General features: G+C 36.8%; 3 protein-coding genes and 1 pseudogene across 3 annotated transcripts; 3 read left to right on the plus strand and 1 right to left on the minus strand.

The window, feature by feature from the left end:
* Nucleotides 1–10,585: 10,585 nt before the first annotated feature.
* Nucleotides 10,586–14,604, minus strand: LOC113351215 (annotated as a pseudogene).
* A 5,080-nt stretch (nucleotides 14,605–19,684) lies between these two features.
* Nucleotides 19,685–20,909, plus strand: LOC113353417. Its single transcript, XM_026597022.1, has 2 exons — nucleotides 19,685–19,909; nucleotides 20,041–20,909. The coding sequence occupies exons 1-2, from the start codon at nucleotides 19,748–19,750 to the stop codon at nucleotides 20,602–20,604; spliced, it is 726 nt and encodes a 241-aa protein (XP_026452807.1). The 5' UTR covers nucleotides 19,685–19,747; the 3' UTR covers nucleotides 20,605–20,909.
* A 5,380-nt stretch (nucleotides 20,910–26,289) lies between these two features.
* Nucleotides 26,290–28,900, plus strand: LOC113347842 (laccase-11-like). Its single transcript, XM_026591523.1, has 6 exons — nucleotides 26,290–26,509; nucleotides 26,631–26,782; nucleotides 26,884–27,128; nucleotides 27,236–27,364; nucleotides 27,470–28,399; nucleotides 28,496–28,900. The coding sequence occupies exons 1-6, from the start codon at nucleotides 26,396–26,398 to the stop codon at nucleotides 28,624–28,626; spliced, it is 1,701 nt and encodes a 566-aa protein (XP_026447308.1). The 5' UTR covers nucleotides 26,290–26,395; the 3' UTR covers nucleotides 28,627–28,900.
* A 933-nt stretch (nucleotides 28,901–29,833) lies between these two features.
* LOC113351216 lies at nucleotides 29,834–30,700 on the plus strand. Its single transcript, XM_026595242.1, has one exon. It carries the CDS (start codon nucleotides 29,834–29,836, stop codon nucleotides 30,698–30,700), a length of 867 nt encoding a protein of 288 aa, XP_026451027.1.
* The last annotated feature ends 41,389 nt before the right edge of the window (nucleotides 30,701–72,089 follow it).

Consider the following 72,089-nt stretch of genomic DNA (forward strand, 5'->3'; position numbering starts at 1 on the left):
GATTTTGAGAAATGAGAGATCAGCAGTAAGTAAGACTAGTATGAGAGATCTCTCTGAATGCTGCGAAATTATAAACGTGAATTTATTACGGGTGTTGGCTGGTCAATTAAACCTACCTTTTTGTTTGCGGTTCTTAGCTTTCGTTCTGTAGTGTAACACAAAAGTTTCAACAACACTAGTGATTTTTATATTTACCTCATAAAGTGATTTTTATAAAATTACGTGTATGATCATATGTTCATCGTAATCTTTCACAGTTTGAGCATGGAGGCTGTACCCGGTGCTACTAAGGTCGATGTCCACACAATTTTGATATGCCGGATAAAAAATGCGTAATCGGACCCTCCTAGTTGTCTTTCTCATGTTACTCTGGAATCATAATTTAAACGCAAAAAAAAAATCGTTTGAAAGTTGAAACCCCAAGCCGTTGGACATGTTCTTGTTTAGCAGTTCATCCCACTATTATTTGTTTTCGTTAAATGTCAATCGATACTGACATTTCACGGCATCCAAATTTTTGTTCATGAGTTATCCATATAGAAAAAAAAATTTTTACAAAAACACACCCGAATTTGGTGGGCATTGTTATATCTCACGTAAATATGATCCTTTCGCAATCAACGGTGATGAGTAAAATTTAAGACTGGTAGAATTATTGTCTAAATAGCAAAAACTAACTCACGTAAATCTCATATGTCACCTATATAGCAACCAAAAATGGGATATATATTTTGAGACTCGTAAGATTGTTTGGAAAATGACTGTAAAAGACATTGTACTTGAAGAATACCTCGTCATCAAACCTATCAAAATCTAGTCATGACTACCAAGTGCCACTGACTGCAAAAACCAGCTGCTTAGATTGTGACTAACAAATAGTCTTTATCTTCAGTAAATGCACTATAGTTATTCGCATTTGCTTGCACCTTGTTGTTCCCGCTTGTTGCAAGTAAATACTTGCTGCTTCGTGCTGGTTGCTGGTCAAAATTTGGTGTTGCAATCTCGTATGTAATTGCTTAATGATCCCTGTTGCTAGCTCTTTTTTGTAGCTGTTCTGAATCTCGAGTGATTTTCTAGAATATATATCAGGAGCTCCACCTAAAGCCTTAATCTTTTACTGCTCTCCTCCCCATAAACTAGTTTTAGACTACTAATATGTCTACCAAGTGCCATGCATTGACAGCTTATCACGAAGTACAAATGATGAGGCAAAAACCTAGACGATATACTAGTTGGTGGTACTTTTGTGAAATTCAGCCTCGATGGAGAAAATGGAGTAGTTACTAGTTGAACCTGACATTGCCATGGTCCCGTGCTATTAGATGAGACTCTCTGTATGTTAAATGCTATTAGATGAGACTCTCTGTGCGTTCAAGTGTTTATCTCACCGGTGTAAAAGGATCTTTTGGAGTAAAAATTGACGTTTTCTCTTTCCTCTCTCTAAAACCTCTGCAGGTTCCCTAAACCCAGAAACCTATCAGATCGGCCCTCCACTGCTCAGATCTAGTCTTTTAGACCGGATCTGAGCAGGTTTGTTAGTTGATTTAGAGTCTTTATTTCTGTTCTTGTAGTTTTAGTTTTACCGGGTTCTCTATTTCACCTTGTTCCATATTTATTTTTCCCCTGATCTGTTGCTGTTTGAGGGTTTTTTGGTCGTGATGAGGTTGATGGCGGTCTGATTTGCTCATCTTTGTTGAATCATTTTGGTTAATTCTTTGGGTTTCTATGGCAGAGACTATTTTGGTTGATGTGGTGATGATGGTGGTCAGATCTACCTATCTTGGCCAAAGATTTCTCTCATAAGCCTTGTATGATCGTTTCTTTGGGTTTCTATAGTATTTCAGGGAAGAATTCATCATGAAGGTGTTCTTATGTTGACGATTGCTGATTCCGTTGTTGTTTCTTGCCAATCCGTGTATATTACTTCTTCATCTTTCAATCAACATCAAAACAAAATCACTGATTCCATCATCTGATGGAAGAAGTTGCGACGGATTTTGTGATGCTGGTTTGGTTGTAGACTTTGGCGAGCTTTTATGGGGGTGGATTTGGTTCAACAATTCGGGTGCTTCCGGCGGCGCAGTTAAGGTAGATTATGGTTCATGTGTCCTGTGGATACGTCTATATGGTGGATTTTTGTACTTGATTAAAAATTTATTATACTTCAGTAACTAGTTCTATGAGTAATGTACGTTCATCAAATATCAACAACAAGTTAGTGGCGCAGTGGTTGAAGGCTCACTCTATTCACCAAAGGTCTTAGGTTGGAATCTTGGGAATTCTTGGGAATGGCAAGATTCTTGGTTCAAGGCTCACGCTGGAAAATTTATTACGGTTCTTTGCAGATTCAAGTTGACTCGATTTTCAATTTTTTTTTAGTTCCGACTCTTACGAGTCTAATAATCTTGGACTTTTGATTTGCATTTGCGGACCACAGCTCACCAGTCACCATCATTGCCAAGAACTTTCTTATTACATGCACGACAGGACCATTTTCAATGATAATTTGGTAGCGCTTGCATTGTACATATGGATAGGTAAACCTATGAAAGGGCTGCAAAACTCACCGGGTTGGTGGGGTTCCATTTCACAGAGAGGAAATCTGCAGTTGTTTTTATCTAATCAATATCCAAAATGTGAATAGTGCTTCTCTTCTCCTCATGGGCAGTGTAATACGTCATCCGAACACCTGCAAACATTATAAGCATCAGAAGTGTGAATCTAGAAAAAGATTGGCATTCCTTACACATTACAAAAAACCAGAAGACAGATGGAGATGTTAATAACAGTTAAAGAAGCATAGATTTCACCTTTTTTTTTTTTCAAGTATAGGTTACGTGAATAAAAGATGAGGTTGAACTTGTCTAACGGTAAGGGGAGCTAATACTACGATTAGGAGAAATACCCCTGATGGAGTTGAACAGAAGTGCGAACTTGCATATTTTCATCTAAATGATCAAAAGTTTTCCTAGACTTCAGGTAGTTTTCAGATACCTAAAGCATCACTGATTAAGACTATAGACCTTCACATTAAAAATACCTAAATTGATTAGGAGGACATAATGTAGTATAATTCAAATTGATTAGCAAAATATTGATAGTGGTCATGGAGTAATCATAAGAATAATGTTGTATTTAACCCTTATAATGGTAAAAATACGAAAAACAATATGGCGAATACCTTGACGATCAAAGATCAAGATAACTCCATCTGCAACCAATATGGTATCATGTCATGTAGACCTTTGTACGCCAATGGATTAACCGCATACTCTTTCATTTCACAACATTTACTGGAGTTAGAAACAAAAAAAAGAACTTCAGTTTCCCAATGTTTTTTATACGAGATAGCAAAAATATAAATTCATATGTTATTAAATTCGCTGATATACCTGTGCCTGCAACTTTGGCACTTGTTGATTCAAGAGTTCAGTTTTCTTTTCTGCAAGGTGCTTAGAAAGGCTTCCATAAAAAGAATGACGGCAGTATAGGTTTGGCGAAGCCTGGCGGTCTTGCAATCCTGTCACCTAACTCGTGGGCCGTGTAGAATGTCATGTCTAGGTACTGGGTTTGATGTAATCAATAATTTACCATTAGTCATCAAGAGCCTTTAGAGCAGTGTGTAAAATAAAGACTTTACCTAAGTTATTCGCTGAAGGAAAGTAGGGTCTCTAGCTAAGCAGTCAAATGCCTTTCTGTAGCCGGAATATAAGGGCCTGTTTGGTACAGTTTTGAAAAACAGTTTTCAAAAATAGTTTTCCACTGTTTTAAAAACATACCCTTTTTTCCTTGTTTTCATTTTCTAAAAATTGTTTGGTAAACTGTTTTTGAAAACAAGGAAAACCAACTAAATCGGATCAAATGTAAAGATTCGTCTAAGAGATAGTGATATTAGCCATGACTCACTTGCAGTCATTCCCCATCTCTTACTTTGTTCTGAAAAGAAAAAAAGAATAAAGAAAAGAAAAAAAGAGAAAACACAGAAAACAATAATTTGTTGTTTTCATTTTTTTGTTTTTAAAAACAGAAAACAGATAGAAAACATTTTCTGAAAATGTCCTTACCAAACGCGTTTTCTCCTGTTTTCTGTTTTCTCTGTTTTTAAAAACAGAAAACTGTTTTTGAAAACTATACCAAACAGGACCTAACCCTCTCTCGAGTTTTCTATCAAACATCCATATTATTATATTTTTGGGGATGAAGGAGTGGATTAATATATGATTATGTCATAAATATAAAATGTTAAAATCAAACAACAAATTCTGTAGGAAGGAACACAGTGCATACGTTTTCGCCTACCATGACCATATTGATGCTGTTGACGTCGTTGGGGACATGAGGCCAAACTCTCCCAGTTATAAAGCGACTCTAACTATGAGGAGGTATGCATAACTTATCTTATATTCATCCAGGGAGCATAAGCTATTGAAACTTTCATGGGTCTAGATGGAGCAGCTGCATGCCAGTTAGGATGCTATATCCATTTGGTCTTTATTAATCTTTTCTTTTTCTTTTCCGTTCACCTAGCTTGGGTTAGGCCTTCTCTTTGGAATTTTACTCTTACAAATTTGCATGGTAGAAATACAAGTGGAGGCTTTATTAAGCTTTCTGGTGCGAGTAAATCTGGGGGGTCCATAGATCTTTTTTTCCCTGAAGCAAAGATTCATCTGGGTGGAAATCATTAGTATCCTTTTTCATGAAATTCCTACCTGTGGTGGGTCTCAAGGATGATATTAATTATATCAATTCGGTCTCATCTTTTCCCTCTCTTTGTGGTCCTTCCAAATCGGGCTCAATTTTGGGTGTTTCTTCTTTAGCCACTGCTTCTCTGATTTCGGACTCCAATCTAGATACTAATTTCAATTGGAACCATATGATCATCATTGAAGCTAACAAAGAGGTGCAATCTTGAGCTAAGCTGGGTTCTGGCGTAAGCTCATTCTTAGGTCTTCAATATTCTTTCCATTTGCAACCTTTCTCTACTACTCGTGCTCTGTTCCTAGTTTCTGAAGTTAAAAGAAAGAGAGACTTAAAAAAGCCATTTCCTCTTGGGTATTCTTGGATCTTCAATTCACATTTAATGAGTGGTCCTCAAAATTTAATCTGCTCTTGAGAGAGGATGTCATTAATAGTTCGTCAAGATGGGTTGAGGTTAAGGGTGTTGGTTTCTTTTTCCCTTTGGAATGATAAAAACATATGAATCCATTGGTGCTAAATGTGCCCGGGGGTCTTTTAGCTGTTTATAAATACACTAAATGGGGTCATGATCTTTCAGTTATGAAATAACAAACCTCTGCCTTTCTCGGTTCTAATCACTCTATCCAGTGAACAATATGAAAATTTGAGCAACCCTTTTATTGGAGAATCAATATGGATCCTGTTCTTGGCGACGGTTGAATCATCTAAAAGGACCGAATCTTCTGAATCAGTGTCAGGAGTTGTGGAGTCAAAACTTGCTGGTGACTTAATAGGTGTCTCTTCTCCGTTGGATGTGCAGATGGCTACACACTCTACTGAAAGTACTGAAAAGACTAGGCGTATGGAGCACGTTAGTTAGTCCAAGAACAATTTGGTTTCGGATTTGGGTTCTCGGGGCCCTTTTAGTGATCAGGGACTTTCGCAAGTAAAGCTATGAAAATCTAGACGGCAATGCCTATACCCAATGGGCTTTTTATCTGGGTTTGGACGGGTTCAAAAATTCAATTTGGTAACAACTCATCACTTCGGTCGCGGGAATTAAATAAAATATAGGAAAAATTAGGCGCGGCCCAAAAAAAAATATTCTCATTGTGAGGCCCACAATTAATTTTATATACCTTGACACCCATAATTATCCGAAATTATTAAAAAATGTCTACACGACGGTTTATGCATCCGCATGACGGGTTATGCCTACTGTTTTTCAGGGATAACTCGTTATGCATCCTAATTTTTCAGGGGTATAATTGGCAACGCAATTTGGATATAACATATCTAAAAAACCGCATTTTGGAATTTAACAAATTTTATATCCTTGAAAATCTTTTTAAGAGAGCTACACAACGAGTACAAACAACAATATCAAATTTTTGTTTTTCACGAAAAAAATCGGAGGTGATCATCGTTTAAGGGTGAATTTTCGAAAACTGACTACATATTAATTATGCAGCCTCCAAAATAGATGCATAACACATTATGCAGACGCATAACGAATTACGCAACCATTTTCTCGACTGCATAACAAAGTTATGCATCTATAACGAGTTATGTAGCCATTGTTTTGGTTGATTTTAGTGCGTACATAAAAAATTGATGCATAATTGGTTATGCAACCATATTTAAGGATGCATATCAGGTTATGCATCCATTTTCTCGATGCATAAAAGATTATGCAACAATTTTCTCGATGCATAATGCATTATGCAGCCGTATTTTGGATGCATATGAGGTTATGCATCCATTTTCTTGACTGCATTATGCATTATGCATCAATTTTCAATTTCACACAAAATAACAAAGATGTCGGATAATGTGTTATGCATCCATTTTTTCGACTGCATGACATGTTATGCACTCATAACAACATAATCTTCTTCTTCTTCGTTGTACATCATCCCAGCTCAAATAAGCTTTATTATTATTCCCTGTATTTTCTAAATCTCAAATCAACTTTTCTTCCTGTTCTACTTGATTGAAACAATTATAAACCCTATCTCCATCTCAGAACACATCTCAGATCCATCTTCTCAATCATAATACCTAATTAAAAAAAACCATTCATACATCTTTCGGAAATAAGAAACAAAAGATCTCGATTCATCTCAGAACATCACCTCAAACCCTAACTTTCGATTTAATTCATCTATTGTTTCCAATCTTCATGTGATTATACTGTCTATCAATATTATTGATCGTAAGTCACAGTTGGAAGGAAGAAAAGAAAAATAATTGAAGAAGAAATTCCCGTGAAAAAGAAGAAGAAGAAAAGATACGAAGAAACCAAATTTTATAAATTGTGGATTTGGGAGAAATTTTCTCATGAAAATTGGGTGCGCGCGTGAACTTTTCCGCCCGTGGGTTTCACGGTGTAGAAAATCTATAGAATGGGTCTCCCTGTAGTTTTCACTAAAATATATTGATTTCATATTTCGTTATATGATCGTTATATGCAGAGATAAAAATTCTAGTTTAATTGGGGGCCTCCCAATAGAGGACAAAAAAGATCACCCGAACCTAACTTGAGTCACCCCTAATCTAAATATTTTTATAATGACTAATCTACTACTTATCAATGAGTGATAATCTCACTTAATTAGTGTTAATCTCACTTACACTCTAAGTGTCGTTATTGTTTTAAGACGACTCTAAAGAGTCGTTACCGGAAACTGACTCCAAAGTATCATTATTGTTTACAGAAACGATACTTTACAGTCGTATTTAAAGTTGTAACACTTGGAATCCTTAACGACTCTTTTAAATCGTCGTGAAAATAGTGACAACTTTGGAGTCGTTATTCAGAACATTAACGACTCTTTAGAGTCGTCATATAGACCTCAACGACGCTTTGAGTCGTCAACGAAAACAGTGACCACTTTAAAGGGTCGTTATTAACGACTCCTCTAGATAATACCATAACTCCTTTATTTATTTTCCAATTGTGTTTTGACAACACAATTTCACAGTCATCATCACAAATTTTGGCCCACACACACCAAGTTTTTCTTCAAATTCGGAAAGTGTCGTACATCCTTCAATTTCCATGTCGAACCGTTGACTTTCAAGAGCACATCACCCAAACCGATGATGTCGCATGCTTCACCGTCATCCAAGAATACTTGTCTATAATATCCATTATAAGAGATCATAATACTCTTATCACCCGTTGCATGGAAAGAAGCTCTTGAATTCTATAATCGAAGACTCATCTTTATTGTCCTTAGAGAGTAGTAGAAAACCTTCCGTAATCACCTTATTGTTATCCACAAGGACCTTCACTGGTTCTACAGCTACAACTACGTTAACATATTATTGATTACCTTTGTTTCCAGCATCTTTATCACCTTTGTTTTCCGGACAATCGCGCCTGAAATGTGCAACTTTATTGCACGCCCAATAATCAACAACACCTCTATGACGGGATTGAGATATCCCTTTAGACTTCCCTCTAGATTTGTTGTTGTTGTTCCTATTTGAACTCCTGCCTCTATCTTCTTCTTGCATACTTAAGGCCGAGCTTGAAGTACTAGAACCGTAACCTTGTCCTATTCTTCTCTCCTCTTCAGCAATTAACCTTTGTTGCACATCATCAAGCTTCAACTTCTCGCTCCCTACGGAATTACTAATGGTTGTTCTTGCGGTTTCCCAACCTTTTGGTAATGATGACAACAACCGTAAAGCTTGAACTTCATCATCAAAAGTAATACTAACTTTTGAAAGTTGAGAAATAATCGATTTAAACTTCCCAATATGTGCTGAAATCGCTTCGCCTTCTTGCATCTTCAGATTGAATAGTTTTTCACACAACATAATCTTCCCAGGAGCTAATGACTTTTGATAAAACTTTTCAAGTTTATCCATAAGATCCTTCTTACTAGTTTCCTCTTGTACGTTATTGTAGACTTCTCCTGTTAGGAATCTACGGATCACGGATACACAATTGCGATCGAGAGTTGTCCATTTATTGTCTTTAAGCGCTCCCTTATTCGCGACTCCACCTAATGGAACAACAAGGTCTTTCTCGTATAGGTAGTCTTCAATCTGAGACTTCCAAAAGGAAAAGTTCTTCCCATTATAAAATTTAACCCTAGCTACCGTACTTTCGTTATTATCACCCATAACTCCCACTCAATTGTACTACGAACAAACCTATGCTCTGAGCAACCTGGAGCTTAACATAAAGCTCTGATACCAGTTGTCAGGATTTTCTGTGGAATCACTGACAACCGCGAAATAACGGATCTTAAGATGTTATGGTGAATAATAATTAAACCAAGCACAAGAAAAATAATAATATGAGACAAATAAATTAACTCACAAGACACAAGATTTATAGTGGTTCGACCAATACAATGTGTATATATTGTCTACGTCCACTTTGAGCCGCACCAACTCTAATCCACTATGAAGAAAAACGATTACAACGTTGTGTGATTCCCTGAAAACCTTTGATTACACTGCAACAATTACCCGAGACGATAACTTTGTATCTTGTTCCTCACAATTATGCTATCACAACAAAACCATAGCTTTATCCCTAAAATCTATACAAGAAAGAACTCTCTCTTTTCTCTCTTCAATTGTATTCACTCACAATTTCTCCACAAAATTCTACAAGGCCTACTTACCTATTTATATAGGTTACAAACTTGAACACCAAGAATTCTAGCCGGTTTAGGAAGCCCTTTCCTAAAATATCACGACTAACCTAGGAAATAATTACTCCCTCCTTTTCAAAAAGACAGTCCGCTTTGACTTTGTCAAAATATTAAGGAGACCATAGTAGTTTACATGCATACCCTTAGTTACTTGCCTAATTTATTTCAATAAAAACGTTAGTAATAAAAACTACCAAGAATTATTATGGATTTGTAAATAGGAAATAAAAAAAGAAATCTAAAAGGAATGAAGGATATATTTTTTTCTTTAATTATAAAGATTTCATTAATATTTTAGGTTAGGCCCATTAAATTTTTTTTATGAATATAAAATATTAAGGGTATATTAGAGAGAGTTTATTGGAAAAATATGACTATAAACAGAAGCTGAACACAATTTAGAAACATAACAAAATGGAATAGAGGACGGTCTTTTTGAAACAGAGGGAGTAATTAGTCTTCAATAACTAACACCCGATGCTTATCTTCCGATGTTAAATATATTACTAATGCACTCTCTTAGTTGGTGCACGACGCCATTTAAATTCACCACACATTGAAGCAAGGCAAAGAACTTTGCGGTGGTTATATCCTGGGTATATCTTTATACGATGAGGGATATTGGAGGCACCGATGAGCTTCTGGTAGCTATGAGTTTGAAGATCTGGAATAACGAAGTTGCTTCTCACTTGGTAATTTTCTCTGTATTTAAATTTTAAATTAAAAAAAAGGCGTCACCGAGGACGTTTATTAATAATAATAAAAAAAAACATTCAGTCGTTGTACAAGATAATAGTTGGAAACCTAGCAACAAGATGGGCATCAACCCCTTTTTGAATATCTGTACCTAATCTATGAATTTTTTTTTATCTATATCTAATTTAATAATGTTCTGCATATATATTTCATTTTAACTATGTATTAATATTTTTGAAGTAATTTTATCTTTCCAGCTATGGTATATAATTTTTTATTGGGATTCTTAAATAGAACAAAGAAAATACAACAAACTTTTACTTAACAACCGGGTAACAAAAGAAATTTAACAAAACAATATGATATTAAATCAAACTTAATTAAAAAGACGAAAATTAAAACAAATTAAAAATTGAAACATAAGAGGTCAGGAATAATATCTGCTATAGACCACTGTAATATAATTTGTTAAACCATCATCCATACTACATGTACCAAAATTTTAAAATACGAAACTTCTTTTAAAACCTATTTTATCATTGACATTTATCATTATAACCGGGACCTCCATAGTAAAAACCATATCCATTTGTATCATGGTGGTTGTTGTCAATTTCCAAGCCGTAGCATTCTGGATTTGTAATTATCGTCTCCACATTTTCAGGATCCTTAGTCACGTTGTTTTCATCTACTACTTGAAGCCAATTAAAATAACTCGATGTTTTCAATCTACCTTCTGAAGGGAAATGACTGCTACCCATTCGTGTCGAAGTATGTCGTCCTTTACTTTTGTTATTTGAGATTTCTCCACCAAAATGTATTTTTGTTGATTTCGTTGATAATTTTGTGAAGAGGGAACTTGGATAATATCCGAACGGATTACCTTGTATTTGGACCCACCATTGTCCACCAATTTGGTCCTGCCAAATTATTCAACATTATATATAGATCAAAGTTGGTAATGAGTATAAAATTTGATCAGTTATATTTTCTTACCTTATGAATACTGAAGTTGGCATCTTTTTGGGAACCATTGAAGGTGGATACCTCATTAAAGCTGACACCAAGTCAAAAATCTGATGCTGTCTGCACAAAACCATCACATAGGAGGTTGTAGCAACCCGTATTCTGGTATCCGTCCTTCTAAAAGAAAAGAAGTCAATTGGTTTGATCTTCATGAGAAATTAATACCAAACAATAATATATGGCCTTTCAAGATATTTCAAGATATCCTCGTCACTTGGACATTCTTTATAACAAAAAGGATAATAATACTCATCGTCCAGTATATAAAAAATCTAGTATGGTCGTCGCCGTATATGTATGGGTTCACCTAATAACAAACAAATGTATATAAACTTAAATTAAATGGTGCCAAATATGAGGATATAAATTTGCTTGGATATAATTTATAGAGTATAACTTGCCGCCCCTCCGGCTTCAATAGTATTTTTTACTTCGTTGTCACCGGCTGTAACCCATATCTGGGATATATTTATTTCTATTTGTGTTTCTGTAACCGGTTTCCAAATGTCTATTTTTGCTTGTGCTCCAAGAAAATTTCACTTCACCTCGATTACCGCGTACAGGAAAATGTATATATGCACATATAAAAAAAGGTTTCGATTATTATATATATATAAAGTAAATAAACTAATAATAACAATATATGGTATGTGATTATGCATATCTCATGGCCTTTTCCAACTTCTCTTGGTCCAACGTCTCTTGGTTGTGATGCATTAAGAGTTTTATAATTTGGATGATCATGTTTACGCAAAATTGTTGGATTGTAATTTCTTCCTTTCCTCCGTATAAGGATAGTTCCTTCTGGGCATGATCCATATTTGTGCCAAGTTTGTGTAAGTTTAAGTGTCCCGAAATTATTTGAATTTATTTTTGTCGGGTACGAATTTGGTTTCACCTGTTTCACAATAATAAAAATAAAATAATTTCTTAAGGATTTAAAATAAAAACATATATAGATATTATCAGGAAAAGTATGTATATATATATTAAACCTGTACTATGTGGTTATGAAGCAAAGGATGATTAAGACTAGGTTGTTTCTGAATATCATAACAATCGATGATCTCATTATTTTCCGCCTGCAAAATAAAAATCAATACATTCATAAACATAAGATTAACTCGATCTGCAAATAAAAATCAATACATTTATAAACATAACATTAACTATATACACATTAATGCATGTAAAAACAATACTTCACCTTAACAGTTTTTATTATTGCTTTGTCCACCGTATCTAAGATCGTTCTTCCTTCAATTAATTCTTCATTGATGATTATCATTAACATGAGTAACCAGCATGTTAAGCCAATAAAATTCGACATCATCAAACAAACACGATATTGATTTATTTATTTATTTTTGAAGCATCAATATGGTTAATGGAGAAAATTGATTAAAGATTATATAGACTTTTTGACTTTAGTACTATAACATTTGCAATTAATACAATAATATTTGCATATACTATAATATTAAAAAAAAATACTAGTACTATCATGTTTGCAATTAAATTTGCAAATATTATAATACTATACAATATTTGCCATTAATACTATAATATTTGCATGTAAATTTCAATTAAATATTATAATATTTGTATTTAGATTTCAATTATAATCAAAAGATTTTTTTACCTTAAATCCAACTCCAAAATTTCAATATATAAATTATCACCGATTGGCCAATGTCCTAAACTTCGTACATAAGAGGCCTCACTTAAGGATGACAAATAAGTATGCCCCGAACCATAGTTAGTAAGTTCGCGAATTATACGAGTATAATTCATGAATCCGCCCGTATCGACCGAATCCGTATGTATCGGACGCATAATTAGAACCTCGGCTTAAGTTTGTGAATTCCTAGCTTAAAACAGATTATACACGTATTCACGAATTACCGAAGTTTGCGAATTCCTAGCTTTAAACAGATTATACACGTATTCACGAATTACCGAATCATACTGCCATATAATACTTTGTCATATCGTCATTATATATATAAATAAGAGAAACAGGCTAGAGTAGAATTGGTGAACAAGGTGAGTGACGATCTACCTTCCTCGTACGAAACACATAAAAACATATCCTAGAGACTCCAAATCATCCCTCCGGTTTTGTTTTATACATGATACACAAAAGTGAAAAATAGTCAAAATAATAAGCACCTAATATAGAATAAAATGAGTTGCAAATAGAATTTATCATCATGGAACCAGTCCAAATATTTAACATGCCAATGCCGAGGTGAGTATTCATGCTTGCATATGGAGCAGTTCCTTGTACGTTTCTTTGTTCTCAAAACTGGTTTTTATAACTAAGCCATTAAAACGAAATTAATGAGAATAAATTTTATTTTAATTTCTACAAATGAAACAGTCAAAACGGTAATATAGTTATACCCGAATCAATGCTATTTAATCACGTAATTAAGGCAGTAAAAAACGTTCAAAAAAAAAAAGTAAAAAGAACTTTCCAAATTTAAGAGACCTCCCAAGGCCCCGATCTCGGACTAATTAAAAATATAACATTATTTATATATATACTCAATCAGTAGGAGGAGGGATTTGATCCTGAGACCTCACCCTCAAGGCCAAAAATACTTAACCACTGGGCCAAGCTCAAATTGTTGATAAATTATACAAAAGATTTATTTTAAAACATATATCCCAACAATCCCTCACTTATATTTTTAAAATCATTGAGCAAGATCTGTATAGTTATGTGCATAAGCAAAGGTATCTTTCGATTTTGAACCTTTACATAGTATTAAATTCTTTGAACTCTGACATAGGGTGAACGCATGTCTTTGAACTCTATGGAGAGAACCGATTACTTAATACACACATAACTACACTAAGAGTAAAGTCCTAAATGCCAGCACATTACGGCCTTGTGCTTTTCCCAGTTTTAATGAATGTTCTAGAGAACTTCCCACGTCCTCATATAAAGCGGCCACACTTTCTCATTGACATAGGTGAGTCTATCAAAGGTACTCCTGTAGATTGGTACCCCACTCTATATAGAGCTATAGACATCATTAAGAATTAAAGAACTCAACCTTAACCCGCTTCAGGATATCATGCCATGGGAAAGATGCATGATTCTATCTACATATCATTTGTGAATCGTTATATCCTTTGAAACCTATTTCTAGGTGGGTATCCATCACAAAATGACTCAATTTCTAATGGGAAAAAGTCTCATTCCTATAGAGGTATACAATACCTTTTCTCTAGCTAATCCTTTCGTCAAAGGATCAGCTAAGTTCTCTTCCAACCTAACATGATCCACACGTACAACACTAGTTGTGAGAAACTCTGTAACTGTGTTGTGCTTTCGACGCATTTGTCGATTCTTACCGTTATAAAAACAATTTTTTACGTTTGCAACAGCCTCGGTACTATCGCAATGGATCATAATAACTGGTATCGGTCTATTCCATACAGGAATTTGAGAAAGCAAGTTTCTCAACCATCCAGCTTCTTCATTAGCTGTTGCTAGTGCTATCAATTCAGACTCCATCGTAGATTGATCCAGAATTGTCTGTTTCTTTGACTTCCAAGACACATCGCCACCAACAATATTAAACAAAAATCCACCAGTGGACTTGGAGTCATCTGAAATAGAGTTTCAATCAGAATCGCAGTATCCTTCAAGGACTGTAGGAAACCTCTTATAGTATAATCCTAGGTTAGCGGTCTTTTTAAGATACCGCATAACCCTCTCAACTACATTCCAGTGTTCCAAACCAGGACAACTGGTAAACCGACATAAAAACCCCACTGCATATGCAATGTCTGGTCTGGTACAATCAGTTGCATATCGAAGACTACAATTATACTAGCATAAATAGATTGTCTAACACTATCACCAGTATTCTTAAACAGTTTAACAGTATCATCAAAAGGAGTACTCACAGGTTTACAATCAAAATGGTTGTACTTCTTTAAAATCTTTTAAATATAATGATACTGATCCAAAGAAATACCACCATTAGTTCTAGTAATCTTAATTCCCATAATTACACTGGATTCACCCAAATCTTTCATTTCAAAGATATACTTAAGCATATTCTTAGTTTCTTCAACCACAGACAAGTTTGAACCAAAAATCAGCAAATCATCCACATACATACAAATCATGATGCATGCATTGTTTTCAAACTTATAGTATATGCATTTGTCATTTTCATTAATTCTGAAACCATGTGAAATCATCAAATTATCAAATTTTTCATGCCATTGCTTAGGATCTTGTTTCAGACCATACAGTGACTTATCTAACTTACACAGTTTATGTTCTTGACCAGGAACAAAAAAACCTTCAGGTTGTTCCATCTAAATTTCTTCTTCTAATTCACCATTCAAAAAAGCTGTTTTAACATCCATTTGATGAACAATAAGATTATGCACAGCAGCAACAACAATCAAAACACGAATAGAAGTTAATCTTGTAACAGGAGAATAAGTATCAAAGAAATCTATATCTTCTCTTTGTCTAAATCCTTTAGCTACCAACCTAGCTTTGTGTTTGTCTACTGAACCATCAGGGTTCAACTTCCTTTTAAGTACCCATTTACAACCTATTGCTTTGCAACCAGGGGGTAAATCTGCTAAGTGCCAAGTTCCATTAAGATTATGTGATTCCATTTCATTATTTATGGCTTCTTTCCAAAAGCCGGAGTCAGGAGAATTAAGTGCCTCTTGAAGACTAAAAGGGTCTTCCTCTAGGGTATAGACTTCAAAGTCAGAACCATAGTCTGTCGCAATCCTAGCCCTTTTTCTTCGCCTAGGTTCAATTTCAGCGTCTCTAATTTCTGCAGTTCTAGTTTCTTTCGTTCTAAGTTCAGAACTTGTACTAGGTAGAGAACCCCCATTATTTATAGATTTAAAAGGAAATCTATCTTCAAAGAAATCAACATCAATAGATTCAATAATATATAAATTTATTATTCAGATCAAAAAATCTATTAGCTTTACTATTTTGAGCATACCCAACAAAAACACATTCATAATCTTTACTAGCTAGCTTTGATCTTTTAGGATCAGGAATACGAACATAAGCCAAACAACCCCATACTTTAAAATAAGATACATTTGGATTTATGTTTTTCCAAAGTTCATATGGTGAAATTTTAGTTTTTGAATTTGTAACACGATTCAAAACATAACAAACAGTCAACAATATATCTCCCCACCAATAAGGGGAAGCACCAGAACTCAGCAAACATGCAGTCACAAGAGTAGTAAAAGTACGATTCTTTCTTTCAGCTTTTCCATTCATTTCAGGGTTATAAAGAGCAAATTTTTCATGTATAATTCCAGAAGATTCGTAAATTTCAATGAATGGTTTAGAATCATATTCAATTCCTCTATCACTATGAAATCTCTTAATTTTCCTACCAAATTGATTTTCAACTTCAGCAATAAAAACCTTAAATTTTTCAGTAGCTTCATTCTTATATGACTTAACAAGTAAACATGGGTATAATTAGAATAATCATCAATAAAAGTCATGACATATCTTTTTCCATTTCTAGTTAATATACCTTCATATTCACACAAGTCAGAATGCACTACCTCTAAAGGCTCAGATTCTCTAACAACAGATTTATGAGAACTCTTGGTTATTTTTGCTTTACTACAAGATTCACACTTTTCAAAATCATGCATGGATATTTTTGGAATAAGACCTTACTTGCTCATGGTATCTACTGATCTACTGTTCACATGACAAAGTCTAGCATGCCAAACATTAAAAGTACACACCATATAAGAAGAAGATGCAATTTTATTCATTTCAACATTAAGCTTAAACATTCCATCAGCAGCATAACCTTTTCCTACAAACACTCTGTTTTTAGTAATTGTGTAAACATCAGATCCAATAGTTTGATACAACCCAGCCTTGTTGAGAAGATAGACGGAAACAAGATTCTTTCTCATTTCTGGAGTGTGGAGGACATCTTTCAGCATAATTGTCTTCCCAGAAGTAAACTTCAGTTCTACCATACCAAAACCTTTCACAATAGTGGTATGGGAGTCTCCCAACAACACTTTCTTATCCTTTATTTATGCATAGCTCTTAAATAGGGACCTATCAAAACAACAATAGCGCGAAGCACCATTGTCTATCCACCACCCATCGGTTCCTCCAACCATGTGAATCTCTGGATCAGAAACCATGGAAATTATAACACTTTCAGCAGCATTAGCTTGTGCATTATTCTTTCCTTTGTTATTCTTGCAATCCCTAGCCACGTGGTTTGGTTTACAGCAGGCATAACAAAGGAACTCAGAATCAGAATTCTGAAATTTTCTTGATGGGTGTGGATTCTTATTTTGATTGGGTTTTCCTTTCTTTTGGTTCTGGTCAGGTTTCATCGGTTTTTTCTTAGGTTACAAACTCGGTTGAGTCTGATTCTTATTGTTGCAAATGATAAGAATCTCTTCCTTTCTATCTTGTTTCCGTGCTTCCTCTTCAACCCTGAGCTTAACAATCAAACTTTCAAGAGAAAATTCCTTAGTTTTATGATGCAAATGCATTACTGAAATCTTTCCAGGATGGGGGTAATTTATCAATCAATACAAATACTTGAAATTGTTCATCAGTTTTCATACCTTTCGTCATAATTTCATGAGCTATTTTTTGAAGTTCATGAGCCTGAGCAACGACTGATTTTGCATCCACCATTTGATATCTTAGGTAGCGGCTTACAGCATATTTCTTCGATCCGGCTTCTTCAGTATCATATTTCTTCTGTAATGCATCGCACACATCTTTAGCAGTATCAAATGTGGAGTAATATTCGTATAAATCGTCAGACAAAGCATTCAAAATATAGTTTTTGCAATCAAAGTCATTATCAATCCATTTTTCATAGGCTTTTTGTTTTTTTTCAGCAGTTTGGGCCTCAACAGGTTCTTTAGTTGGTTGAGGAGTTGCAGTTGTTTCGGCTGGAGTTGCTTTTTTCACAGCTGCTGCATCTTGTGGATTAGCTGGTTTGATGGAGGTCACCATCATATGCAACTTCATCAGTTTGAGGTAGAAAAAAAACTTTATCTTCCATATTCTGAAATGAAGTCCTTCAAACTTAAACGGCTTGTTGATATCAGCAATCGTTTTCTTTTCAGATTTCATGGCAGAAAGATACGTCTTAAAATTGTTGGAACTATTGATGATTTCTCTCTTGCAAAACAAAGATTAAACAAAAAAAACTAGATTGCGGTTGAGTCACGACCATGTCGCTCTCTTTAAGACGTTTCGTGGCTCTGCCTTGAGTTTTGTGCAAGCAGTCTTTCTTCGTCACAACGTCCCCAGGATAAAACAACCGAGAAAAAACTCTCGTCGATCTCTCACGCACACAATGAGAAATCGATCACTTTCACTCTTTCTAATCTTGCTCAGAAACTGGTCTCTTGATTCTCACAGAAAAACAATAACATAAAAACTTGTATGTTTCTCTGTTCTCAAAACTGGTTTTATAACTAAGCCATTAAAATGAAATTAATGAAAATAAATTTTGTTTTAATTTCCACAAATGAAATAGTCAAAACACTAATATAATTATACCCGAATCAATGCTATTTAATCACGTAATTAAGGCAGTAGAAAACTTTTCAAAAAAAACAGTAAAAAGAACTTTTCAAATTCAAGAGACCTCCCAAGACCCCGTTTCCGGACTAATTAAAAATATAATATTATATATATATATATATATACTCAATCAGTAAGGGGGATTTGATTTGATCCCGAGACCTCACCCTCAAAGCCCCAAATACTTAACCACTGGGCCAAACTCAAATTATTAATAATATATACAAAAATAATTATTTTAAAATATATATCCCAACAGTACCAAGTGTGAAGTGTGTATACTTGGACCTGTCCAGCTATTTCAGTCAGGATAGAAGATTCTAACAACTTGTTTCCAAACCCTTGGACAAAGGAAACAAAATAACTTCGTTTAGGTATGATTAATATTGGAACATTAATACATATTCTCCAGTGGCTTGCATATGCAGATGGGATCAACAGTACCTTGGTGGTGGCGTCTACCAAGCATATCATCATTAAGTGTCTTCTTATACTCAGACGTGTCATCAGTGTTAACCTTATCAATTATCATTACCCAATCCTCCATAGAACAGAGACACATGCCTATTCGCATATACTGGACAGCCAAAAAGGAGACCCGTTTCTAACTCATCACTATGAGGAGCACTACCATAGAGTTGGTTAAGCTGGCGGAGATCGTTCTCGTTCATATTGTAAAGAATGGGTTGGGTTCTTAATCATTATAAAGAACGCTCAGTATATCATCTCATCATCAATAAGCAGCACTTAACTTGCGTCGTAACCGTATGGCTTGGACCACGCCAGACCTTATATCCTATTTGTAAAGAATGGGTTCTCATGTTTTTTTGGGGCATCAAGGCTAGGTGGAATCGACTAGGCCATGTCCAATTAATTACTCGCCTAAATCCACTAGTCGACATGAAATCCGTGTCTGTTTTAACAAAAATCTACCACGTACACATATCTAGATCCCCTTCCAAAGCAAATTATCATTCATTCCCAAAAACAATAAAGAACTCTTTCTTTGATTTACCTTTTCCCTATTCATAACCCTTCATCATCTCCTCCTAAAATCCCATTACAAACAATGAAGAAAGAAATTCTTGATTATACTCTTGTTCCATTAGGTTTATGTTTAATGGTTTCTTATCATGTTTGGCTTCTTTATCGCATCATAACACAACCTACAAAAACAGTAATCGGGATTAACGCCATTAATCGAAGAATTTGGGTCAAAACCATGATGGAGGTATTTCCTAATAAACTTGTTTAATTTCCAGTCTTTGCATGTTACCATTGTTTAGCTATTGCTTAAGATTATTAACATAAAAATTAATCTAAATCCTGGTTTAACTTTTTTTTTTTTTTTTTTTTTTGTAGGATACATCAAAGAATGGAGTTCTTGCTGTACAAACATTGAGAAACAATATAATGGCATCAACATTGTTAGCATCAACAGCAATTATGTTAAGTTCACTGATAGCTGTCCTAATGACTAACGAGAACAACAACCAATCATCGTCAGGTTTTGTTTTTGGTGATCAGAGTCCATTAGGGTTTTCGATCAAATTCTTTTCAATCTTATTATGTTTCTTATTAGCATTTTTGTTTAATGTCCAATCAATAAGGTATTATAGCCATGCAAGTATTTTAATCAATGTACCAATGAAGAAGATGAAGATGAGTAGTACTAATTCAACAACACATCTAACGCCTAATTATGTGGGTAGAGCTTTGAACAAGGGTAGTTATTTTTGGTCATTAGGTTTAAGAGCTTTTTATTTTTCTTTTCCGTTGTTTTTGTGGATTTTTGGTCCTATTCCTATGTTTTGTTCTTGTATTTTCCTGGTTTTTATGCTTTATTTTCTTGATATCACCTTTGAATTTGGGTTGGCTGTTGGTAATGCTGATGATGAAGAGTATGATGAAGAGGTAGCTGTTTGAGAATTGAGATAAGAGAATTGAAGCATTTGGGTCTTTATCCTTGGTAGAGCTGTGGGTTTGTGACACTTGGCATTTTAGAGATAGTGAAAACAATGAAGATTTAACCCAAGTTGAATCAAGTTGTTCAATAGAAATCTAATTCCGAGGAATATTATGAGTTGTTTTTGTGATCTTGTTTAGTTGATGATAAATACTAGTTGCATGGTTTTCTGAATAGATGTTGGTAAAACTTCGATATTGGCAGAGTACTCGTTGAATGATGCTGAATATTTTCATTAATAATAAGATGCTAAAGTAATGTTGTTTAGGGCATCAAATTTGAGAATATTATTTTATTCTAGTACTAAGTTCTGATGCCACCAACTAAATGTTTCTTCATTCTTTGAAGAGGAAGAAGAAGAAGAGTGTCAGTCTTTTGATTACTTTACCCACCTAAGAGCACTTAAGGGCAGAACTTTCTGCACTTGGCACTGTCAGTAGTCTCTTTAATTCCGCTGACATATTGAAAGTTTGTTGAAGTTGATCCATCTTTAAAACGATTTGGTATATCTACATAGGAATCAAAGCATATTTCTTTTCTTTTTTTTAACAAGTTCAAAACAGTCGAATGGACAACCCCAAGGTATAAGTAGTGACAAAGTCAAGATTTTTTTTAGTTAGGGGACAAATATGACTGTAAATGATAACACCACGTTTGATCACAAGAAACCAAAAAGAAAAGATGGATTTGACAAAATTCAGCACTAGAAGGTATCTTTCATTCCCCATGAACATGTAAAGAACTCTCACATGATTAATTATCTAGTACAATGTGCTTATCTAGTACAATGATCATATACCAAAAGCATCTTTCTAAAGAATATTTTTGAGCTCTTGTGGAAAATCATCCGGTTCAATCTCACCTAGCTCCTCATTATCACCACGGGCATTCTTTTGTTTTTTGTTCTCAACTTTTAGTCTACTATTCTTCTTTTCAATTTTTGCCAGATAATATGCAGCTGCATTCAAAACCCTTGGAAAGCTTGCAAAATCTCGTACATATAGGCCATTATGTATCTCATCTTTAATTTCCCGCAAATGAGGCAATAAACTCAGATCACAACCATCAGTCCAAGTTAAATACCCTTCACACCAGTTGCAAATAGATTGATCATATGGACCAGCTGCGCTTGTACATTCAATATTACGGCAGCCACATATTTGATAAATGAGATTTGGAACTTCAACTGAATTGCACCCGACATGAAGTCCAGAAAGTTTATGCTTCTTAGCAAGAGTGACACCAGCCTTAACACCCATCAGGACTTGAGTGAAAAATTAATTTCCATCATCAGCTGAGTACTTGGCTGAAGCAGTGATTGGATATCCACGCGAATCGCGTAAAATAACTCCATATCCTCCATACCTTTCATCCTTGTTATAATAAGCATACACATGAACCCAAACAAAAAGTGTTGGATCATTATTATTCACTTTCCAGGAATCAACCCAATCTTTCAGTTCTGGCAATGTAATAGCAGACTTGTTTAATCTTCTCGCTCTACAGGAACCAACAAGATTTTCCCACTCCGGGTCAGAGATACGTTTCGAAGAGTACATGTCAGCCGCATCATAGGTCATACCTACTTCTCCATCTTCTTCTTCGTCTTCATCTTCATTGCCTGAACCTTCTTCTGTGTAATAATAGCCGACAGAACTCGTAGAGGAGGCATCGTCTTCTGTTTCTTGGTTATAAGATTCTTCTTTAGTAACTTGTAAGCACTTGTCGAAATTGATCACTTTAGCACCACCCGCGATAACACCAGCTTCATAAGAAGATGCAGATAATATCGATTCAGAAGTATCTAAATTATCCATTGTATTCCCTCCTCCATAGCGCAATTCGTGAACTCCTTCGCATGTTAGCATGGTTACGCAAAATGAAGCCATAGATATGAAAGAAGCGGAAGGTATATATATAACCCTAACGTTAGATGTTCTAGCTTTTGCGGTTGGCTTTCAGATTTATAGTTTTATACTCATCTCAACAAACAAAACGGGTTGAGCAAACTGGTCCCAACCCGGCCCGTTATTCATCCTTTTGTTAGCACGTAGCCCAAATTTGTGCACATCAAGCCAGCTCTACAATAAACTTACTGCAAACTAGGAAAAGGTTGTAAACAGTGTGGCTTAGAAATGGTTTATTTGCAGTGTTGTTCTTTTGCTTTTACTGATGTCTGATGGCATGCACTAGATTGTTGGAACATAATTTGTCTATTAGCATGACACTTTTAAGGGTGGCAATAGATACTTGCAACTTCACATCTAATCCGATTTCTTATTTGAACTTCGGATAGCATTCTACATCGGCCATTGGGTTCATACATCTAAAGTTCCAAACTTTTGCTGGATAGTTTCAACTTTCAAATACTGATTCGAAAACCAATGCAGTTAACGAAAGAAGCAGTTAACCACTCACAAACGAAAAAGCCGAAAAAGATCACAAAACGAAGAAACTAGGAAAATGATAAACAATGCTTTTTTGCTGATCAGGCAGTCCCTCCCGAGATGGTTTTCAGATTACCGGTATTGAGTGTCGCATTTACTTCTTTACAACTCAGCAAACCCAATAGCAATAGTTCGTTACCACAATTGTGTTCTTGCAAAATGTGCATGTAGGACCCTACGGACCGCTGCACCCACTCCGGGCACGGTCACATAGCACCGATACTGTACCCACTTGATTACCTTGAGGCTAGATGTGGGGTTTTATCCAAAAGGCCTCGGTTCTGTGTATGGAGAATGTCTAGCTTATATATCACCATATGGAACTTGTTCTCCTGCATGTGGGACTATCCTTAAGCTACCCCATGTGTGACTCACATGTGTATTGAACCACACAACTCTAAAAATCTCCACCTTGACGAGAATACACACCACCTTGCCACCTCCGTCTGCTACCAATTGGACAATGATTACTGTCACTGGATGCTCCACCCGCGACCTTCCGATTACCGTCATTCCATAACCACTCTTCAGCCCGACTCCCGGAAGCTCCACCTTGCTCTCATACCATTTTGTAGGACCCCTACGGACCGCCACACCCTCTCCGGGCACGGCCACATAGCACCGATATTGTCCCCACTTGTCAATATATATCTACATTAACAGACATGAGTTTTTATTCTTTGTTGGAGTTGTGTGGCTCAATACACACATGTGAGTCACACATGGGATAGCTAAGGATAGTCCCACATGGAGGAAGACAAGTTCCATATGGTTATATATAAGCTAGACATTCTCCTTACATAGCACCTAGGCCATTTGGATAAAACCTCACACCTAACCTCAAGGTGGTCAAGTGGGGACAGTATTGGTGCTATGTGTCCATGCCCGGAGTGGGTGCGGCAGTCCGTAGAGGTCCTACAAAATGGTATCAGAGCAAGGTGGAGCTTCCTGGAATCGGGCTGAAGAGTGGTTATGGAATGTCATTCGGAAGGTCGCAGGTGGAGCCGGGAAGCTCAAAGTATGAGTAGTGTTCCAAGAGCATCTGGTGGCAGTAATCATTGTCTGATAGGTAGCATACGGAGGTGGCGAGGTGGTATGTATTCTTGCCAAGGTGGAGATTGTTAGAGTTGTGTGGATCAACACACATGTGAGTCACACATGGGGTAGCGAAAAGCTCCTCCCACATGGAGGAAGACAAGTTCCATATGATGATATATAAGCTAGGCATTCTCCCTGCATAGAACCGAGGCCTTTTGGATTAAAACCTCACACCTAACCTCAAAGTGGTCAAGTGCGGACAGTATCGGTGCTATGTGATCGTGCCCGGAGTGGGTGCGACGGTCCATAGAGGTTCTAAAAAATGGTATCAGAGCAAGGTGGAGCTACCGGGAGTTGGGATGAAGAGTGGTTATGGAATGCCGGTAGCTGGAAGGTCGCAGATGGAGCCGGGAAGCCCAAAGTATGAGTAGTGTTCCAAGAGCATCTGGTGGCAGTAATCATTGTTCGATTGGTAGCATACGGAGGTGGCGAGGTGATGTGTATTCTCGCCAAGGTGGAGATTGTTAGAGTTGTGTGGCTCAATACACACATGTGAGTCACTCATGGGATAGCATAAGGATAGTCCCACATGGAGGAGAACAAGTTCCATATGGTGATATATAAGTTAGACATTCTCCATACATAGAATCGGGACCTTTTGGATAAAACCCCACACCTAGCCTTAAGATGGTCAAGTAGGGACAATATCGGTGCTATGACTCCGGACACGACGGTCCGTGGGGGTCCTAACGGTGTTGAATTGTTTTGAACGATTCACATCTAAATATCTGGATCCGATGTGTGTTAATTTAGATATTGTTCTTCAATTGTCCAAGCTCAAAGGTAATGCAGTCAAGCTAAAAAACGTGTACCGGAAAAGGAGAAGGAACAAACATTTGCACGTTGCACCTTATAATCAGATTCAAATGGCCCTTTCCAAAGCAAATATCATTCAGTCCCGGCCACAAAGAATAAAAACTCTTTCTCTGTTTTACCTTTCCCTATTTGCAACCATTTATCTCCTCCTCCTAAAATCCCTTCACAGATGGCCTGAGGTACTAATCAATAGTTTTTCAAAAGTGGCTCAAAAGGAACTTACTACCGGCTCTGTTATGAAATCAGGACTCCTCATATGGGCCCTAAATACCGGCCTAATTGCCAAAAATAGGACGTATCTGAGTGCGTCTTTCAAAAATATTCGAAACGTAAATAAATACACGAATATGGGTTTTTGTACCATTTTTACTCCTAAAAAAATAACTTTATTACATTTTGTCCTAAAAATTAGTGGACAAAAATGTTTTAAAGGCGCTATGTCTAATAGGATTTGAGTTGTTGCTGAAAAATGATTGAGAGTCTATATTTCTGGAAGATTTTACGAAAATAGGGCTACTTTAGATAATTAAAACTACGTTTCTAATACGCTGGGCAATTTGTATTTCTGTAAAAAAATTCTTGATTATACTCTTGAGCTGACGCAAATCAAATGGCCTTGGGTCTAGTTTTCTTTTTTTGTCAATCTACCTACCACATACCAGATGTAGTCATTTTTCATTCCATACTCGCAAAATTTACCTACACAAACAATAACTGATGAAAAAGAAGTGAATTGATAGAAAAGCCGCTGAAAGCTTAGAAGTAACTCAATATCTCTCCTAATTCTTACTTTTCACTCCACATCTCTCATTCCCAACATAACAAAACAAAACAAAGACAAAACAAAACAAAGACACCAAATTTCCACCAAAAATTGGAGAACTAATACCTACAACAATTCAAGCCTAGCAATTTTTCATCCCTTAGCAGTAAAGCACGGTTGATTCATCATGCCAGCAGATCAGTTGGCATAACATACCTCTCATTCTCTTTATTTTATAAACCCTGATACATATATAATATATTTACATTAATTTTAAGCCTCAGGTTTCTAAATTTTTATTATATTGGTCCTTCTCTACTTGTATCTCGTCCTTTACGTTAATACATTTCTATTCAATTGTCTACATCAATATTTTGCTTACAAGCGCCTCTGAATGCAACCCTAGACTCCACCCAAGTAATCTACTAACTTGACTTCCATTTTTTCTCTTAACAAACTACAAATAAACTTGACATTCTACTCTATTTCTACCTAATATAAATACTCGATATCTCCACTCTATGTTCATATCCAAAAACACACATACAGTATTCTTCTCTCTTTATCATCTAGCAACCTAACTCTGGTACCGTAGAAGAAGATTGAATTCGGGTTCAGCCAGAATAAATGGCTAAACAAGGAAAAACTTACTCGGGTTCTGCGTTTTTCTTCCTGGCCTTCATCATGATGATCATGTTTAGCTTTACTGCCGAAGCTGCAGTGAAGAAGTACCAGTTTGATGTATGAGAGACGACCACTACCACAATCTTTTTTGAAATATTTATTTTTTGCATATACTGATTGATTTTTGTTAATTTTTTATCACAATGATCTCTAATATCTACCTTTCCTATCTTTTCAGGTACAAGTGAAGAATATCAGCAGATTGTGCCATGCCAAACCTATTGTTACCGTAAATGGAATGTTTCCTGGACCTACAATTTATGCTAGAGAAGGAGATACAGTGCTTATAAACGTTACCAACCACGCTCAATACAATATGTCCATTCATTGGTACGTACAAAACCGCATATAATACTTGCTAGCATCGCATCCATATCTTTGAATGTGTATGATTTATTAGTTGGACTAATCATCACATTATAAATTTGCAGGCACGGATTGAAGCAGTTTCGCAACGGTTGGGCAGATGGACCAGCATACGTAACACAATGTCCAATTCAAACTGGAAATAGCTACACCTATGCTTTCAACGTAACAGGCCAAAGAGGAACACTTTGGTGGCACGCACATATTCTTTGGTTAAGAGCAACTGTATATGGTGCAATTGTCCTCATGCCCAAAGAAGGAACTCCATATCCGTTCCCCCAACCTACCCAGGAAGTTAATCTCGTCCTAGGTCAGTAATTATTTACATATTTAGCGGTCTATTGATTATTAATTTATCATGATCAATGTTTCTTTACAGATTTAACTCAAACTCTCGCTTATTTAATTATGGAACAGGAGAATGGTGGAACACCGACGTTGAAGAGTTGGTTAATCAAGGGAACAAGTTGGGTTTACCACCGAATATGTCTGATGCACATACCATCAATGGGAAACCAGGGCCACTCTTCCCTTGCTCGGAGAAACGTAAGAACGTGAAGCATTTAACATTTAACGGCTTCTAATGTTAGAGCCGTTTTCTATATTGCCATTTGATTTTTCGCTAATTTACTTTTCCTTTTTATGGTGTAGATACGTTTGTAACGGAGGTTGAGCAAGGAAAGAGCTACTTGCTACGGATAGTCAATGCTGCACTCAACGACGAACTTTTCTTTGCCTTAGCCGGTCATAATTTCACAGTGGTGGAGATTGATGCAGTCTATGTAAAGCCCTTCACAACTCAAGCTATTTTAATTGCACCAGGACAGACCACAAACGTTCTAGTTCAAGCAGATCGAGTCCCTGGAAGATATTTCATGGCTGCCAGACCATTCCAAGACGTTCCAATTCCTGTTGACAACAAAACAGCCACAGCAATATTTCAATACAAAGGGATACCAAACACTGTTCTCCCAACCATGCCTCAACTACCTGCATCAAATGATTCAAGCTTCGCATTGAGCTATAACGCAAAGCTTAAGAGTCTAAATTCCCCTCAATTCCCAGCAAATGTTCCCTTATCTGTGGATCGCCATCTTTTCTACACGATCGGTTTGGGATTGAATCCATGCCCTACTTGCCTAAATGGAACAAGAATGACTGCTTCTTTGAACAACATTACATTCGTGATGCCTAAAATTGGGCTTCTTCAAGCTCACTATTTCAACACCAAGGGTGTCTTCAAAACCGATTTTCCTGACCGACCTGCTACCCCTTTTAATTATACTGGGGCACCCCTTACAGCCAACCTCAGAACCTCTTTAACTCCTATCCCTAGGTTAAGTAAGATCGCTTACAACTCGACCGTTGAATTAGTTCTACAAGACACCAATCTTTTAAGTGTTGAGTCGCACCCCTTCCATCTTCATGGCTACAACTTCTTCGTTGTTGGAACTGGGGTTGGAAATTTCGATCCGGCCAAGGACCCAGCTAAATACAACTTGGTTGATCCACCTGAGAGAAATACCGTCGGAGTTCCTACCGGTGGCTGGACTGCCATAAGATTCAGAGCTGATAATCCAGGTAATAAAACTTTGAACCTTTTAATTTCCAAGTGTATTTCTTACGTATTTGCCACACATTTCAATAACTAAAGTGTTTTTTCTTTGATTTCTTTAGGGGTTTGGTTCATGCACTGTCATTTGGAACTTCACACCGGCTGGGGGTTGAAGGTTGCATTCGTAGTCGAAGATGGAAAAGGTCCAAATCAGTCTGTTCTGCCACCACCAAAAGATCTTCCTCCTTGCTAGAGTGCGATACACGTAAACATTTGGATCACAAGGAATTATGTGTGTTTGTTGGAAGAGCAAGACTTTCACGACGAATCAACCACTGTTTTTTATGCGACAACCATCAATTACAGAGCAAAATTTGCTGGAAGTTATTTGTTTTCAAAGATTGAAATTTGAGATTGTCTTGAGTTCAACTTAGAGACTCATTATCAAATCAATGTTGTTTATTATTTATTATTTAATTAATAAATACCAAATTAACCAAAGGTAAAAATGCTTTGGATTGTTTTATTTAGTGATTTTCTTTCATACATTATTTTTGAATTCAATTCTGTAAGTAATAGCATCATGATAAAGATTAGAGACTAGGTTATAGGTCTACAGGTGGGTAATAAGTGGACTGGTAATAATGCAGAGGGCGTTTGGATACACACTTTTAGAAGTTAGAAAAAGCTATAAGTTGGTTGAGAAATACAATTTCAAAATGACTTATAAAAGCAAAAGCAAATTGATTTTGGTTATTCTGCATATGGTATCCAAACACCCTCTTATGGATTTGGCAATTAATGAGTGTCGGGCATGTGACGAGGTAACTAGGAAGTTTCCTAGTCTTCCACTTGTGATGAGAGTTACAGGGGGTTCCTAATGAATGCCATGCCGAAAATGGTAAAACAGATTAGGTAGTGTAAGAAAAAATGATCTGAGAGAAGAAGAAGAAGAAGAAGGAGAGATAGAGTCAAAAGGAATAAAAGCATAAAACTAAATGCAGCCTGGATATAGCAGTAGAAAAGAAAGTGCACCAATCTCTTATTAGTAAGCTAGCCTTGTCAAGCCTCAACTGCCACCACCAAGACCCCCTAGGCCTATTAATTGCAATTTCATTTCAACAAGTATAACACCTCCTTATATATACTTAAGTGAGAAGCAGGTTTCTTATAAATCCTTCCACTGAATACTCTAGCTAGATCAACAGATTTCTTCTTTTTTATTCTGTAATTACAAGTGAAAGTTAGCCAAGACTGCCGATGGAGTTGTTTGAAGATCCCGAAGTCTTGAATGCACAGCAAAAAATCAAAGAATTAGTGAGAGTTGAATCAATCATAGAATCAGCCATAACAATACTGAAAGCATCTCCAAAAAATTCTTGTTGATTTTCTTTCTCATCATACTCCCTCTTTCGTTTTTACAATTCTTGTTGGAAACTAATAATATAGTGGTATTTGCTATGTTTATTGCTCATCTGTATCACAAATTATCATCACCTGAATACCAATCTACCAATCCATTACTTCTCTATAAAGAATTTGTTGGCGCATATTCTTCTACGGACCAGTTTTTCTTGAAACTGAATTCTATCCAGTACTACTGCATCTCCCTTGTTCTGTTCTTCGCATTCTATCTTCTGTCTGTCTCTGCTACAACCTTAACTCTAGCTTCTCTTTACCTTTCCAAACCCTTGTCTTACATTTCTATTCTTTCCACTATTTGTCGTATCTTAAAACGTCTTGCAATCACCTTTCTTCATGGCTTACCCCTTATTTTCCTGCACTACGTAGCTTACTTGGTTGTGCTTACTTTGTTCTGTGCAATTCTTACTTTGGTTCATACAAGTCCAAAAATTAATCTTGTCCTGGTATCTGTCATAGGTACCATCTTCCTTGTCATCTATCTTTCATTCTTCATTGTTGTTCATGGGCGTTTTATAGCAAGGTGGAACTTCGCCAATGTGGTTTCGGTTGTTGAACCAAACATATACGGTTCAGGAGCCATAAAGAAGAGTAAACAACTCTTGCAGGAGAAAAAAGTCAATATAAGTTTCCTTGTAATTTTCTACTTCTGTGTTGTTATTGAAGTTCTTTCTATTGGAAACGGGGTTATGAGTCAAGATATGGACATGAAAGTAAGGGTATTCATCTGTTCCTTGTTTGTCATGGCACTGGCAGTGGTGAACTTCTTGGGGTTAGCTGCTCAAAACGTCATCTATTACCAAAATCAAGTGATGGACAAAGGAGTTCTCCATGAAAGTGCTTTAGAGATGCAAGGGTTTGTTGGTAATGATAATCGTGTAGAAGGTGATCACTTGGACGTTTAAGTGATGTGTTTGGAATACTATTACGAATGATACTACACTATTCTAAGTTGCAACCATTCATTTCTGGCTGCTTGTTTTGTCTTATAATTCTAGTTTGATATTATGATATATATGCATCTTAAATTAAAGTGTCGAATGCTTAACGTTTTTGCATTTTGCTTATGCAATGAACTGCTTTTGTTGGATGCTGAAATGCAAAATAGTGAATGTATTCAGTTGCCTATTATCTATGCTAATGCTATCAATATTTCATCATTTTTTTCATTACATTTATAACTATTCGTTTCTTCGATATTAGCTCTTTTTATGAAAATGGTTATGGATGTCTGGTTTTTTGCATTACATTTTCTGGCCTCTATTTCGATGGAGACCTACTTATGGGAATGGGATTATTGAAGAACCCGTTTTCTAGCCAGAGTTCTTTATGGACTGCTTTTATTTATGATTATAATCTTTCTTCTTCTTTTTTTAATACGAAAATTGAGATTAATTAGAAGAAGAATTACATGATTTCATCCTTCTGGATACATTGTATCACCCAGTTAGGAAGATGGCTTGACCATTCAACTTCAGACATAGAATTTTTACCATGTTTTGCCAAAGCATGGGCTACATGGTTCACATCTCTGTGCACATGAGTGCATTTCCAACTATCAAAAGAATTCAAAACATTGCCACAATCAATAACTAAGTTTCTTGTGGTCCATTTTATTGACTCTAAACTTCCATTCAAGGCATTAATAACATTTAGACAATCTCCCTCCAAGTATACATTCCTGTGTCCTTTTCTCTTGGCCCATAAAGCAGCTTCCAGCATAGATTTGGCCTCAGCTTGTTCAGGGTCTAATGCTTTGTCTTTGCAGCATCTAGCTCCATCTGAGTTACCTGCAAAAGTTCTACCAATCAGTCCAATGCCCATCATTTTAGTAATTTCATCAAATGCAGCATCACAGTTAATTTTTATATAGGGACTGTCAGGCTTCTGCCAAGTTCTAGTGACCTGCAAATCAGAACCATTAGTATTTCTTACAGTAGCAGATAAGCTAGCATTCCATTCAGAGAAATCAGTTTTAATCATATGCACAAGTTGATTAAGATTCTGTTGTTGATTTTCAAAGACTTTTCTACATCCACCTTTCCATATGTGCCATAATATCAAACCCATCCATTTAAGGACTTGTTCATTCTGTACCTGCTGATTGTTATTCTGGAACAAGGAACACAACCAGTTATGAATGTTCACATTTGAAATAACCATTGTCATAGCAGGGTCAATAGCATTCCAAACACTTCTAGAGAAATTGCAGTCAAGGAAAATGTGCTGCATGTTTTCAGTATGGTTATTACAAAAAGGGCACAGAGAAACTATATTTGAACAGTGTTTAGATAATTTGTCTCTTAGAGGAAGACAATCATGAAGACACTTCCATAAGAAGTGTAAAATCTTACTAGGAAGCCTAGTTTTCCAGAACTGTTTCCAAGAAATATGGATTGTATTAGTAAAACCAGTTTCCTGATTCCTACTATCTAGAATAGCTCTATAAGCAGATTTTACAGTGAAAACACCATTAGCACTAAGTTGCCATCTCAGACAATCTTTACCAGCAAAGGGAATTCTAATACTAGTAATAGCATTCACAGTGTCATGATCAAAGAGAGCATTTAAGGTTTGCAGATTCCAAGACTTAGTGTCTAGATCAATGAGTTGAGAAACTGAAATCATATTACTAGACCTGTACTGACTGTTCACACAATTAGGTATTGAAGGTATCCACCTATTTTTCCAAATCAATATAGAAGAGCCATCACCAACTTCCTAAAAAGCATGCATTTTTATAATTTCAAGGCCTTTACATATCACATTCCAAATCCAGGAACCATTAGAAGGAAGAGCATCATTTAAGGGGTTTAAATGGGGGAAGTACTTGCCTTTAACAATTTTGTACCATAAATCATCTTGAGCATGAAGCAGTATCCAAGCAAGCTTAGAAAGTAAAGCTAGGTTCATGATATTAGTTTGTTTTATATTCAGGCCACCTAGTTCTCTAGGTTGAGCAATCTCAGTCCTTTTTTTTTGTATTATAACCTTTTTTTCCTTTTTGCTTATTCCACCAAAACCTCATTTGGATGGAGTCCATTTTATTAGTGATAGTTTTAGGTATATGAAAAACATACATATTATGGGAAGGAAGACTACTTAGCACATATTGAATTAAAATAGTTCTACCAGGATAGTTCAAAAACTTAGGCTGCCACCAAGCTAGTCTGTCTCCATATCTATCAAGCAAAGGAGTGAAGGACTGAGTTTTGTTTTTCTTCAACAGTAAGGGGACTCCCAAATTTTATCATTCAAAGCTAATTTCTTAGTACTAAGGATGTTAGAAACTTCATTCTTAATATTATTAGGGACACCTTTACTAAAAGCAGTACCAGATTTTTGATAATTGATAGATTGACCTGAGTACATGCTAAATTTCTCAATGATACTCACAAGATTTCTTGCTTCCTTACTATTTGCATTTGCAAAAATCAAACAATCATCTTCAAAAAACAAGTGAGAAACTGGAGGACAAGAATCATTAATTTTAATACCATGGATTAACTTCTTATGTTCAGCTTCATTCAAAGCTCTGGAAAGGGATTCCATGCAAACGATAAACAGGTAAGGAGATAGGGGGTCTCCTTGCCTGAGACCTCTTTGAGGATAAAAAACATCACATGGTGAACCATTCAGGAAAATAGATGTAGAGACAATACTAATATATTGATCAATCATCATAAGAACTCATCACAAAATCCTAAATTTCTTAAAGTGATCAATAGAGAGGGCCACTCTATTCTATCAAAAGCCTTAGACATGTCTAGTTTAATGGCCATCCAACCTTTTTTAGCTTTGATTTTCTTCATAGAGTCAATAAGTTCATGTACAATAATAATATTGTCAGTGATACATCTACCAGAAACAAAAGTTGTTTGGTTTGGAGTGATGGTTTTTTCCAAAATAGTCTTGATCCTAGAAGCCATTGCTTTGGATATCACTTTATAAGAAGTATTACACAAAGAAATAGGTACGAAATCAACATCCTTCTTAGGACATTTACTCTTGGGAATAAGAGAAACAAAATTGTGATTCATTTGTTTTAACAAGTATTTAGATTGGAAAAAAGATTGCACCATTTTAACAAGATCACCACCAACAGTGTCCCACATTTGTTGGTAAAAACCAGGAGGAAAACCATCTGGACCAGGAGTGGTCCATGGTTTCATATCAAACAAAATTTTCTTAACTTTATCTGATGTTAGTATGGCTACAAGAGCATTATTATCAGCCTGAGTGATACATGAGGTTATGAAACTATGATAATTACTAGAAGAAGGTGGGCTAGAAGATCTAGACATGGAAAAGAAATGATATTTCAAGTTTTTAACAATATCATCTCTTTCAGTAAGCCATATTCCTAAATCATTTTGAATGGAATCTATTTGGGTTCTTTTCCTTATAAAGTTTGTTTTATTATGAAAATAGGTAGTATTTCTATCTCCTAGTTTAAGATCATCATCCTTACCTCTCTGCTTCCAGTAATCAGCTTCCACATCATACCAATAATTCAAGGATTCCTACAGTCTAACAAATTCAGTATTCAAAGGATTAGTATTATGGGCATTAAATATTTCAATTTGGGCCTTGACTTTGTTTATTTCAGTATTTATAATACCAAAATGATTATAATTTCAGTCTCTAAGGATTTGTTTTATATGAAAGACAGCTTTAGTTAACTTAAAAGCAGCAGAACCTTGGATATTATCATTCCAGTTGTGAGCTATAACTTCCTTACATGAAGGGTCTCTAAACCACATTTTATTAACTCTAAAAGGTTTATGAGTTTATTATCCATTCTAGCAGAAGCCAACAGAATAGGAAAATGGTCACTAGCTAAAGGGACAAGGTGATAAGTTATAGCTGAAGGAAAGTTTTGTTGCCAATCTAAGTAAGCAACATCTCTATCAAGCCTTTATAGGATGAGTTCCAATCCTTGTCTCCTATTTGTCCAGTTAAATGGGTTTCCTATATAATTTATGGAATGCAGGCTATTACTATCAAGAATATCATTATATTTATCTAAATAAGCTTGAGTAACAGGGTTACCTCCTTGTTTTTAAGATGAAGTTAAAGTCACCAATAGCAATCCAAGGTAAGTTAACCTGATTAGCAATACTCTGCATAAAATCCCATTGATTTTTTTAGCAAGATCATCAAGAGCACCATAAATAAAACTGACTAAAGAGTAGTCAGATTTAGGGTCCATTTTTATCTTACACTGAAAAGTATTTAGTTTCTTCTCCATGATGATGACATCCAACCCATCTTTCCATAATAAACGTAGACCTCCAGACAAGCCATAAGGTTCAATGAAGGAACCATTGGGATAACTCAAAGGAATAAGGTATTGTGTCATCTTCCTAGTGGTATTTTTGGTTTCTATCAAGAAAATAATATCAGGATCATGAGACCTAACCAAATCTTTTAGATGATATCTAGTATCTTTATTACCATAACCACAGACATTCCAAGATAGGATTTTCATTTTTTGAAAACTATTCCAGACAAATAAATAAGAGTGGAGAATAAAAAGAATACTTATATGATGGAAAAAACTGCAGTACTTAAGAGTTTTGAATTTAAAGATTACCTTATACTCCCCACCAGTGCCTCCAGATTGCTTGTCCTTTAGTGTGATTCTTGTTGTTGCCAGTTTCTCTGGGTTCTCATCATTGATGGTGGAACTTCCCCCTTCCTCAATGAATCTTTTCCTTTTACCCAGTCTAGCTTCAACATCCTTTGGATCCTTAGAGGACTGCATCAACACTAATATTCCATCTTCTGGAGGAATAAATGGTGCAGGTTTGACATCTTTCCTAGTCATAGGCTTGGGGGTGCCACTAGTTGTAGAGCGCACAATAACATTCTTTTTGAGTTTACCTACTCCTCCAAATGGTAATGGCTTCTCATGTGCAGCCTTCAAGTAAATAGCTGCATCTTTACAGACATCCTTACAGTGGTTAATTATGTAGCATTCTCTACAGATTTTGCTTGGTTGCTTGTGATAGAAAAATCTGACCCATTTAGTAGCACCTGCTGCTGTAATTGCTAATACACCTCTTCTCAAGGGTGTAGTTAGCTCATTTCTAACACTTATCTTCACAAGAGTGCCATCAACTGGAATTGCATTAGCTGGTTCAACTGCAACAACCTTACCCAGTAATTTCCCTATTTCTTCAACAAATTTAACATTCATATGCTCAGGTTGGAGATATCTGAGTTCAATCCAATAAATCTGGTTGTTCCAATCAAGGTTTTGGTAATTCATTCCTTGAAAGTAATCAAACAGGATGCAGAGCTTGCCATCTATGTTTCATGGACATTCAGCAATAATTTATCTACCGCCTCCTTCTTCAAAAGCTTGAAAATTAGAATATTTGTATCCACTTCAATGATCTTAAATTCTTCTAGAGGAATAAAAGGCCATGTAAACTGAATATTCTTTTCTACTATTCCATAGTGAACTTTCTCTTCATGTATAATCTTTCCAATCAAGTAGTAATCCCATTCACCTTCAGCTGTGTTCACATTAGTTTCAGCTTCATGTTGCTCAGAAGAGACATAATCATCACCAGATTGGAGTTCCAGAGTAGCTTTTCTGAATCTCATAGCAAGTTCAGAGATTTCCTTGCTTGATCTTTGGATTATCAAACCATTCTCTTGGTTTTCTGCCAATATTTTTACTTTCTTTGAGGTATTATTAAGATATGCAGAAATCAGAGAGTTTTGACTTATATAAGTAATATGAGATTTAGGGTTACTTGAAATAGGATAGATACGATAATTTTCGTAATTAATCATCGAGAAATTTTTGGGATTGGTTATAACCGAAATGGATATATGTTGAGCTGTAATTGACCCTAAAAAAAGAGGGCTAATAGCAATTTGAATTTTTTTTACACGTGCATCGACCTCTTGTAGATATATCCCTTGTTGAATCGGTGAAACTCCAATTTTTTTCGACGAAGAAAACAATGGTGATGAGAAACCCAGTAGAAACTTCTGCTTTCACAAGCATTATAACAACAACGGAAAACGCCATAATCAACACTGAAAACTCGGCAAACGCCATTTTGGACAAAGCAACATGTTTACACAAGAGGACTAAAAAGAAAATTAGTTAGCCATTAATCAATTTGAAATTTTTTAATTTTAAAACAAGAGGAAACAGATTAATCCAAAATACAGAGAAAGATACAAGTAAGAAAAGATCAAATAAACATTGTAAAACAAATTGAATTTGGTAGTAGGAGAAAAGAGGGATTGCACTATTGCATCTAACAGGGACGGAATTGAAAGTTTTGAAAACTGAGTTAACTCAGGGAATCGTACATGGCTGATAGGCACATTTTTTTCTTATATAATCTCAATTCTATATATTATTAGTGCTCGATTTTATATTTATTATGGCTTTTTATGTCCCTGTGGGTATTTTTGGAGAAATAAGCTTTTGCGGCGAAATTGGCTAAAAAAAGTGGTTTTTTCGCTCGTGGGAGAAAATTACTATACGGACTCTCACTTTGGATAAGGGGTAACCTAATTATTAAGGGGTGACCCATTCCCAGGCATCTGCTAAAGGGAGACCAGCACAGGATAGGGGGAGGTCACTTTCTTCTCAAATTCGAATGCAATTTTGGCGGGAAAAATATCCAGCAAAGAACCAAACTTTGGGTTGGATTTCGAAGGTGTTTTAGTGAGATTCAATCGCCAGAATTGATTGGGCTGGACGTGATTCAACTAAACAATCCTGGTATAGTCGTTTGTTTGGATCGAATTGGGCTAGAAACCGAGTTGGAGCTAAACAGGGAAAGTGTTTTTACACGGACCCTATTGAGATTATTTTTAGAAGTTCTAGAGATACTAAAGACCTAAAAATATTTCCAAAGATACATATCTATGTAAGGAAGAGTTTGAGATAAGTTGGAAAGCTCAGAAACGCGTGAAACAATTTTGGGAAGAGATTATTGTCGTAACTGCCAAGAAAAGAAAAGAAGAGATTTCAAGAAGTTTTGGGGAGATTAAATCGCTCTGTTGGCTATATATAAGTTGTTGGGAGTTCATAGAAGGGATTCGAGAGTTTGGGAACCTGAGGAGGGCCAGAGAAGAAGAAACCAGAGTTCGATCAAACTCTGTTTCTGTTGTTGCTGCTGCTGCTGAAGAACAAGAAGAACGGACGTCTGAAGACAGTCGTTCTTCAATAGTGTTTACGACAAAGTTGTGGGGGTCGCAACTGCAGTCTCAACAACACTTCATATATATCGTTCTTCTTGTAACAGTGAACAACGCCTTTGCAACAGTTATTTATGTTGCGATTTTTCTGTTCAATTTTTTTACTCCCTTTTAATCAACTTTTGAGCTTTATACATGTATTTTGAGATCATGATTAATATGAGGAGCTAAACCCCAACACTGGGATGACGGAGGAAACCCTATTTCACGCATGTGGTAATTTTAATAATTCTTTATGACTTTTTGCACTTATTTTAATTGATTCATGATTTTCACTAATTAGTTGTGATTTCGTTTGATGGTGTATGCTTAGACGTAAGAGCTTTTGATACACCATGCTTGTGATTTACATCTAAAGTTTTAAAAATCTATTTTTGGAAAAGAATAAGAGTCCATATTTTTAATATTTGAGCTATAATTGATTGGAGTTATTAATTGAGTCACATGAATGGAATTTGGTGGAATCCTGAATCTCAGTACCTCTCGATACTGTGACAGCTTTCCTTGTACATATTATATTAAGTCTAAAATCGAATCTCAACAAGTCCGATAAACAAACACTTTACTTACCACTACAAAACTACATCAATTTTTGGCGCCGCCGACGCGGATTTGTATTAGGTTTTAGGTTTTAGATTTATTTTTTTCTTTTAGAATTTTTGTTCTCTTTTACGCCTTTGGTATTTTTCGATTCTTTTCAGATTGGAGCGAAGCTACAAGGAAAGAAAAAAGTACTATAAAAGGAAAGCATCGCCAAAGAAGGAAAGAAGAGAGGAATCCGAAAGGAGTGAAGAAGAATATTTTGTATATAGTCATTTTGTTTTATTTTTAGAAACTGTAAATAGGGTTTTAGTTTTTGTAATTTTTCTTTTTATTTTTGGAATCTTTTTGGACTTTATTTTTGGACTGGGACATTATTATTTTTAAACCCTAAGGAAGGGTTGGTTTAAATAAAAAATTGTTTGTAGGGAAGGACGACAGTTACGATACTGTCTCGGCCCCTCGGGTTCGTATACTGACATCGGAGTCGGTGGCCTGAGTCGACTTCAACGGTTCATCGCCCGTCTGGTACGGGAGGTAAGACTCTATCCACCCACGAATCCCCTATCAGTGGGTTTTATTTTGTGTGACAACTCACACCCCTGCAATAGAATGTCGAACTGGTATTACAAGAGCCAATACAACGAATATCCGACTGAGTTTCAAAATGGACGTTACTACTTTGACCATAATGTGAATAGTGGTTGGGAACATCAGCCTTTTCAAGGTTATGGCTCATACCTTGATGATCCCAATTACTATCCACGCACGCACCGGTCATACGAGCAAAATTCTTATATTTCTCCTTTAGAAGAGTCCCTCGGGAAATTAGAGGAGTCGACACGTAAGTTAGCTGAGATGAATAACTTAGTTTATGACGAAAGAGAACTTTCTATAGAGGAATCTTTCAAGCTGATAGCTGAGACGAACGAAAGAATTGCTCGAAATAATCTTAATTTCCAATACAGTGATTCCAATAGTACCCTTGAAAATGAGGATAGTTATTTGCATAATCAAGATGACGAGGATAAAATTGGTAACACTACTTGTTTAGATGAGGTTCAACCATTTTCATGTTATTATGATGATTATGATGTAGATAGTGTTGATGAAGAATTTGAAATATGTAGGCATAGTGATCAGGAATTTGTTACTCCAAATGAACTTTATGATGATAGTGTTATTTCTGGTTCAGATCCCGATAATTTTATTGATTATTCACCTATTCAAAAGGACGAGGATTTGATTAGAGATACCACTTCTTTAGATGATGTAGTATTTCCTTTTGATTACGAAGTCGATAATGGTTTAGAGGAACGAGTTTATTCTGAGAATACCGTTTTAGAGTCTAGCAATTTAGAAACAATGGTCTTAGACGAAGAAAATGAACTCGTACAGCTATTAAATATGAGTGAGGATGCGTCACTTGAGTATAACCTATAAGAAGCAATTGACTATTTTCAGGATTCCAACGATCTAGAAATTAAGGAAATTGTAGCTAGTCTATCTAGAGAGACCCAAAACTCTAAGTTTGGGGGTGATTATCATTCTCCATGTGCCTTAAATCTTAGAAAGGTCCCTCACTTCGGACTTGACATATGTTCCTCAACCATTTTGCAAGATTATCTTCATACACGTTTTCCTGAACCTAGTGATGTCCATAAGGAAGTTCAGTTGTTAGAAACCCATCCTCTGGTTGATGAGGTTAGACCAGGCTATGATACCAAGATCGACTTTGTTTTCCCACCAAATATTTTTCAACCAATTGTGGGATAGTATAAATTTCAGATGTGTCAATTATTTAGTTTTGATACTAAACCTAATTACTTTAAGAGATAGGGTCGATACATTTGCTTAAGATTGACCACCAGTTTTATCGTGGTCGATTGTGCGAGTCAAAACTGATTTACTTTAAGGATCCTCAATTATTCAGGTTATTATTATGTGCTTTTAAATTTTTACTTGAGTTTCTTCATACTCTAATACCTGAACCAGATCTTAGCTTTGAGGAATTCCAACCCATGAAAATATTTTATTTGGACCCAGTTATAGAACCTGAACCACAGCTAGATGTAGTTGTCTTAAACAGGAAACTAGACAAGGGTGTGCTTTATTTGTTTATTTTCTTGACAGGTTGCAGATTCCTTTTATTTGTGATAGCTCTATTTGGTTTTGATGACCCACAAAAATTTCGGCTATTACTTTATGATTCTATGAGGTGACTAATCCTTTCTTAGTCTGGCTGAAGACTTTAAACTTAGCACTTCTTGGGAGGTAACCCAACATTCATGCGACACGGTAATATCTTTCCTTATCTCTTTTGATTCAAATGGTAACAGTTTCTCCTTGTTCATGCTTTTAATTTCATCTTTAGAACATTGAGGACAATGTTAGATTTGAGTTTGGGGGTATGGGAGAAACTTTTTAGTTGCAATATGAATAAATAAATTCCAGAGCTTAGAAATTTATGCCTATTGAGGATTGCACTAACTAATCTAAGTGGATGGAAGCATTTTGATCGTAGGAGTTGAGGAACCAATCTGATTAGATGGAAATATCTAGAAGAGTCTATTCATAAAAGCACAGAGCTCAGGTGTTAGAAATAACATGATAGTTTCACCATATCTCGTTGAGTCCTTTTCACTTCTATTTTTATTTTGTTTTGTTTTTAAACCATGTTTCTCTAAGTAATAGGTGGGGCCCACGATTCAAGTTGTTACCAATGCTAGGGTGAATTAGAGTGATTGAGTTACAAAGAAAAAGAAGAAAAAAAGATCAGACCAATTAGACCAAACGTATCAAAAAAAAAAACGAAAAAGCTAAAAAAAAAAAAAAATCATTGAATAAAGTCGACCACTGGTTCCCTTGTATACGCCAGTTGTGTTGAACTAGAATTAGGATTATCGATCACTGGTTCCCTTGTATATGCCAGTTGTGTTGATATTAGTCAGACCAGTATCTCAATCCATTAGGATAGGTTCATTTTGGCGGAGGCCTTCAGACAGATATGGGAAACGCCGTTCACTTAGTAAACATCAAAACCATCTATGTTTTTCTATATACATCTTCTTGATCTATCCATGTGATTAGTTTTGACTCCGGATGTTGATGTCCATAGTGCAAATATCTGAGTAGAGCTCTGTCACTTTATATGAATTTTAGTATGCTTGAGTGCAAACTCGTGTACAACAATTGGAATTTCGCATCAGGGTACTTCTTCCTGTAGTCAATAAGTACGCCAACCAAGGATATTCTTTAGTTCCTTCCAAGGTTCTGCTTAGATAGCTAAGGTCTGGAGTAAAGGTTTGGTGGGTATACCTCTTGTAAGCCCTCCGGAGACAACACTCCGCCACTAGGGACACTTAGGGGTTTAAAGGCTTATTGCATACGCTAAATGCAATCGACGATGCCTGCGTCAGTGAGTTAGGATTTTATTTTATTTAATTTACTCGAGGACTAGCAAATAATAAGTTTGGGGGTATTTGATAGGCACATTTTTGTCTTATATAATCTCAATTGTATATATTATTAGTGCTCGATTTTATATCTATTATGGCTTTTTATGTCCCTGTAGGTATTTTTGGAGAAATAAGCTTTTGCGGCAAAATTGGCTAAAAAGTGGTTTTTGCGCTCGTGGGAGAAAATTACTATACGAAATCTCACTTTGGATAAGGGTTAGGTTACTAAGGGGTGACCCATTTCCAGGCATCTGCTAAAGGGAGACCAGCACAGGATAGGGGGGGTCACTTTCTTCTCAAATTCGAATGAAGTTTTGGCGGGAAAAATATCCAGCAAAGAACCAAACTTTGGGTTGGATTTCGAAGGTGTTTTAGTCAGATTCAATCGCCAGAATTGATTGGGCTGGATGTGATTCAACTAAACAAGCCTGGTATAGTCGTTTTTTTGGATCGAATTGGGCTAGAAACAGAGTTGGAGCTAAACATGAAAAGTTTTTTTACACGGACCCTATTGAGATTATTTTTAGAAGTTCTAGAGAGACTAAAGACCTAAAAATCTTTCCAAAGATACATATCCATGTAAGGAAGAGTTTGAGATAATTTGGAAAGCTCAGAAACGCGTGAAACAATTTTGGGAAGAGATTATTGCCGTAACTGCCAAGAAAAGAAAAGAAGAGATTTCGAGAAGTTTTGGGGAGATTAAATCGCTCTGTTGGCTATATATAAGTTGCTGGGAGTTCATAGAAGGGAGTCGAGAGTTTGGGAACCTGAGGAGGGCCAGAGAAGAAGAAACCAGAGTTCGATCAAACTCTGTTTCTGCTGCTGCTGAAGAACACGAAGAACGGACGTCTGAAGACAGTCGTTCTTCAAAAGTGTTTACGGAAAAGTTGTGGGGGTCGCAGCTGCAGTCTCAACAACACTTCATATATATCGTTCTTCTTGTAACAGTGAACAACGCCTTTGCAACAGTTATTTATGTTGCGATTTTTCTGTTCAATTGTTTTACTCCCTTTTAATCAACTTTTGAGCTTTATACATGTATTTTGAGATCATGATTAATATGAGGAGCTAAACCCCAACACTGGGATGACGGAGGAAACCCTATTTCACGCATGTGGTAATTTTAATAATTCTTTATGACTTTTTGCACTTATTTTAATTGATTCATGATTTTCACTAATTAGTTGTGATTTCGTTTGATGGTGTATGCTTAGACGTAAGAGCTTTTGATACACCATGCTTGTGATTTACATCTAAAGTTTTAAAACTCTATTTTTGGCAAAGAATAAGAGTCCATATTTTTAATATTTGAGATATAATTGATTGGAGTTATTAATTGAGTCACATGAATGGAATTTGGTGGAATCCTGAATCTCAGTACCTCTCGATACTGTGACATCTTTCCTTGTAAATAGTATATTAAGTCTAAAATCGAATCTCAACAAGTCCGAGAAACGAACACTTTACTTACCACTACAAAACTACATCAATGGAAACTTCAAAGTTGATCTTTTATGGCCGGTCATTGAAAATTCTAATAGAATCTAATATTCCAATGTAATGTTAACCGTTCACAAAATAAATAATTATATGATTTAATTAATCATCTCAATACGAGAAACGATATAATTAGAGAACTATATTCTCATATACTTCAGGTTACGAGCGTGGGGTTGATAAACTTTTCTTATTAAAAAGCGAAAAAACAGAGGAATTCCAACTCAAAATAAACATTCTATATTTCTACTCATAAAAACTACATAAAACTCTAACTCGTTGAGGCCTGATTATAATAAAATTTGGCTTTGTAAGGAGATTTTTTTTTTATGAATGTTAACATATTACTCCAGTCAAAACCAATAGATCAACCATGGTCAATGTAAGTTGATTTGGTCCATGAACTGCAATCTTTCAGAAGTGATGTGAAGGTCGGGTATTCTTTGCACTCAAGTGGTGTGCATCTCAAAATTGTAGTGATAAAATCATCTCAACAATCTTTTTTACGGCTTTGCCTCTACGAATCAGGTGTTTTCATTCTAAAAACTATTTACCACCACAAAAAGGTCCAAATCAGTCTGTTTTGCTACCACCAAAAGATCTTCCTCCTTGCTAGAGTGCGATACACGTAAACATTTGGATTACAAGGAATTATGTGTGTTTGTTGAAAGAGTGAGACTTTCACGAAGAATCGACCACTGTTTGTTATGCGATGACCATTGTTGATAGGTGATTTTGGTTTAGGTCCTACCCGTCCTAGTCTCACCATTCTATTTTCCAAGAATGATATGAGAAAGAGCTTGCTTTGAAATGTATCATGTATTTTCTTATATAGATTTTTCCGAAAAGACCTTCCTTTTATGACATCATGACACATGTCCTAAACCCTCTCAATTACTACTAATGCCACTCTTTCTTTTCCTAAATCCCTTCCTTATCCTTTTCCCTTCATGGATATTCCTTGTTGGACTTGGGCTTTAGCCCCCAAGTCCCCATGTCTCAAGTTGGGTTTAACTTCTCTTTAAGGACTCCTTAGCCTTACTAAGGGGTAATAATTTTCATGTATCAACTTTAATCCCCTGACCACTGGGTCAATTTTCAAATGATCTAGTGGTCAAAACAACTTCATTAGCATGTCTTCCTAATCGACTGGTGGGACGAGTCTCTCCATTATCCTCACGTTCTCGAAGTGACGGTTGGGTTCCCGTGTCGTGGGGAATTTTCCGTTTCTTTTGTTTCACTTTTCTGTAACCGCCGCTTAAACTTTGAGATCGCCTATATATAAGTCGATAGATTGTCACTTTCTTCAATTTTTACTCTCCTTCTTTTTTCTCTCTTCTTTCTTAACTAAACTCTCACACGCGTCATGTCTAGCGGTTCTTTTGATAGTGACTCGTCTTCGGAAGGAGAAGAATCTGAAGGACAAATGGACGTTCTTTCCGAGTGGTGTGAGGACGCGACCCAAGAGGAACTTCTTCTACCTCCACCAGCGAACCAGGAGTCGTATACACTTGCTGAAATCACGGGTACTCCTGTTATCAAGCGATCCTTGAAGCTCAGAGGCCTACGTGGCGGGAAGCGCTTCTTTCCCTTGGACGATTACTTGGTTGCGCGCCTTCTCAATCCTTCGGTATTACCCTACCCTTCGTCTCATGGATGGCTTATATTACCCCGAGTCGGATGTTATGGACACTTTATCGTATATAAAGGTCCCGTGTGTAGCCATTCGGCACGGCGATTATGATCTTCCAGTTATTAATTTTCGTTCCCCGTTTGCGACACTTCCCATATGGCCGCACTGGACGTCTTATATTTGCGACAAGCCGAGTTACGCTACTGCTCTTCGTCAGGCGGGTATCGATGAAGCTATAGACTCGTCGCTCAAACGAGAGGTGCATAAATCCAAGCGTGACATGACGCATCTTTTTTGCCGTTGGTCTTCTCCTGTGCACACCTTAACCTTGGCGTGGGGGGAGGCCCCCATAGTTTTTGAGGACGTGATTTCCCTCACAGGTTTGTCGGTTCATGGTAGTCACTCGTATGATGAAGTTGTTGTCTACGCGGCTTTGACCGACGAAGATAAAGATTTGTTCGACTACTTATTGGATTTTAAGGATGATTCTCGTAATGAGTGGGTGAAACAGGATTGGGTGTCGGTCCCGCGGGGCGGTAAAGGAAAGGCCATGAGCGTCAGTAAGGGGGTCGATTATCGTCCTCTGTTAAGGGTAAAGCTTCGGCTATTCAGCTACGAAAGCGAGCCCTGAGATGTTTTCTGAAGGGTCATAAGCGCGCTTCCTTCCCTATATGGGTTAAGTGTTGGGCTTCGTGGGTAGTCGATGGAAAATATGTTCCTCACTGCAGGGAAGGGGAGAATCCTCGTGCCGAGTTGGCGGCTTACATCTTGGTTTGGCTCTATCACGACGAGTACAGTCCTCAGGACACCATCAAGAGCGAGCTCGTTCCAATGGTTGTCATGCTGTCTCGAGGTGTTTCTTTTCCTCTCGCGCATATGTTCTTGGGTAGTTTTTATCGCCATCTGTACTTGTTTTGTCATGATGTTAGTTCCAATGGTTGTCCTGCTTTCTCAAGGTAATTCTTTTTCTCTGGCGCCTATGTTCTTGGGTGGTTTGTATCGCCATCTGTACTTGTTTTGTCATGATGTCCGCGCAGTTAACGGGATTCATAAGGTCGAGGTTTACATCCCCACTTCCTTCATGCAAGTGTGGACTTGGAGCACCTCATCGAATATGCACCTGAAGTTAATGAGCTAGTCGTTCATAGAGAGGAGGATGTTAAGCGGGATGACGGTACTGTCGAGAAGGCTGTCGTTACTTATAGGTATCCGTGGATGGCTCTTTGGAGTGGTATAGGAAGAGGTCCTAGACACGATATATCTAAATTTATATATGTACTCAAGGGTTTCAAGCCTTTCCATTATCATGATGGTCATTCGGGGCTGGGACATCACGATTTTACCTCGCCTCTGGAATATTCCGAGTTGAATTCATCACAGACTTTATCAGCGTCCGATTTCGATCCAGTGATGGTGGTGTTGCCCGGTTACGTCCCTGGTTTCTATTCTAGAAAGTTTATGGCTATGGCATATAATCATGATCGTACATTCCGGCAAGTTGGATTGGATCAGGGAGCTCCCGCTACTTTCCCACCTTGGCAGAAACCTGATGTCGCAAGTGTTGTGAATAGCTTTAATCGCTATGTTTTCAAGAAGCCGACGCGTCTAATCGATCGAGGGATCGATTTTTCTGCTAAGGTGGGAAAGCAGCGGGGACCGACGCCTTTTCATGGGCTTCCTTAGGGGGGGACCGAGTTGGCCCATGATTATCAGCTTCTCAGTCGTGGTAATTTTTTAAACTTTCTTTTGCGTGATATATATCCTCCTCCTAATCTTTCCTTCGTGGAACTTCGTGTTATGCACGCACCTGCTCGGGTTAAACTAGACGACGCGGTAGCTGATCACCATAAACTTACATCTGGCACTAAAAGGCGCCTTCTAGAACTACTGGTGACTTCTTGAGATCCCCCTGAGGGTTGCGAGCCTTTAAGGAAGAAGAAGACGGTGAAGCCTTCTTCCAGTCGGAAGCCTCCCAGACTCCCTGCTCATGGGCGTGCTGGTAGTTCTCCGGTACCTAAGGTAATCTCTTTATTCACGCGTATGATAGACGCATTTATGTGTCTATTTTGTTCACAATATTTTGTATTGTTAGATTCGATTAAGTACTTATTGTGTTATTTTGTGTTTTTGTAGATATTTTTAGAGAAATAAGCCTTTGCGACGAAATGAGCTCGAAAAGTAGTGTTTTACACCCCAGGATAATGTACCGGAGGCACCTCAGAAATGCACCGGAAGCGTCCCTGAAATGTACCGGAGGAACCCAGAAAAATTGCTATTTCCACCCCAATTGCTAAAGGGACACCCGTACAGGATTAGGGGGAGGACACTTTTCTTCTCATAATTCAAATTTTGGAAAAAGGCGGGAAATTTCTAAACAGTTCTGGCAGAATTTCGATCGTCAAAATGAAGGGGTTATGGGTCGATTCAATGGTTGAAATTTGGTATAGAGATGTGATATAGGTTAAGGAACATAGTATGGGTGACATGATAGATCAAATTTGGCTGGAATTTTCGGTATGATTCACACACCCAAAACAGAGCACGTGTACTGTAACACGAGCAAAATTGAAGTTCTTGTGTGCATGGGGGAGTTCTGCTGGCGTTGGAAGAGTGTTGAGGCGTGAATAAGTCGAATTGGAGCGTGCTGGACCAGAGAAAACGCGTGAAAAGCTAAAATAGGAAAGAAAATATCCGAAAATATTTTCTTTCACTGCCGAGGATTTGTGGAGTTATGGAGGAGATTCGATGCATGCTTTGGGTTTAAATAGAGTCCTTGGAGGTCAGAGAAAGGTTGTCGAGAGTGGGGAGGAGAAGAGAGGAAGTTGCAGAGGAAGAATCACCAATTCTCTCTGCTGCTGGTGTTGTTCGTGATGAAGATGAAGAACACGAAGAACAGACTTGCAAGAACCGTCGTTTATTGAATGTCGTAGTTACAACGCGCGACACGACACTTCAGATTTTTATCGTTCCTTTTGTAACGGTTGAACAACGCCTTTGCAACAGTTATTTCTGTTGCGATTTTTCTGTTCAATTGTTTTACTCCCTTTAATCAACTTTTGAGCTTTATACATGTATTTTGAGATTATGATTAATATGAGGAGCTAAACCCCAACACTGGGGTGATGGAGGAAGCCTTATTTCACACTTGGGTAATTATATTTAATTCTTTTCATGACTTTTGCATTAATTTTAATTGAAATTATGATTTAAATTAATTAGTTGTGATTTGATTTGATGGGTCATGCTTAGCTTAGATGATTTGATGTCCCATGCTTAACATTTACACCTAATATTTTGAGAATCTATCTTGGCAATAAATTAGAGTCGATATATTTAATATATTTTTTCGAGCTATTATTGATAAAAGAATTATTATTTGAACCTTAAGAAATGAATTTGGCGGAATCCTAGTCCCAGTCCCTCTCTACCGATTTGTCAATATTTTTGTATATAATTTTTATAAATCTAAAAATCATTCACCTTCACAAGTCTTAGAGTTCGAACCATCCTTACCACTACTACTACAACCCCCATTAAATTGTTAATCAGCGTACGTGTGCATATATTTTATTGCCATTATTATTCGTTGAGATGTATGGGTGGACTCCTGCTTCTCGCTAGCTTGACTCACTGGACTAGTTATCGGTCGGCTAGCACACAAAAGAGGGGCTTACAAACTGAAAAAGTGGATTCCATGAGCATTGAACTGTAGGTTTCACAGACCAACTCTTTCACCATAGAGTTAATACAGGATTTTCACAGAAAGGACTGGCGCTGGGATTAACCTTTTATTAGGAGATTAAAGTACTTTTTGTTATAAATTCCATAGTCAGCCCACAAATATATATCAATTAAGTACGATTTTATATAACAACTCTCCCTTTTTGATGTCATCCTAAAAAGCAAAAAAAGAACCAACAAGGCTCACTATTAAAAGTAAAAGATATTTGAATTTTAACAAAATTCGAAAGGAATTTTGAACTAAAAATCAATCGTAGATCTCAACTTATGTCGTCTTGATAAAGATTAAAAGAGTTAAGAACATTGTCTTAAGGTTATATAAGATTCACCACAAAGAAAAAATGGTAGAAAATTGAGATCTCATCAAACCAAGTAACACCAATTTTCCTTGAAAATTTTGCTTGTTTCTTTCTAACATGTACTTTTAAGTGCTTAAACATATATTAAGTTTGATAAACATGAAATATAGTCATGGATCATCAACATGCATGAGTTTTGTCTGCAGAATACCTGGAATTGTTTTCCTTATTCATATTCACATATCAATTGTAATTAAACGTTATTCACATATAGTCACCGATACTTTAATCTATTATTATGTCAATCTCATGGAAAAATTTAGAGATGGATATAGAATCGAAGTATGTGCGTGCTGAACTACGATGCATGATATTACCCAAAATATTAATATGATAATTCATAGACATAACATGAAGTAGACAAACCTTTCATAAGTAATCCAAACTTAAATACCAACTTCATAATAAGATAAATTTATATTAGTGCGTGATATTTTTTTTATCTTTTTGTATAGTCATTTCCATGGATCTTTATGTCATATATTATTGACGAGTCCGGTATGTATGGAAAACTGCACACAAAGGATAAAAAAATTTGATACCCATATCGAATCATTATATTTTGGACTCACTGATGAGTGCCAAATATTGTATATATTTATCCCTTTTTGTTGGCATTTAACTCATCTTTTGATCATTAATTCTACATTTTATCCCATATTCTGTATTTTCATTGTTTTCAAGAATAAATATTTTTATTAATTAATTTTGCATTTTTAGGTAATAAATAAAGTTCGGATGAGTCGTGGAGCGAAAAGAGCAGAAAAGTAGTGAAAAGCCGGGAGAAATTACGCAAGGAAACCGCAAAGAATGGTGCGCACAACCTCATTTTCTACACACAAAAGCGCCTCCGTTCTCAGCCATCAGATCAGTTCTCAGGAGCATCCGACGGTCGCTCCTTCATAGAGCATCAAAATCTGATGTTTCTGCCGAGCACCACAGCGCTGAAATTCCAAGCCTTCAGATTAGATGGTCGTTGAATCCAACGGTCGCTCCCTTGCTGTTCATCAAATCCCGATACTTCCGCTTAACACTACAACACCTAACTCCATCTGGCATCGTTGATTTTGTTGTATCATATAATCTGACGGTCGCTACAAGCTTCACTCCGCATCACCGTCCGATTCACCTACCAGCTTCGCATCTCGTGGCTCAGCTCGCCAAACATCGAACCAGATGATCCCGCTTCACACCCTAGCACCGAAGCCTATTATCCACCCAAACAACCCATCGCCCCAAAACTTCATCTCCTTCACCCGACATTTGCAGAGCCACCTCTCTGCCACCACCTTACCCGACCATTTCCACCAGCCACCACCTCACCTCTGCAACACCATCACTTCTTCACCAACATCATCAGTACCTCCCCAGTCCGTTCCTTTATCTCTCTAGCCATCTATTTTAGTGACTTCTCACCATTCTAAACCCTAGGTTGGAAATCACTAAAATAGATGAGGCTCTAGACATCAATTGAACACAGGAGAGGGAGCAGGAAGATCAGAGGAGGAATGGGTCGAAGATAAGAGAGTCAATTCCTCGGTTTTGGGTAATAAAAGTTAAACCCTAATTGTACTGTTTATTGAATATTTTTGGGGAAAATAGGTGTAAACCCTAATTTGATAATTTGGGTATAAAAGGGAAGTGATGTAGGATGTTAAAACTTGTTCTTGGACTAGCCAAGTTTCCACCCAATTTGGGTTAGTGTATGTTTAATTTTAATGTTCAATTTCAATTTATGCACTGTTAACTGTTAGGGTTCTTGTTTGGCAAATTTTAATTCTCTGTTTATATGAATGCTCACTGTTAGTTCACCATGTAGTTCAATGTGTGACATTCCTGTTGTTAGTTCACTGTCAACTTTCATTGCTCACTGTTAGTTCACCATGTAGTTTAAATGTATGATAGTATCCTGTTTAGGTTAATGTTAGTCACTGTTAGTGCTTGGTTTCATATCCTGCTTGCTCTTGTTAATGTCACTGTTATGTTTAATGCATTGTTAAGAAATGATGGTATGCTAGGTTAGAGCTTTAAAGCACTGTTTTGATTGAGCAGTGGGGAGAAATTAGTGCTCATAGCAAGCTAATTTTCTTCCCACTCCATGTAATTGCTTAACTCTATTGCATTGTTGTGATTGTGCAATGGGAGGAAATTAGTGCTCATAGCAAGCTAATTCTCCTCCCATTCCATTGATATGCCTAAAGCCACTGCTACTATCTCTTCCCATTCTGTTTAGTTTCATTAGCTTTGTTTTCTTGTTTTGCATTGTTTTTGCCTTGTTATTTGCTGCCACTCCTTGCCTTGTGCTGCTGTTGCAGTACTGCCTTCTTTTCTTGGCCCTATGCAGCTGCTGCTGCTGCATTTCTGCTTCCCCTGCTGCCAATTCTGCTGCAATTGCTGATGCAGCACTTGTGCTGTTGCTTTTTCTTCTACTCGCAACCATTCCTACTACAGCCACTACTGCTCCCTCTTTCTGCTGTTGCTCCTGCCTTTCTCTTCTACTGCAGCACTTGTGCTGCTTTGCTTCCTCTCCTGCCCTGCAACTGCTGCTGCCAAACTGCTGCAGCTCTTGCCCCTGCTGCTGCCTTCCTTTTTCTGCCTGCTGCTACTCACTTGTGCAGCTGCTGTGCAGTCTTACAGTTCCTGCAGCCCAAGTCTCACTTCCAAAAGCCCAGAGCACAAACTGAGGCCCAACCTAAGTCCCAAACCAACTGAGCCCAATTCAAATCAGTGAAACCCAAAGGCCCAGATTCTTGACTGAACCAAAAGCCCAAAGTCTAGTTCACTGAGGCCCATTTCACTAAGGCTCAAAGCCCAGTTTAGGTTAAGGTTGAAGGCCCAATCCAATTAACTGTGGGCTTAATCAAAAGCTTAAGTTTAAGGCCAAAGCCCATTTACACTTCAAAGATAACTGAGCCCAAGCTCAGTTCATTTTATCTTTAACAAACCCACTAAGCCCAATTCATTCAAAGGGCATTCAAACCCATTAGTACTCAAAGCCCCATCTAAGCCAAAAGGCTTCTAAGCCCAAAGCAAACTAGAAACCCAATTAGCTAAAACACTTCCGAAACACACCCGATCTCTGTGGATCGACCCGTACTTGCACGAGTTACAACCGACAACCGTGCACTTGCGGTATTACTGTAGGCCCGTTTTCATTGCATCATTTTACACACTTTCCGGACCCAACAAGTTTTTGGCGCCGCTGCCGGGGATTGGTGCTGTGTTTTATCTGTGTTTTTCTTAGCTATTTTGCATTTCATTTCATAGCATTTGCATCTGCATCTGCTTCATTTCATTTGCTATTGGACCTGCTGATTCTGAACCTGTTTTTCCTCTGCTGGGACGCCACCAAGGAAAAGAACCAAAACCCAACTGGGTTTTTGCAACAATATCAGAGCAGCTGGGCTGTGCTAAAAAGGTAAGCCTAAACCCATTCAATTGAGAGAACCCAACCTGTGGGCTTCCAAATTTTTAATTGTGGGCTTGTAATAATTAACCCAATTTTTTGGGCTTTTTATCTTTTTATTTTGGGTTTGTAATTAATTATTTGTGGGCTTGATTTGTGGGCTTGTATTTATTTTGTGTGGGCTTGTTTAAATTTTTCCATTGGACTTGTATTTTGGACTCTGGGTTTAAACCCAGCTGATAACCGATTGTGGGCCGCAGCCTTCCTTCCATTTCATTAGAGGCTTGCACAGTGGGCTTGCTCCCATTCAAAAAAACCAAATTTATTTATTTTTTTTTTTAATTTTATTTTTCTTTAAAAAAAAAAAAAAAAAAAAAATTTTTACTTTGCTCCCATTTTAAACCAAATTTTCAAATGTCTCCCACCAAAACCAAATTTTTCCCAAAAATCCAAACCCTTTAAAAACCAAATTCTGAGCTTTGTAACATAGTTACTTAGCTTTTGAGCCAATCATGTCTGGATATTGGTCTGCTCCTGGGGATGGAAATAAAACTCTTAGAGAACTTGCTTATGGGCATATGCCACGTTATGAACCTCCACGGACCATGATGTCAATAGTCATAGGAATTATTATGGACATTTTCAAAGTCCCGAGCCGCAATACATGAACCCTAATGACTATTCATACATGCATCATTCATCGCAACGTGAAAATGAACATTTTGCTAGTGCCTCACTCACACAATCATCTTATGGATCAAATAGAAGCTCGAATCACAGCTTTAGAAATGCAATCACATGAGGAATCTGTCACATCTAATTTTCTTAGGCAACCTGAAATCTATGCATGTCCCGCATGTGGTAGTTTAGACCACCCTGTTGAGCATTGTCATATTTTGCATAATTTTAGGCAATCTAGAGAAAATCCAAGGTATGAAATGCCCATAAATTGTGAGAATGGTAGTCATTGGGACCATAATCAATCCTTTGAGGGTTGCGATCAATATTTTATAAACCCTAATGACCATACATGTACCATCACCACAATTTGAACATGAAGAATTTTGTACTCCCATGAATTTAGACTCCACCACAGAAGCTTTCAGACTTAGTGAGCAAAACTTCGATAGATCTACATCACGAATTCAGGCATATTTAGATCAGATTTTGCTTCACCTACAAAAGGAGGAAATTCATGAGGAAATGTATGTTGTCCCTAATGAAGTGTCTAGTCCCATTCATGTAAATGATGTTGAATATGAACCTAATTTAGAGGAACATGAATCGACTAACGACACCACCACTTTTAATGAGGACCAATATGCATGCTACCATGATGATGATTATGATGATTATGATGATATGTTAGAAGAACATGAAAATATTGTGGAACCTGTTGGTTCAATAACATATGGCTTCTCGCCCTCGACCTTCATGAATGTTGTTTTTTCTAATACTCATTGTAATTCATATGATTTTGATATTGACATGGGATTCGTACAATTATTCTGTGAAGATGACATGACATAGGAATAGTTGAATCTTCTGTAGACACTAATATGCATGAAAATATATTTGATGTGTCTGATTCTCTACCTAGGTCACATTGTGATATTTCTCCTGATTTGCCGATGCATGAGAATAAATTTGTTGATGATGTTGATGATTCTGAGTGTGAACTTGCAACTGATTGATGATTGTGAGCATGATGTGACATGTGTAGATGATTTAGGAGATTTTGATTTGATTGATAATGATGCCTATTCCTACAAGTCACAATCTGTTGGCCTTCCACCCAACCTAGATTTGGTTTGTACCAATATTGTAAAACCAATTTTCTGAAATTCCAACCTAGGTTTGGAACTGTGTGCTTCCCAAGTCCTCTTGGACTATTTTGCTTCCAAATATAATACATTTGAGGAACCACAGTTGGAAATAGCATGTTTGCCCGTCCCTAGCACAGTTCATTTGAGCTAGACCTTTGCATGATGAACCCCCGAAACTGCGCGATTTTGTTTTCAAAATTATATCTTCTGTAAAATCCAGGTTTGGGGGTAGCTCATTTTGTTTCACAGTTTCACTTGCGTTTCTTTCCTGTTATTATTGTGTGAAGCTGTTGAAATGTCTACACTTTGTCTTTTGGGTTGATCCTCAACTCTTTAGATTGTTAGTGTATGGTGAATTTTTTGTATATAATCCAGTAGATAAAATTTTAAAAACCCTTTTGTTCCTTTTGTATATATTTTGCTAATCCAATATGATCTCGGCTGAAATATGTTGGATTTTTGCCTTGAATAACGGAGTTTTAATTCTGCTTTCGCCGAAATCGGGTATTCTCTCTCCTTTTACTCTACTCAGCATGTCCCTTTCCATATGTTGTTTTTAATTCTTTCCATATTTTGAAACATTGAGGACAATGTTTAGTTTAGGTTTGGGGGTATAGAGTAGATACCACGATAATATGCTATAATTGAAAACGAACTCCTTTTTTTGAAAAAATTGAAAAATTCCAAAAAAATTAAAAAATCAAAATTCAAAAAAATTAAAAAATGAAAAAAATCATAAAAATGGAGCTCATTTACCTTGAAATGTTGACTCTTGTGCAAATATGTATTTTTATTAGGAGTCTTAGTCTAGATATTTAGGCACCCTGATTCTAGCACAATTCACATAGTGATAAGAAATTTGCACGCGCACGATCTACCAATACATGTATGGCCTCGATCTTCAAGGTGTTGGATAGGAAGTTACGATTGCCAATCACTTTAGAATACTGAACGAAACTGGACTAGCTTGTTCTTTGGTTGGTTGGGATAGAAGATGGAGGTTACATTAAGAAAACAACCATCGAATTTAACTGGGTGCATCAAAAAGGGCTACCTCTTGCAAAGTGTCATGTAATTTTTGTTTCTTTTGTTATGTATCAAAAGTGTTTCTATCAAAAAAAAAAAAAAAAAAAAAAAAAAAAAAAAAAAAATGTATATATTCAAAAAAAAATATCAGAAAAATACAAAAAAATCAAGTATTTATCAATTCCATCATCTCTTGTTCCAAAAAAAAAGAGATTTGTCAATGTAAATAAGAGTCATGTAAATAGTCATCTTTTGTTGTTTTTGTAATAAGCAAGGAGGGTGTATGCCATTGATGTACAACGCGAGAAATTGTGAAATACCTCCAACTCATTCACAATTCTCGTAAAGTCCGGACAGCTAGCTAGATTTCGACCTCAGTTCTTAGCCTGAGAAACTATCTCTTGGTGATTAGTAGTCATGACTTCAGATCTTTCTTTACACATGTGTAGATACACTTTACACTCTTATCACATGTCTTTATTTGTTATCAGTGCTAGGATTGTGCCTTCGATAGCTAGATTGACATCTCCATTTTGCTGTGAGCTTAAACTGTTTTGCACATGTCACATTTGATGGAATATGAGCTTATATTTTGTCCTTAGGTTTTGTAGGCACACCTCTGATAAACCTTCACGAGACTTCAACTCGTCCACTAGGGACACTTAGTGGTTTAAAAGGCTTAGTGCATACGCTAAATGCATTCGAGAGACCAGCGACAGTGGTATAGTTAGGATTTCCTTAGTTTTGTTTTACTTGAGGACAAGTAAAATTCAGGTTTGGGGGTATTTGATGAGTGCCAAATATTGTATATATTTATCCCTTTTTGTTGGCATTTAACTCATCTTTTGATCATTAATTCTACATTTTATCCCATATTCTGTATTTTCATTGTTTTCAAGAATAAATATTTTTATTAATTAATTTTGCATTTTTAGGTAATAAATAAAGTTCGGATGAGTCGTGGAGCGAAAAGAGCAGAAAAGTAGTGAAAAGCCGGGAGAAATTACGCAAGGAAACCGCAAAGAATGGTGCGCACAACCTCATTTTCTACACACAAAAGCGCCTCCGTTCTCAGCCATCAGATCAGTTCTCAGGAGCATCCGACGGTCGCTCCTTCATAGAGCATCAAAATCTGATGTTTCTGCCGAGCACCACAGCGCTGAAATTCCAAGCCTTCAGATTAGATGGTCGTTGAATCCAACGGTCGCTCCCTTGCTGTTCATCAAATCCCGATACTTCCGCTTAACACTACAACACCTAACTCCATCTGGCATCGTTGATTTTGTTGTATCATATAATCTGACGGTCGCTACAAGCTTCACTCCGCATCACCGTCCGATTCACCTACCAGCTTCGCATCTCGTGGCTCAGCTCGCCAAACATCGAACCAGATGATCCCGCTTCACACCCTAGCACCGAAGCCTATTATCCACCCAAACAACCCATCGCCCCAAAACTTCATCTCCTTCACCCGACATTTGCAGAGCCACCTCTCTGCCACCACCTTACCCGACCATTTCCAGCCACCACCTCACCTCTGCAACACCATCACTTCTTCACCAACATCATCAGTACCTCCCCAGTCCGTTCCTTTATCTCTCTAGCCATCTATTTTAGTGACTTCTCACCATTCTAAACCCTAGGTTGGAAATCACTAAAATAGATGAGGCTCTAGACATCAATTGAACACAGGAGAGGGAGCAGGAAGATCAGAGGAGGAATGGGTCGAAGATAAGAGAGTCAATTCCTCGGTTTTGGGTAATAAAAGTTAAACCCTAATTGTACTGTTTATTGAATATTTTTGGGGAAAATAGGTGTAAACCCTAATTTGATAATTTGGGTATAAAAGGGAGTGATGTAGGATGTTAAAACTTGTTCTTGGACTAGCCAAGTTTCCACCCAATTTGGGTTAGTGTATGTTTAATTTAATGTTCAATTTCAATTTATGCACTGTTAACTGTTAGGGTTCTTGTTTGGCAAATTTTAATTCTCTGTTTATATGAATGCTCACTGTTAGTTCACCATGTAGTTCAATGTGTGACATTCCTGTTGTTAGTTCACTGTCAACTTTCATTGCTCACTGTTAGTTCACCATGTAGTTTAAATGTGTGATAGTATCCTGTTTAGGTTAATGTTAGTCACTGTTAGTGCTTGGTTTCATATCCTGCTTGCACTTGTTAATGTCACTGTTATGTTTAATGCATTGTTAAGAAATGATGGTATGCTAGGTTAGAGCTTTAAAGCACTGTTTTGATTGAGCAGTGGGGAGAAATTAGTGCTCATAGCAAGCTAATTTTCTTCCCACTCCATGTAATTGCTTAACTCTATTGCATTGTTGTGATTGTGCAATGGGAGGAAATTAGTGCTCATAGCAAGCTAATTCTCCTCCCATTCCATTGATATGCCTAGAGCCACTGCTACTATCTCTTCCCATTCTGTTTAGTTTCATTAGCTTTGTTTTCTTGTTTTGCATTGTTTTTGCCTTGTTATTTGCTGCCACTCCTTGCCTTGTGCTGCTGTTGCAGTACTGCCTTCTTTTCTTGGCCCTATGCAGCTGCTGCTGCTGCATTTCTGCTTCCCCTGCTGCCAATTCTGCTGCAATTGCTGATGCAGCACTTGTGCTGTTGCTTTTTCTTCTACTGCAACCATTCCTACTACAGCCACTACTGCTCCCTCTTTCTGCTGTTGCTCCTGCCTTTCTCTTCTACTGCAGCACTTGTGCTGCTTTGCTTCCTCTCCTGCCCTGCAACTGCTGCTGCCAAACTGCTGCAGCTCTTGCCCCTGCTGCTGCCTTCCTTTTTCTGCCTGCTGCTACTCACTTGTGCAGCTGCTGTGCAGTCTTACAGTTCCTGCAGCCCAAGTCTCACTTCCAAAAGCCCAGAGCACAAACTGAGGCCCAACCTAAGTCCCAAACCAACTGAGCCCAATTCAAATCAGTGAAACCCAAAGGCCCAGATTCTTGACTGAACCAAAAGCCCAAAGTCTAGTTCACTGAGGCCCATTTCACTAAGGCTCAAAGCCCAGTTTAGGTTAAGGTTGAAGGCCCAATCCAATTAACTGTGGGCTTAATCAAAAGCTTAAGTTTAAGGCCAAAGCCCATTTACACTTCAAAGATAACTGAGCCCAAGCTCAGTTCATTTTATCTTTAACAAACCCACTAAGCCCAATTCATTCAAAGGGCATTCAAACCCATTAGTACTCAAAGCCCCATCTAAGCCAAAAGGCTTCTAAGCCCAAAGCAAACTAGAAACCCAATTAGCTAAAACACTTCCGAAACACACCCGATCTCTGTGGATCGACCCGTACTTGCACGAGTTACAACCGACAACCGTGCACTTGCGGTATTACTGTAGGCCCGTTTTCATTGCATCATTTTACACACTTTCCGGACCCAACACTCACTATTAGCGGTGTGGCATTGTGGTAGCACCTTAAGTAGAATTTTTCTAAATCGACTCTCAATTAACCTTCTTATAGGTGCTATAAAAAAAACTAAGACAACCACTCTGATAATTATAATCATATACCATTAGAGTATGAGCCTCATATCCAGAGACAAAGATCATCAAAAGGAAATGAGTATTATTGTCTTGAAATTAGGTTTAAATCCACAAAAAAGTTATCTTAGATAAGAAAAAAAATATCAAAAAAAATATTATGATCCCACCAAATCACAAAATATTAGAGCACAACAACAACAACAAAACAAAAAAAGTGATTGTGGTAATAATAGATCAAGGCATTAAGCGTATAATAATTGAATCATTAAATATGATCAAGTCAACATACATATATTTTAGATAACTCATGGTTCTTACGGTTAACCACTTTTTTAACTTATAATTTATTCAACGTTTACCCAACATATTGTTATCTTTCCACATTGCTATTAAGAATTGGGAATCTTAGGTGGAAAAGGTCACCCATTTAATATCATCTTAAGTTCAAAATCCTAGATGTTCAAGATTCACCAAATTAATTAAAAACATACTAGATGTTCAAGATTAAAGTAAACAGTTAAAACCCCATTCCGTAGATGTTATTCTTTTAAGCTTTTCAAACCCAACTGCTGAACTAGCTTCAAAGACCCGGGTCTTGAGGCCATTCTTCATCCAACGGATGTTTAACAGGGATCTTGCGACAAAGGCACCAACAAACGAGAAGAAGTATCAAGAAAAACACTATGACCCAGCAGTATTCAAGGCTATCTGCCAATCCTTTAGGTGCCTCGGCGGATTCTCGTACGAAGTAGGTCCTGCCAAAGCCATTGTCCTGCAAAACACAAAAAAGAAATTCTTTGTTTTATTATTTAAGCTTTGATTAAAACTTATCATATTAGCATGATCAAACATCACTACAAGAAAAATAGTATCTAGCTGTATCAACAGATAGATAAATTTTATACAGGATTATCATGTAGCTGTTGCAAGAAATAGTTTAAGCATGATCATATATGTCTTATTCGAATGTAAGTCTGGTATTGCAACAAGCAAAAATTTTGCGCATGTTTACAGGGTCAATAAAATATTTATGTAGGATCAAAATTTATTTGACTTTTGTTAACACAAATGAACCAAAAAATAAAAAGTTTTGACAAAGCAAAGGAAAGTTTGACCTTTGAAAATCAGTAATGTGGAAAACACAAGAATTATGGCATATAATATGTTGGGTAAAAGTTGAATAGCTTATAAGGTGAAAGATTGTTGAACCCGTAAGAATCATAAGGATTTATCTAAAATATATGTATGTTGACTTGATCATATTTATTGTTTCAATTATTATACGCATAATGTCTTGATATATTATTACCAAAATCACTTTTTATTTTTTGTTGTTTTTGTGCTCTAATATTTTGTGATTTGGTGGGATCATAATATTATTTTTGATATTGAATCTAAGATAACTTTTTTTGTGGATTTAAACCTAATTTTAAGACAATAGTCTTCATTTCATTTTAATGATCTTTGTCTTAGGATATGAGGCTCATTCTCTAATGGTTTATGATTATAATTAACAAAGTGTTTGTCTTATTTTTTCTATAAGCACCTATAAGAAGGTTTATTAAGAGTCGATTTAGAAAAATTAGACTCAAGGTGCTATCACAATGCCACACCACTAATGGTGAGTCCAATATGTAATGATTCCATGTGCTATCAAAGTTTCTTATGCTATATGTACAGTTTTCCGTACATACCGGACTCGTAAATAATATATGAGAATCCATGGGAATAACTATACAAAAAACTAAAAAGATCATGCACTAATATAAATTATCTTATTATGAAGTTGGTATTTAAGCTTGGTTACTTGTGAAAGGTTTGTCTACTTCATGTTATGTCTATGAATTATCATACCAATATTTTGGGTATCATCATGCACCTTAGTTCAGCATGCGCATACTTCGATTTCATATACATCTCTAAATTATTCCATGAGATAGACATAATAATAGATTAAAGTATGAGTGACTATAATAATGACGTTTAATTACAATTTATATGTGAACAGGAATAAGGAATAAAATTCTAGGTATTCTACAGACAAAACTCATGCATGTTGATGATCCATGACCCGTGACTATGTTTCATGTTTATCAAACTTAATATATGTTTAAGCACTTAAAAGTACAAGTTATAAAGAAGCAAGCAAATTTTCAAGGCAAATTGATGTTGCTTGGTTTGATGAGATCTCGATTTTCTACCATTTTTTCTTTGTGGTGAATCTTATATAATCTTTAAGACAATGTTCTTAACTCTTTTAATCTTTATCAAGAAGACTTAAGTTGAGATCTACAATTGATTTTTAGTTCAAAAATCCCTGTGAAATTTGTGAAAATGCAAATATGTTTTACTTGTAAAGGTGAGCCTTTTTGGTTATTTTTTTTCTTTTTAGAATGACATCAAGTAGGGAGAGTTGTTAATTGAACTTGTACTTAATTGATATATATTTGTGGGGTGACTATGGAATTTAGGACATAAAGTACTTTAATCTCTCCATGGTGAAAGTAACTAGGTGTTTTGTAAAGCTAAGTGAAATTATCTTTTGTTGTTATAATTGTTTCTTTAGTCTTATTTGTTATCTTTTTACGTAATTAATCTTGATCCTTATTATTATTACTTTGTTAATTTTGTAAAAATAACGGGGAGAAACATTAGTAGCCTATTACTAATAATAGTGAAATTATCTTTTGTTGTTACGATTGTTTCTTTAGCCTATCTTTTTTTCATAATTAATCTTGATCCTTATTATCATTACTTTTGTTAATTTTGTGAAAAAAAATGGGGAGCAACATTAGTAGCCAATTACTAACGAAATATGGCTTCTTGAAGCAATGTTTAAGGGGAAGTGAATCTAATTATTCGTTCGTCGACCAATCTCGTATTAATCTAGTATTAGACAGATAAGTAACGGTTAAGGGGGAGTTCATATCAAATTATAGTAGTGTACATAATGGTTAAAAATGCCACTCATCAAGATAAGGAGACACAATTTTTTTATCAACCTTGCAAACTCCAAAGGGAGTTTTATCTATCTCTTGCAATAAAAATGAGAGAAAATGATTTGAGTGTTGATGATGTTGATGATAATGATGGTGGTGGTGGTAGCAGAAAGGGGAAGAGAGAACTTAAATATTAGGGATTCATAAGGGTTTTACAAGGGGAGCGAGAAATAGAAGAAATAGGTAGAGAAAGAATGATCGATGATGATGATGATGATGATGATGATAATAATAATAATAATAATAAAAAACTTTTGATGGCTGTCAAGGAGGTCCTGGTGGTTTGGGTTACTCCAAGAGTGGATTATCAAGACATCTGAAAGACCACCACTTTCCAACAGAGGATGCCAGATTGGTTTGCATTGAAAGGATTCGGACTAACGAGAGCTGCTTCACTGCATGGGAAAGCAACCTGTTGATGCTGGAATCTTGGTTATGCACCAAATGCATGACTACTTATACATGGAAAATGGCCTGCAAAAACAAGTTGCATGCTGCATATGTCGTTCCAGGGCCGTTCAATGGAATTGGTGCAGATTTCCTGATTCATGGTGTTGCGAAACCTCAAACTGCTTCGTCTGGTGCAGTGGATAATGCTGGTGCAGGTGTTTCAGTGAGTGAAGAGCTTGCAGGTGATGAAGAGTTTGCAGGCCTTAATGTGGAGATACTAAACCTGTTGCTGCAATGACAAATACATACGACTGTTAGTATTCCTCCACACTGCAGGTTACATTTTTCGCGTGCTCTCAAGTCTGCATTAGATTCTGTTCTTGCTAATCCCATGAACATTGCGGCCTGGATACATTTGTTACTGCTGCCAATTTGTACACTAAACCTGTATGAACCTCAGAGATCCAGTGAGGAACGCTCCGGTACGAGAAAGAAGTTGCAGACTGCTGCTGTAAACAAAGCTTTGTTGGTTTGGAGGGAACCTGCCGGCTGCATCAGTTTGGTACAACAATTGCTTGGCCTGACCAAAAGAGCTTCTATACAGCGTGCTCCTAACAAAAAAAAGACGATGAGACATCTAGAAGCCTGTCGTAAAAAGCTGAGTTATGGCCACTACACAGCAGCAATTCGCATTCTTTCTTCTAGTGGCGTTGATCAACCTACCACAGACACTTTGTTCGAACTCCAGCAGAAACATCCATATGCTCCACCCCCTATTATACCCACTGAAGCTGTCTCAACACCTTCCCTGGCTGTTGATTCCAAGGCTGTACTTGCATCCCTTAAGAGCTTCCCCAAGGGGATATCTTGTGGCAGAGACGGTCTACGTGCTCAGCATTTGTTGGACGCCATGAGTGGAGATGGTGCTGCGATTTCTGATGATTTGCTGATGTCGATTACTGGCGTTGTGAACCTGTGGCTTGCAGCTAAATGCCCTCCTTCCCTTGGTATATTTGTAGCCAGTGCTCCCTTAACCCCACTACTTAAACCTGGTGGTGGTTTGAGACCAATTGCGGTAGGCACCATATGGGGCAGGTTGTGTTCTAAGTTAGCAGCTACTTCTGTTTGCAAAAACTTGAACAACTATCTTGGCAATCACCAATATGGAGTTGGCATCCCTTGCGGCGGAGAAAGTGTTCTGCATGCGGCGAATAGATTGCTTGAAATGCATGGATCTGATAACACCAAATCTATGTTATTGATAGATTTTTCAAACGCTTTCAACATGGTTGATCGATCTACTATTATCCGTGAGGTAAGAACACACTGCCCTAGCATCTCTCGTTGGGTTGAATTATGCTATATGCAACCCGCCAGGCTATATTATCAGGAACACTTACTCTCCTCGGCACAAGGGGTTCAGCAGGGTGACCCTCTTGGTCCCCTTCTTTTTGCTTTAGGTTTGCACCCTCTTATCGAGAAGATTGCATCCACTTGTATGTTGGATTTCCATGTCTGGTATTTAGACGATGGCACCATCGCAGGTGACACTTTGGAAGTGTCTAAGGCATTGAAGATTCTCCAAGAGGACTGAATTATTTCGAAGACTGAATTATTTTGGCCCTCTTATGACCCGAGAAGGGATTCTGATACTTCCTTTCCTGCGAATATTGGTAAGCCAAAAGATGGTGTTAAATTTCTTGGTGGACCAGTCAGCCTAGATATGAACTTCTGTAGTAAAGTGGTGTTGAACAGGATTGCCAAAACCTCTCAGCTCATTGACAAGATTCAAGAGCTGCATGATCCTCAGTGTGAACTTTTGTTTTTGCGCAACTGTACTGGAGTTTCGAGGTTATATTTTTCCTTACGCACTACTTGACCCAAGGCGATTCAGAATTTGGCCACGCGCTTTGATGATTATCTTATGCGATATCTTCGTCGTCTTATAGTCGGAGATGGGTCTGGTTTTGGCTTAGTCCAACAGCGACTAGCCACTCTCTCCATCAAATATGGTGGTCTGGGTATTCTTACTATGACAGATACTATGCAGTACTGTTACCTTGCATCTCAGGCACAGACCCAGCATTTGCAGAATTCTATTTTGAGGCTGCCTGCAACAACCGACTTATGCCTTGGTTTCCATACTACTTTACATAGTTTCACACAAGCTTGTGAGATCCCCCTCCCTGATTTCAACATTAATGATGCCTCCCCTCATTACATGAAGTCATTGGCGGCTATCTACTTTGGAGCTATCAGGGAAAAGGTACTTACTCGCTTTTCTTTTTCTACACGTGAAGCTATTGTTTGGCAATGTAATAGATCTGATCATGCTATGGATTTCCTTAAGGCAATACCCATTCCTGGGCTCAACCAGGAAGTTGGTTCTAGGCAGTTTAGCTCGGTCTTACAATATCGTTTAGCTATACCCCTTTTTGAGGAAGGTAATAAATGTACCTGTTGTGGCAAACTCATGGATATCTTTGGAGACCACGCTATCCATTGTGCTAGATAGGTCGGGCTTAAATTCATACATGATTTAGTAAAAGATATTCTGGCAGACATGTGTTACAGAGCTGGGGTTGTGGCTAGAAAAGAGGTTTCTTTGGGCGTCATCAATAATAAGGATTTTCGGCCAGCGGACATCATGGTTTATAATTGGATAGATGGGAAGGATGTTTGTCTCGATGTCACTGGGGTCTCTCCGTTTACCAGTGCTAAGTCACGCCACTTCGTACCAGGTCACGCCATTTCTGCAGCAATTACTCGCAAGAACACTAAATACTTAGATGTTTGCACTTCTCTCGGATATGGGTTCGGTGTTTTGGCTTTCTCCACTTTTGGTGAGCTTAGTACGGATTTATTAACTTTCCTGAAGAGATTAAGGAATTGCATGGTAGGACATGATGCCAACTTTAAGATAGGCAATTCTCTTTTTCATAGGCTAGGAATCGTTATTCAGAAAGGTGTTGGTGCCCAACTTGTTGCTAGGCTACCCACCATCTCTTGTAATATTGATTTTGATTAATAAATGCCTTAGTGGCTCCCTTTTATAATATTTTCATAATAATAATAGACTTATGGATCGTCTACCAACCAACTCAGTGTAATAGAACTTATGTTTATTTTCAATATTAATAATATTTTCATAATAATAATAATAATAATAGAGATAAAATAACTGATTCAGACTTTCCAGTATATGAATAAGATAAATAGTGAGTCAGTTTTAAAGTGTAGGTAGTCACACTAGTTTTTGCACGCGTACAAGTGGGATTAGTTGCGAATCGCAACTGAATCAAATAGTTGAGAGTTTCGTAAATTTTTCAAACTGTTGCGAACTTTTTACAACTAAAATTAGAAACAAAAAAATTCACAACAGCTAATAAGCTGTTGCTAATCTGAGTTGGTAATCCCAGTATTTGGTGTAGTGCAAACTTTGAAATTTCTTATCAAAGCATCACAAAAAGAGTACTTTTGGTTCATTGCATGCGAAGCATAATTCTTTAAAATCTGAAGTTGAGGTAATAGACAATATAGAGGAATTTTCTCTTCTCACCGATGAAGACATAATGGTCAGAGAGAATGCAAAAATCAAACATAACGAAGTCTTTTTATCTCATCAGGAAAGAAGAGTAGATTAGAGAGCCAAATAGAGATGGGAAAAGGATGGTGAGAAAAAATCCTCTTATCTTCGTCATATTTCTTGCTTTAAATACAAATTGAACATCATCAATTGTCTGAAAATTGGTAACTCTATTTGTGACAAAACAAAAATTGGTGAAGAAACTATTTCTTTTTATACTTCTTTATTCAAAGAACAATTCCCCATCAGGCATTCTTTTGATAATATGGATATTTTCTATTTATGTACTGGATAGTGTGTATCTTGAAAAACCATTTACTAAGGATGAAGTGAAAAATGTCGTTTTTCAGTTTGGCATTAAAAAATCTCCCGGGATAGATGGTTTCTGATGTGTTTTTCAATGTTGTTGTAGTAATAAGATTCGTTCAAGACTTGTGAAAGCAGATTTTAGACTTAATTTTATGGAAAACTTAAATAAAAGTGATATGAAAAATATGGAGAAGACTGAGGCTATGGATTCCACTAATTACCAATATCAAAGTGATTTATATTCTCTAATTATAATTATGCAAATCCTTCATTCAAATCGATTATAAATATTGCAAAAGTTGATTTTTTTTAGAAATAACAATTGTAAATCGAAAGTATGGGACATCAAAACCCTAGGCTAGCATGCTCCATCAATTGAAATAACAATTGTTTAACAAAACCCATTTTATCTATTTATTTATCAAGGAAAATAATCATAAAATAATTGCATAAATTAAATAAAATAGAGATTACCACATTTTATTGGTGAATTAGCTTCCTCCGTCGCCCCAGAGGATGGGTTTAGCTCATCATTGTATAAACTTGCTCAAAATATTGATTCATGCTCAAAATTTGTTTACAAAGATGAAATGGAGAGAAAATAATGAAAATCGGGTGTTTGCAACGTTTATAATTGTTGCAAAACACTGTTACAAAGAACGATAAAAATGAACTGTTGTTGTTGTATCTCTGCGACCCTCGTGTGGCTGCCGTTGTCACTGTTGATAAATGACTGTCTCTGGTGGTCTTTTGTTCTTCGTGTTCTTGGTGCAACAACAGAAACAGAGTTCTGAAAACTCTTGATTCACGCCTCCTGAGCTCTCCTCTCGACCCCAAACTCTCCTTACCCCTTCTATGTGATCCTAGGAACCTATTTATACATCATTGCGACATTGAATCTCCCAAAATCTCTTTAATTAATCCCATTATTTCTTTTATTATCGAAAATATATTTTTTCCAAAAATCGTTTTCCTACGCGTCTGCAGCTGTATTTCTTTCCTTCTATACCTTCTTCACGCTCCAGATTATCGATCAACTCTTCCAAGCACGTGCAATACACGTTTAAATTCCTCACAACTCGTGCAAGCTCATGTTTTTCCTCCAACTCCCTGTTTGGATTAAACCAAGTTATCCAGCCAAATTTGATCGAAACAAACACCCATACCAGCTTTGTTAGGACATATCACAACTACCCATGAAGTTTCAACGATTGAATCACAAAAACTCCTCCATACATTCGATCGAAATTCTTCTAGTGAAGTGAATATTTTTCCCGCCATTTTTATTTTTGAAATGTTGAAGATGAAGTGCCCCTATCCTTTTCTGGGGTGTGAATAGCAGATGGGTGCTGAGGACAAATTTGGGTGCTGAGGATGAATTTGGGCTACGCATAACCTTGGGTGTCCCTTAGCCAAATCTGGGGTCCGTATACAAAATGTCCTCTAGGGGTTCAAATAGCACTTTTTGAGCAACTTTTTCAACACAAGTGTATTTCTCCAAAAACACCTACACAAACATAAAAACACCATAATAAGTACAAAATCAAGCACTAGCAATAGAGACACTTAGGACAATTCAGACACAAAAATGTGTCTATCAAATACCCCCAAATTTATTATTTGCTAGTCCTAGAGCAAATCTAATATAAAATGACTACACTTAGCACGTGCAGCAAGCCGTGAAACCGCTAGGTGGCCTTAGCGACGGAGTGTTGTCTCCGGAGGGTTTACCAGAGGTGTACCCACAAAACCTTTACTCCAGACCCTATCTATCTACGCAGAACCTTAGAAGGAACTAAAGAATCTCCTTGGTTGGCATACTCTCATTGACTACAGGAGGAAGTACCCTGATGCGAAATTCCAATTGATGTACACGAGTTTGCACTCAACCTACTAAAATTCATATATAAATGACAGAGATCTACTCAGATAGTTTCTGTACATCATAACCGGAGTCAACCAATCACATGGAAAGATTACGAAGATGGATAAATAGATGGTTAAAAGTGAACGGTGTTTCCCATATCTGTCTGAAGGCCTCTGCCAAGGTGAACCTATCCTAATGGACTGAGATACTGGTCTGACTAATATCAACACAACTGGCATATACAAGGAGACCAGTGGTCGATAAACCTAACTCTAGGTCAACACAACTGGCATATACAAGGGCACCAGTGGTCGACTTTATTTAATTTATTCTGGTTGGTCTAATGGTCTGGTCTCATTTTCTTTTCTTTTTTTTTTCTTTTTTTTTTTAGTATCTTAATCACTCTATTCCACCTTAGCAAAGGTAACAACTTGAATCGTGTGCCCCACCAAATCACTAAAAAAATAAAAACAGAAGGATTAGGATTCAACGAGATATGGCGAAACTACCATGTTTTTTTTTAATTCTAACACATGAGCTCTGTGCTTTTATGAATACACTCTTTAGATGTTTCCATCTAATCAGATTGGTTCATCAACTCCTACAACCAAGATGTTCCCATCCACTTAGATTGGTTAGTGCCAACCTTAATAAGCATAAATTTCTAGGCTCTGGAGTTTATTTATTGCAACTAAAAGCTAACAAAAAGTTTCTTTCCCACCACCAAACTTAAATCTAACATTGTCCTTAATGTTTCTAATGAAAGAGCAATAACAAACAGTAAAGTAACATGAGGAATTAGTAAAGAGAGAAGTCGGAAAGATAGTACCTGGGTGAAGAGAGAAATCAAAAACTAATATACAACATACAATCGCCTCGATGGTCAATCAAGGGTAAACAGGGACCTCCTCAAACTCTCATTACTACAACCATAACCCATTAAAAATATTAAAAAAATGGTTATTGTTCTGTGTAGTCAACTGCTGGTTCCCTTGTATTTGCCAGTTTGTTGATCTAGATTTAAGTTACTGACCACTGGTTCTCTTGTATATGCCAGTTGTGTTGATATTAGTCAGACCGGTATCTCAGTCCATTAGGATAGGTTCATTCTGGCAGTGGCCTTCAAACAGATATGTGAAACATCGATCATTTGGTTAACATCAAAACCATCTACATCTTTCTATTTACATCTCCTTTTTCTATCCATATGATTAGTTTGACTCCGAATATGATGTCCATAGTGAAACTATCTTAGTAGAGCTCTGTCACTTATATGAATTTTAGTATGCGTGAGTGCAAACTCGTGTACAGCAATTGGAATTTCGCATCAGGGTTCTTCCTCCCATAAGCAATAAGTATGCCAATCAATGAGGTTCTTTAGTGCCTTCCAAGGTTCTGCGTAGATAGCTAGGGTATGGAGTAAAGGTTTTGTGGGTAAACCTCTGGTAAACCTTCCTGAGATTAAATCGGTCACTATTTTATTTTGTAGTTTTGATTTGCTCGGGACTATCAAATAATAAGTTTGAGGGTATTTGATAGACGCATTTATGTGTCTATTTTGTTCTCAATGTTCTGTATTGTTAGACTCGATTAAGTACTTATTGTGTTATTTTGTGTTCTTGTAGGAAATTTGAGAGAAATAATCCCTTGCAGCGAAATGGGCTCAAAAAGCAGTGTTTTACACCCCGGAGAAATGTACCGTAGGCACCCCAGAAATGCACCGGAAGCGTCCCAGAAATGTCCCGGAGGAACCCAGAAAAATTACTATTTCCACCCCAATTGATATTCGCACCCCAGCACTCTGGATAAGGGGCACCTTCTTCAACAATTTGAATTTGTGTTTTTGGCGGGAAATGAAGTTTTCAACTGGCAGAATTTTGATTGTCAAAATGAATGGGTTAGAGTGCGATTCAATCGCTGAAAATTGGCAGAAAGATGTGATTTGGCATACGGAACAAAGTTTCGGTGGTGGCTTCGATCAAATTTGGCTGGAATACGTGTTTTGATTATCGAGTTCAAAACAGGGAAAGCATGCACTGGAGGATGATAATCACGCGTCATGGAGAGTTATGGACGTGTTCTGATGATGTGGAATGGCTCGAGCATCACTTTGGGTCGTGAAGAATCGATTTGGAGCGTGGATGGAGGAAGTTTACTCAAGAAATTCCAATTTTGGTAAGAAAATATTCGGAAAATATTGTTATTCACTGCCCGAATAATGAAGAATTATATTGGAGTTATTGGCGAGATTTGGAGCCGTTGTTGGGTATAAATAGGCTCTTTGGGTCTACTAGAGAGGGCGTCGAGAGTTGTGAGTAGAGAGGAGAAAGCTGCAGAGGAAGAATCCACCATTTTTCTCTGTTGCTGCTGCTTCCATTGATGAAGATGAAGAACACGAAGAACAGACAGCCGAAAACCGTCGTTCTTCAACAGTGACAACGACCAGTCTCTGTGGGTCGTAGTCAGCTACGCAAACAACAGCAGTATTCTTTTATCGTTCTTGGTAACGGTGTTTGCAACAATTATAAACGTTGCAAACACCCGATTTTCATCATTTTCTCTTTATTTCATCACTGTGAACCATTTTTGAGCCATAAATAATTATTTTGAGAGCATTTTTACTATGATGAGTTAAACCCCAACACTGGGACGACGGAGGAGGCCGAGCTTCATACATGGGTAATTTAATTAATTCTTTTTAAGACTTTTTCATTAAAAATTAATTGAAATATGATTTCATTAAATTGGGTGTTATTTGATTAGATGGGTCATGCTTAGCTTAGGTGATTTGATGTTCCATGCTTAACATTTACAATTAATTTTTTGAGAATCTACTTTGGCAAAATAAGAGTTCATATAAATTATGTTTTGAGCGATTATTGTCGAGAATAATTCATTGAGCCCTATTTTATGAAGATTGGACGAATCATTAGTCCCAGTACCTCTCACCATTGTGAATATTTTATTGTATATATTTATCTTTTTTATTAAGTCTAAAAAATTATCCTTCACAAGTCCGAGAGTTTGAACCTCATTACTACAACCATAACCCATTAAAAATATTAATCAACTGCTGGTTCCCTTGATTATATTTTTTGATGGGTTGTAGTAATGAGGTTCAAACTCTCGGACTTGTGAAGGATAATTTTTTAGACTTAATAGAAAATAAATATATACAAAAAAATATTAACAATATGGGCAAGAGTACTGGGACTAAAGATTCGGCCGTTTTTTTTTTTCATTTTCAAATGGTTCAGAAATTAATTCTAGCAATTATAGTTCAAAAACAAAACAAATATTAACTCTAGTTTATTGCCAAGATAGATTTTATAAAATATTACTTGTATTTCTTAAGCATGGCATATCAAAAATCCCTAGGACTAAGCATACTCCATCAAATGAAATCACAAGTAATTAATTTAAAATCTTAATTCAATTAAAATTAGTGCAAAAAGTAAATAAAAGAATTAATGAAATTACCACACGGATGAAATTCGACCTCCTCCGCCGTCCCAGTGTTGGGGTTTAACTCATCATGATGAAAACACGCTCAAAATATATTTTTATAGCTCAAATGGTGTTTATAATGGAGAGAAAAGTAGAAAGTGGTGTAAAACTGTAATCTGCGACGCACAAAAAGCGTCACAGAATGAACGATAAAAGACAAGTGTTGCTGCTGTTTAGACCGAACTGTGACCCACGGCTGTGCGTCTTAGGCACTATTGATAAACGATTGTCCTCGCGAGTCCGTTCTTCGTGTTCTTGGTGTTCTTCATCAGCAGCAGCAGCAGCAGCAACAGAGTTTCATCAACTCTTGATTTCTGCTTCTCTGGACCTCCTCTCGATCCCAAACTCTCGACACCCCTCTATGCTAACCCAAGAGTTATATTTATACACCTTTGGACCAAGAATAACTTCTTAT

Source organism: Papaver somniferum, chromosome 2 (assembly GCF_003573695.1).
Source record: "Papaver somniferum cultivar HN1 chromosome 2, ASM357369v1, whole genome shotgun sequence".
In the NCBI taxonomy this organism is placed as follows: Eukaryota; Viridiplantae; Streptophyta; class Magnoliopsida; order Ranunculales; family Papaveraceae; genus Papaver; species Papaver somniferum.

What these genes read in the sequence shown, in the direction of transcription:
- LOC113353417 (XM_026597022.1), top strand. Translation starts at nt 19,748, where the DNA reads ATGAAGAAAGAAATTCTTGATTATACTCTTGTTCCATTAGGTTTATGT. An exon ending in GGGTCAAAACCATGATGGAG is followed by an intron (nt 19,910 to 20,040) that starts GTATTTCCTAAT and finishes TTTTTTTTGTAG; the next exon opens with GATACATCAAAGAATGGAGT.
- LOC113347842 (XM_026591523.1), top strand. Translation starts at nt 26,396, where the DNA reads ATGGCTAAACAAGGAAAAACTTACTCGGGTTCTGCGTTTTTCTTCCTG. An exon ending in GGAAGTTAATCTCGTCCTAG is followed by an intron (nt 27,129 to 27,235) that starts GTCAGTAATTAT and finishes ATTATGGAACAG; the next exon opens with GAGAATGGTGGAACACCGAC. An exon ending in CTTCCCTTGCTCGGAGAAAC is followed by an intron (nt 27,365 to 27,469) that starts GTAAGAACGTGA and finishes TTTATGGTGTAG; the next exon opens with ATACGTTTGTAACGGAGGTT.
- LOC113351216 (XM_026595242.1), top strand. Translation starts at nt 29,834, where the DNA reads ATGTTTATTGCTCATCTGTATCACAAATTATCATCACCTGAATACCAA.